At 42.1% G+C, this 72,089-nt stretch overlaps 1 protein-coding gene and 1 long non-coding RNA gene across 2 annotated transcripts in view; one reads left to right on the top strand and one right to left on the bottom strand.

Annotated features, from left to right (window-relative positions):
* Positions 1–14,310: 14,310 nt before the first annotated feature.
* Positions 14,311–49,321, bottom strand: IL23R (interleukin 23 receptor). Its single transcript, XM_067563330.1, has 14 exons — positions 49,252–49,321; positions 46,031–46,330; positions 44,939–45,062; positions 41,182–41,342; positions 40,358–40,503; positions 38,786–38,945; positions 31,070–31,152; positions 29,450–29,666; positions 28,303–28,500; positions 25,899–26,000; positions 20,124–20,198; positions 18,795–18,891; positions 15,572–15,662; positions 14,311–14,952 (listed from the first exon to the last, which is right to left on the bottom strand). The coding sequence occupies exons 1-14, from the start codon at positions 49,319–49,321 to the stop codon at positions 14,311–14,313; spliced, it is 2,466 nt and encodes an 821-aa protein (XP_067419431.1).
* A 21,927-nt stretch (positions 49,322–71,248) lies between these two features.
* Positions 71,249–72,089, top strand: part of LOC137163209 (uncharacterized) — an 8,256-nt gene continuing 7,415 nt past the window's right edge. The window contains exon 1 of the long non-coding RNA XR_010922656.1: positions 71,249–71,332. This is a non-coding gene — a long non-coding RNA (uncharacterized lncRNA). The remainder of the gene's footprint in view (positions 71,333–72,089) is intronic.

The raw sequence follows: 72,089 nt of genomic DNA, 5'->3' as shown, positions 1-72,089 counted from the left end.
CGCACTCAAGGTAGACGTGCGCCAGGGTCTCCCTCATGCCGCAGAAAAGGGCAGGTGTCGGGGCGAGGGGTGAACTGCACCAAGTATATGCCCATGCTCGCAGCTCCATGAAGGAGCTACCAACTGATGTCCCCAGTGAGCCATGGCATCAGGGTGGACTGGCCCACCAAGGTCCTTGCTCTCCATAGGTGGTATCAGGTCCCGCCATTTGGTGTCTGGGCGGGACATGATGGTGAGGAAATGAAGGGTGTGGAGCACGAGCATTTACATTTGATCCCTGGGCGTGGTTCAGAAATAGACTGGCTGCAAGTCTAGCAGCCAACTCGGTGCATGGGGAGAGGGAAGCCGGGGGGAGCACATGGGGCCAGGTCCAATGGAAAGCTCCAGAGGGCTAGGACTGAGGGAGCACCCTCCCGCAGGACCCACTTGAGGTAAACCCGAGCAGCGGGAGGCAAGGCTGCAGAGGCAGTACAGACCCTGCCCTCCTTCCTCCAGGGGGAGACTCAGGATCCCCACAGAGACCCAGTGCAGTCCTGGCTAAAAGAACTCCAGAATCGTCTTCTGGAGGTAGGCCAGGAACCTCGAGGGTGGGACCAGGATGTTGAGCAGGTGCCAGAGCATGGACAGGACTGGCTGGTTGAGCACCAGCGGTCTCCCCCAAAGGGAAAGGCACCGGAGCAGTCCTATCCACCTCCGCAGCCACTCAGACACCCTGTCCTCTAAATTGTGCCAGTTCTCTGCCGGGGAGGGATGGTGGAAAGGTAAACGCCCAGCTAGAGCAGTGGACCCACACTCCACCGGATGGCTTGAAGCGCGGGGGGGAGGGAGCTCATCTGCCCCCCATCCCCTACCATCAGGCCAGAGCTCTTGACCGAGTTGACCCGGGCAGAGGAGGCCACCAAGTAGATAGCCAGGCAGGTCTCCAACTGCGCCAGGTTGCCCGGGCCCTGGACCATGAGGAGTACATCGTCAGCATACGCTGACAGGACCAGCCTCAACTCTGGCTCACGGATCACCAACCCCGTCAACCTTCGGCGGAGGAGACAGAGGAAGTGCTCAATGGCCAAAGCATACAGCTGGCCTGACAGCAGACATTTGATGCACTCCTCACCCAAAGCTGACCAGTTCGGTCAGGGTCCAGTTGAGCCTGACCAGGCACTCTGCAGAGGCATACAGCACCTGGAGAAAGCCCACAAACCGGGGTCTGAAGCCAAATGCCTGCAGGATGCCCAGGAGATACCTATGGTCCATCTGGTCAAATGCCTTCTCCTGGTCTAGGACCAGGAGGACAAACGACAGACCATTCCTACACCCGAACTCCAAGAGCTCTTGGACCAAATAGAGGTTGTCAAAGATGGTACGGCTCAGGATGGTGTAGGTCTGGTTGGGATGGACCACATCCTTTAGCACGGACCCCAGCCTCAGTGAAATGGTCTTGGCTATGATTTATAGTCCGTGCTGTGGAGCAAGATGGGATGCCAGTTCCAAAGGTCACGCAGGTCCCCCTTCTTGGGCAGCAAGGCAATCACGTCCCGCCTGTACAAGAAAGGGAACACTCCACTGCCTTTGGACTCATTCCCCCACACCTTGTCATCTGCACACACATACCCCGATCGGCGCTGAGGCAGTTGCCACCTCAGCTTCCGGTGGGGCGGCTGCCATGGTAATGGAGGGGGACTCTGGCTCTATCTTCGAGGAGATCAAGTCCTTGGGTCTGACCCCGGTCACCCAGGGGGAGGACGATCCCCTGCCAGCAGGCCTCGATCTGGGCAACTACCTCCTCATGCCATCCCCTCCTCTTCTCTCGAAGCCTTGGGAGAGGTAAATTAGGAGGTGCGACAGCTGGGTCACTGGAAAGAAGAGCGGGTCTACCATGTCAACTTCCTGAAGCCTTGACAGGCCTGAGAGGCATGTGTAGTCACCCTAGAGATTTTGCCTCTGGAAAACAACCCACACAAGTAGGTGAAGATATCCCCCGACCAAACACCAAACCAAAAGGTCAAGGTGGACTAAATGGTCAATCGGAATCAAGATGTGTTCTCAACAAAGCCGGGCCAAACAACAGAGGCCTATCACCACATCATCATGAACCCCAAGGCCAGAGTAACAATAAGGCTTTACAGAGTCTCAGAGGCAAAAAGGTAGGAAATCAAAGCCAAGGTAAAGAAAATGTTAGAACTGGGAGTCATTGAAGAATCCCACAGCCAGTGGTCCAGTCCGATTGTGCTGGTGCCTAAACCCGACGGCACCCTGAGTTTTTGTAATGACTCTTGCTGACTGAACAAGATTTCCAAATTTGATGCGTATGCTATACCACGCATAGATGAGTTAGTTGATCAATTGGGCAAGGTCCAGTTCCTGACCACCTGGATTTGACAAAAGGGTATTGTAAGATTCCCCTAGCCAAAGAAGTAAAATAAAAGACTGCCTTTTCCACACCTGAGGGTCTATTCCAGTACACTGTCCTCCCCTTCAGACTAAATGGGGCCCCAGCCACCTTTCAGTGCCTTATGGACAAGTTGTTGCACCCCCATGCCAGCTATGCTGCCACAGACCTGGACGATGTGATTATTCATAACACAGACTGGGAAACCCATCTGGGAATGGTGGAAGCAGTACTGAATACCATGAGGCAGGAAAGCCTTACACCAAATCCAGCCAAGTGTGCCATAGGACTTTCGGAAGTGAAATACCTCAGGTACATTGTGGGAAGAGGCGTAGTGAAGCCCCAAGTGAATAAGCTGGAGGCCATCCAAAATTGGCCCCGACCAATCCGGAAGAAACAGGTCCAAGGAATACTTGGCATAGTGGGGTATTACAGGCGATTCATCCCCCACTTTGCCACCAGAGCAAGTCCCCTGATGGACTTGATAAAAGCTCAGGGCCCTGAAATGGTGAAATGGACTGACGAGGCCTTCATGGACCTATGGATAACCCTCTGCAGTAACCCCGTACTCGTGACCCCAGACTTTATGAAGGAATTTATACTACAGACGGATGCATCTGAGATAGGGTTGGGGACAGTCCTAATACAGATGGTGAGAGAAGATGAACACCCCATCCTCTATCTCAGCAGAAAGCTCTATGTGAGGGAACAGAAATATGCAGTGGTGAAGAAGTGCCTTGCTGTCAAGTGGGCCATGGAAACTCTCAGGTATTATCTGCTAGGCTGAAAACTTACTCTTGTGACTGACCATGCCCCCCTCCAGTGGATGCAGCAAAACAAAGAGAAGAATGCAAGGGTGGTTCCTGTCCCTCCAGCATTCCAATTTACCATCCAACACAGGGCTGAGAGGCACCATGGCAATGCAGATGGCACGGGTGCACTGTCTAGCGACTCAAGTTGCCCAGCCCCATGGTGTTGAGCAGGGAGGAGGGTATTTGACAGGGTCAGACTAGATGGCTGCTGGTGAGTGCTAGAAGGCCAATATATCAGCCCCAGGCTCAGCAAGTCCCTTTTCCCTGGTAGCTGAGCAGAGGTTACTCCAGGTTAATTAACACACCTGGAACCAATCAAGGCCCCTTCTAGGACTTGTTAAAAACCTCCCCTCCAGAGAAAGGGTGTGGCTGGAGTTGTGAGAGTGAGGTGTGCTACCAGAGGGTGTAAGAAGGCAAGACGCTGTCAAGAACCAGGAGGGTTTAGGAGAAGGAGCAGAACACTGGCAGAAGAGAACCCTGCAGGTACAAAGACTGGGGGAGGGAAAAACCCACCCGAAGAGGGCAAAGGACCTTTCCAGGCATGGAGGCCTAAGGGAAGAGACCCTGCCAGAAGGGGAAGATTGAACTGGACATTTGGTTTGAGCACTACCACGCCCAATGGGACAGTCAGGGGTCAAGAGCCTTCCCTGGCAAGTAGGCCAGGAAGGACCCCTGTCTGAGCAGGGTCTGGACATTAAGTCAAGGGGCACAGGGAAGTAACCCAGGGAAGCTAGCAGCTTTCCTGAAACCACAGTGCAAGGCTGCTACTTGTAGGGTCCCTGGGTTGTGGCCCAGAGTCAAGGGTGGGACCGCCCCTCCCCACCAGCCATTCACTGGAGGAGCAAGAGCCCCAGCGAAGAGGCAAGGGCCTGTGAGAACCAGAGACAGGACCAGGAGCCAGCTGGGAGCGGCCATCTTAGAGGGGCTATATTACCCTCCCCCACCACTAGAGGGTGGAAGAACACTAAAGGGTGAAGCCATTCCCTGACATACTGCTAGAAGGAAGTGCTGGACCCACCGAGGTAGAGGAAGAACTTTATCACATTATATATATGTGTGTGAGTGTGTGTGTAATATAAATATAAAATGAGAATTACACATTTCTGTGTCTCAGAATCTAAACTGGTTTTCAGGGTACCCCAAAATCTAATATATGTAATGCACATTTGAAATGTAATCCTGGTCATTCTATCACAAAAAGATCCAGCAGAATTTGAAAGGATTCAGAGAGAGGATGAAAAGAAGAGGCATGGAAAAACTTCCCCATGAGAAAAGACTAAAAAGATTAAGATTGTTTAATTTAGAGAAAAGATGAGTGAAAGGGGACATCACAGAGGAATGTAAAATAATGAATGATATAGAGAAGATGAATCAAGCCTTCCTATTTATCCTTTCTCATAATACAAGAATAAGGAGATACAATGAAACTGAAAAGCAACCAGTTTAAAACTGCTAAATGAAAATATGGTTTTAGACAATTCATAATAATCTGTAGAACTCATTGCCAAATTTATAAGTAACATGGAATCCATTACCACAAGATATCAGAGTATAGCAGAATTCAAAAAGGATTAAACATATAGATGGGAAATGAGAACAGCCATAGTCATACTAGATAGCATAAAATATTTTTTTAGAAGGGATATAAATTCTCATCCTTCAGGGTCTGAGCCATCTACTAACTGATGTGGGGGTTAAAAAGAAATTTCACCATGAGTTGGTTATTCCACACTGTATCAGGCCCTTGGTACTTTCACTTATTCAATAATTGTCCATTATGGAGATCCTTGCATGTTCCCCTGAAGCAGTGATCTGGAACTGCATACACAAAGCTAACCTAAACTAAACTCTATATTCCCCAAATAAGAAGTGGGTAAACTCTCAGATTACACATGAGGCATCTGGTATGGTTACTGTCAGTCAACATACTGGATTAGATGGGTAGGTGCTGTGCCTAATCAAAAGAAGGCACACTCCCTGGGCCAAAGAGCTCAGAAAGGGCAAAACAAAGAGAGAAGGAAAAAGATGACATACACACTGAGTATATTTCTCAGATCTGAAGAAGAGCACTATGTAAGCTAGAAAGCTTCTCTCTTTCATCGACAGAAATTGGTCAAATAAAAGATATTATTCTACCCACCTTGTCTTTCTACATACAATATAGTAAGATGGAGTTGTGCTTAAGATATTGAAGACACAATGTGACCTGTGGTTGGGGAGTTGCAATGTGAATGAATGACGTTTGTGACATGTTGTATTTGAAATTTTTGTTTTCTTCATATACCTGTCAAAACATAGACCATCTCTGGAGACGGAGCAATTTCCTAGAGTGAGCCACAGAACAAAACTGCGCCCAGTGCCTTTTTGTAACCAGCACCGTATTTATGAGCTGCACCCATTCAACTAGGATGAAAGAAACTCTAGGTTAAGTGTAGGGGCCCTGTTTTGCATGATTGGGGGTGAAATCCTGATCTCACTGAAATCAATGGGAGTTTCATCATTGACTTCAGTGGGGCCAGGATTTCATCTCAGGTATTTGGAGTACACAAGGAATGCAGGACCAGGCCCTTCTGCTTTGTCAAAGACAATGATGAAACATTTCCATGTTGTGAAGACTCCTGTGCATTTTTTGCTCAGGTAGTGTCTTCAACTGAAATGTCAAGATGTGGACAAGAAAAGGTGGAAGTTAATAAACCATCTCACATTTTGGGTGCTGGTGGTGTGGCTGCTCTCTTACAATTTCCTTCCTGTACAAGTAACGATCACTACTTTTAGACCAACTTGCCTGCTAGAAAAACATTTATGCTTGGAAACAGTTTGCAGCTTCTGAACACCCCCCACCACCACAACCACTATGTTAAAAAACTTACCTGGTAATAGACTACTCTGTAAATTAAGTAAGAAGATAACACATTTCATGGATCTGAATAGCACTTCACATTAATAAGAAGCAGCCACAAATAGTCTATAATTATCTCAGCTCAAAGATAGCCAAGAACAAGCAACTAGAAGGATCAATTTTTCAGTGATCAGTTATTTACAAAGCCTAGAACAATTTGAGAAAATCCTGTACAGCTCTAATACAATTGGGGTCCTTGTCATGACTGGGGTGTTAGATGCCACCACAACAAAAAAAAAAAGTAGTAGTAGTAATTAATATTAAAGTGTCATGTTCCTAGATAAATTATAATATCCATACACCAAGCGATCTGAGCTTTAACATTATTTATTTAATATTATCAGTATCTGTTTCCTTTTAATTTTTATTTACATTTCAGCTTGGTAAAATGTATTTGGAGGTAACACTTCCTTTTAACATGATTATTATTAGCTTAATCATTACACAGCAAAAGAGGTATAGTCCTACAATTTGTGTCTCCAATTAAGCTATTTATGTACAGTATCCTCTGTGATTCCAAGCAGAGCAGGGACACTTGTGTATTGCTCACAAGCTTTTGTCATATAGTAAAAAGAATGTGCCCAAGATTACTATTTAAATAGAACTAGCCTAACAGGCCTGTATTTCCTATTAATAAAATAAGGATGTCCAAAATACAATTAAAAGGAACAAATGCAGCTCATGGTGACCCCACCTTCTCCCTTTTATGCAGACTGAGGACAATGTTTGGTCTTATGAAGAATTTTATTGCTAATCAATTCAAGCAACCAACAAATTGTATGAATCTAATCACAAAAATTGATGTACAACCAAAGATTTTGGCTGGGACTATTTATTTTTAATAAAAAACAAAGGCCATATGCAAATAAGATTGGGCCCTGGGCTCCTGACAAGCTGCTAATGTGACTGAATGTCTTTTCAGGCATCAGGTGGAAGTCATCTAAGTATCTTAGAACCCAAGCCTGCTCCATTGAAGTCAATGTGTGTCTTGCCATGCTCTTCAAAGGGACCAGGGTTGAGCATGTATTTGCGTACAATGTAAACTATATACTAAAATAGCATCAGAGCTGCAAATATCTTTGAACTTGATAAAGCCTAAACCTCACACACCTAGATTTTGTAATGGCAGAAAGTCAAAGCCTACAGCCCCTATTCAGACCATAGTTATAATAAGCTGCCATTGAAGGCAATGGACCTTATTCTCATCACATTGGATTTATACAGGTGTAACTCCACTAATTTTTCCAGTAGGCTTAATTCTGCTTTCATTTCTACTGGGATAAATTGGGATAACTCCACTGAAGTCAATGGAGTTGCACTGGTGTAAATGAGAGAAGCCAGCTCAATAAGTCTTTTAGCCTTATTGCTTTATGGTAATGCTGATGCAATTTGTTACAGTACTTACAAAGCAAATGCAGTAACTGTACTAGAAAATTTGTTTTACATAGAATCACTTGGTTCAGATTCCGATACTATTACTCAAGATGAATCACACATTGAAGACAATCGGATTACTCATGGGTAAGGTACTACTCAACACAAGTAAGGATATCAGAATCTGGGTCTTGAGGAAAAAACTTACTCATATCATGTCTTCTCTAAAAAGATAAGCTGACATGAGTTATGTTGGCATAAACCTGCCGTGGTTGGTATATTGCTCATGCATGTGTATGGTTGGGTCCTTGTGTCAGCGCTGCATTTATTCATTATGAGTCATTGTGTCAATTCACAGTGAGGTGCAGGGATAGATATATCATGGTGCAAGTGGTGGCCGTCCGTGCCTAGGGTAGCCATCTGAAATAGCAAGGTCAGGGCAGGCTGCAAAAGGAGACCAGATTCTCCCAGCACTGGTGGGTGACACTGAAGTCAGACTTTCCAACCAGCCACAAACTGCTTCTGATTCCCCACACCAGTTATCAAGAAGCCAATATACAAATATACACAGCCCCCTTTACTGCATTTTAGTCTCCGGCTCCCAATCAGCCACTAGGTCCAGTAAAGAGACCAGGTATTTAAAACTCTATGCTCTTTACCCAAAAGGTTTCTCCTGACCCCAAAGGGTCAGCCACAGTACCAGATCAATATAAGTTTAGATCTTACCCAAAATACCACACTGCCAGCCAATCCTTTAGTAACTAAAGATTTATTATAAAAAGAAAGAAACAAACTGTAAGAGAAATGTTAAAGGATTAAAGCAATCAGATACATACAAATGATTTGAAAGTCCATATATATCAGGTTTCTAGGAGAATTGTGGAATTAGCAGGCTTGTATAGTTCCTCTGGTATACATCCAGTACCTGGATGGGTCTCAGTCCTTTGTTTCACAGCTTCAGTCGTAGATGAGTTGATCCAGAGGTAGATAGGTGGCTGAAGGACAGACTAAAACTGGTGACTGAAGACAAAATGGATCCCGGGCCTCTGCCTTTTATGTCCTCTGGCCCTTGCCATGCTGCTTGTGGAATTTCACAGGAACCAAAATGGAGTCCACAATCACATGAGCAAGTCCTGGTGACTCATCAGGTATATCTTTGGTGTCTCCCCCTGGGCCCGTTGCACCTGTGAATCTCTTAATGGGCCATTAAGCAGACTATCCCTGCAGCCATCCTGCCTGGGGCGTTACCCAGACACAGCACAATTTGAAATACAAATACAAACCATATCCATAACTTCCATTACACATATAACACATGAACATAAATATTATCATCTTATTTAGCACATTATGGCCTTTCTAATAGTACCTGACATGGCATATCTCATATGATCCACACCCCATAATTTTTGCACCTTTTTTAATATCCCACAAATCTGTGTGGGACTATTCAGTGTCTGCCATCTCTGAAAGAAGCATGAAGCATGCACAGCGCTATACTATTCTCATGGATGTTTCAAATACAGGACATACGATTCTCCGGTATTATCAGAACTGTAGGAAGAAACAAAACAATGGGACATGACCATTTCTTTGAGGGCTGATTGTTGAACAACATAGCAAAAAATAATTCAAGGCTGTTGGTGGCATTCACAGTAAAGCTTCAGATGGAGGAGCACTGCTTCTGGGCTGATAAACAAGCACTGAGTAGTGGGGTCGCGTCATGACAAGCTGTTGCTGCAGAATTTTCAAATGCAAAAAGCCACATTCCTGAGTCTGTGTGCAGAGCTTGCCCCAGTCCTCTAGCTCATTGACATCAGAATGATAGCTGCATCGATAATTCAGATGTGAACGGTGATCACACTCTGAAAGCTTGCAACACTGGATTGCTACCGGTCAGTGGGAAATCATTTTGGGAGTTGGAAAATCCATAGGTAGGGCAGTTGTCGTGCAATTTTGTTGGGCCATTAATTGTGTCTTGCTACACAGGACCGGGGCTCTTGGCAATGTGCATGTATGTCATAGTGGATGGATTTGCAGCAAGGGGTTCCCAAACTCTGGTGGGGTGACAGATAGTATGCACATTCCTAATTTGATGCTAGCCAACTTTGCTACAGAGTACATCAACAGAAGGGGCTATTGTTCTATGTTTACGTAAGCCTTGGTGGATCACCAGGGATGCTTATCAATATCAATATGCACTGGTCTGGAAAGGTACATGATTCTTGCATCGTTAAGAACACAGGACTGTTTGGAAAGCTGCAACAAAGGAATTTATTTCTTGACCAGTGGATTACGATTGGCAATGTTGAAATGCCAATAGTGATTCTCGGGGACCCAGTTTACCCTTTTGCTTCCCTGATACATAAAGCTGTATATCAGCCACCTCAGCAAAACCAAGGAAAGATTCAACTACTGGCTCAGCAGGTGCAGAGTGTCTGTTGAATGTGCTTTAGATTTGTTCTCAGTGCGAAAAATATCTCAATGGCTATAGCTGCCTCTTGTTTCCTTTGTAATCTTGGCGAGGCAAAGGGGGAAATGTTGCTGCTGGGGTGGTAGGGGAGCGGCTGTCCACTGAGTTTTACAAGCCAAACACAAGGGCTATTAGAAGAGCTCAATGTAGAGCTATACAGCTCAGAGAGGCCTTGAACAAGCACTTTAACAGTCAACCACAGTAATGTGGTGTGGTGGACTGTGCTCTGCCTAATCCTGAAATTTTAGGGCCTGTTAGGAATTGTATAGTGCTTGGTGTACATAAATACATATAATACTGTATCTTTTAATGAACATATGAATGATTCTGGTTTACTGTGCAGTTATAATTGTTACACTGTCTTTCAGTGAACATATGAATTACGCGGTGCTTGCTGCACAGTTACACGTACAAGTAGGTGTCCTCTTGAACCGCTGAATTCTGTGGTGCTGTACACTTACAGGTACTCGGTGCTTTGACTACTGCAATCCTTCCTACTGTATGTGTGGAGAACTAATACAGATTAATTTATTTTCAAAAAACAGAATTTTATTGACTAACAAAAGTGGAGGGGAACAATGTGCGAATAAAAAAGGACAATACAATAGAAGCTTCCAACATAATTGAACAGAGCAGAACTTTACATTTAGAATGGCAGCAAACAGTTCTTTCCATTGCTGAGCAGAAGTGCCGTCCATTTTGGCCACACGTATGCCAGCATGAAGTGGTAGGGATGCAACCCATGGTGCCAAGGGGATGTAGGGAGCTGCTCCCATGGAGTTCTCCCAGACTACAAGAGTGGCAATTCCATGACTGTTGGAGCTGTAAGTCAACTAGAGTCTGCAGCATTTGTGTCTGCTGCCAGAAAAGCCCCATTATGTCTTGGTACATCTCACTCTCCTTTTTTTGACGGGATTCTTGAATCTTTCACAATTTTCTCCTGTCCTCCCCATCCCTCTCCATACCATCTGCCATGTTGGCCTGCCAGACGCTTTGTTCACAGCCTGATGCAGCACAGGCTTGCAGGATCTCACTGAACATATCATCCCTTGCGCTCTTTTTTTTCCTCCTCCACATAAGGGCCAGGTGTTCCACGGGCATGGCGGGGGCACCTGTCAAGGCTGCAAGGCAGCAGCGACAGTTAAAACAGACAGATTGGATTGGAAATCCCACTGGATTTACGGTCACAATGGAAAGAGGAAAGCTAAGTTTCAAAACTCCCCTCCCTCACTGCCATAATTTTTTTGACAAGACATGTGTACTGACACTTCAGCTGTAGAGCGCCTCTGCACGGCAATGCTCTCCATCCCCAGCTGTGGTGTGTGTAACCCTCAAGGGACCAAGGGTTGAGAGGAAAGGAACAACAGACCTTTAACATTTTCAGTTGCATGAAACAACTTATTTCCATGACTACAAGTAGAGGGCTATGAACATTGGTACTATTTTCCACAGGCAGCAGTGATTTTAGCTGATATCTCACTCTTGAGGGTCACAAAGGCACCAAACACAACAGCTGCAGGTGTCATGAAGCCACCCGGGCCCTATGCCACTAGCCTGTTTACTATGATGGTGTCAGCTGAACTCATCGCAGCGTGGCATGGGAAAGTGTCCTCCCCTCGAGGAAGAAATAAGGCCGCCATCTCTAGAAACCTTCAGGAGTGGACTGCAGAGTATTTCCATGAATGTTTAATTGAGATCTCTCAGGAGGATACAAGGGACATCCCTATGTATATCAACAAACTGCTCCGCATGTCCCCTTCTCCCTTGCCTAATCCTACAGGTGTATGAAAACAACTCTACCTCAGCTTGTTGTACTGCAACCTTTTCTCCTACAGGTCAAACAATGAAAAGTCGATACATGTCTTTGGGAACCTGGGATGGCCCAGGCACCATCTTTACATTTTAAACATTACAATGGGAAAATACATGCTCACACTTGCCTGAGTTTCCTTTCCCTGCATCGGTCTCTTCCATGATTGGCTGGTGGTACTGGCAAGACTGTGGTGGAGTCTCAAACAGGTCTGGGTCATCACATAATTCACATCTTCCCGCTCTTCCTCCTCTTCTTCATCACTCTTCATGGCCAGGGTCTGTGACTTGGGCTCCTTGGAGGTAGCTGCGGTGGTCTGAGGGGTGCTGGTGGAGACTCTGCCAAGCATGGCATGCAGCTCATTGTAAAAGTGGCGGGTCTGTGACTTGGCATCAGACCAGCCGTTGGTCTCCCTGGCCTTGTGGTATGCCCCCCACAGTTCCTTCACTCTCCCAAGGCATCTTTTTGTAGATGTCCACATTTCTATGATGGTGCGGTAGCTGTGCCTGAATAGCTCTTTCTCCCCACAGGCCCAGGAGATCCAATATCTCCTGTCTACTCCAGGCAGGAGCATTTCTGGAGCATGTAACTGGCATGGCTGGTTGGGCACTTGTGCATTGCAAGGGAGAGCTGTTAGGGTGTTCACCAAGCTGGGCAATCAGGGAAAGGCATTTTAAAAATGTGCCGAGTTTTTCAAAGCTGGGGGAAGGGGGTGTGTGGCTTCTGGTCTCCGTGACTCCTGGACAGTGGAGTTCACAATTGTGACCAGAGCAGTCAGCATCAGGCATTGTGGGACAGTTGCTAGAGGATGGTAGGGTTGACATAAGTCATGCAGTGTCTACAGTTGCACTGCATCGACCGTGGCACATCAACCACCACTCAATGCTGTCCAGGAAAGTGGTGTTACTGCATCACGGTAATGGGGCGTACTGGGAGACAAATCTGAGTGTAGACTACCGAACTTTGTAGTGTAGACCAGGCCCCAGGATAGTGTTTTAAAACAACCTCATAGGTGGAGCTAGACATATCACATTTGATGAGTAACGTGCTGTTTGTAGCAGGGTGGTTTAGGATATGAGTAACTGGATAGCAAGAAGTCTTAATATAACGATAAGCCAGTAGTGTATTAAAGTATTGGGTGATGTTTGGAGCTCCATACCTGGCACTTAGCAAGACATTTATTTTAATTATAAGTATTAAAATATTGTTCTGATTTTATTATTTGTATTGCAGTAGCACCTAGGCGCCCTAGTGGTGAATCAGGACCCCATTGTGCTCGGTGCTGTACAAACACTGAACAAAATGAAAGTCCCTGTGCCAAAGAGCTGACCGTCCAAGTAATGACTAAGAAAGCAAACATTTCAAAGTAAATTTCTGAATGGGCTGCTGAAAGTTTGATATAAAATGTTGACACTTTCTATTAATTACAAAAGTATTTGAAATTCTGTGGCATTCCTCCTTAAAGAATTTATTTAAATTCCCTTTGCTCTCATATTTAAGACTTTAAAACATGTCAAGCTGTTTGCTTTTTTAAAAAAAGTTGTTTTGATTCACCATGTGAAATAAAAATATTAAGCACAATGCTACAGCCCTTTCTCATTTAAAGTAAGTTTCAGAATGTCTAGGGAACACTGTCTGATACCTCAAAAGGTACAGATCAAATTTTCCATGATAGGAGTGCAGGCCACCTCATAGGCACACATCAGAAAAGAGAGGTCTGGCTCTTCATTTTCTTGATTTCAACAAAATTGTATTCCCTGCAACATACCTAAGTGCACATTCTGAGTGAGCTGACCTGGAACGTGGCAATGAGAACTCTAATGCTGGACTAAAAAAATAATTGATGAGGAAGTGAGAAGTCGGTGGGTGCGTGTATGGGGTGGTGGTAAATCAATAACACTGTTCCTATTAACTTAGTTTGAAAAAATTGTCTTGTGGCAAGTCTAGAAAGATGTTTGAAGTCAAATGGGTAGGGCAAGGGGGCGCTGAAGATTAATTCTTATATTCTTATTACAGGATGGAAGTGAAAATTAAATATGGATTTTCCTTTTATATGGAAAGGATTTTGTGTTTTCAGCCTCCAGATCTGTATTATACAATATATAAATCATCTTAAATGTAGTGCCTTTACATCCCTAATGATCCTAAGGTATTTTATAAACTTCAACTAGTACACATAGGGATAATCTTATCCTTCACTAAAATGCAAGCAGCTTGAGAGTGCAAATACCGATTGCAACTATTTAACAAGAGAATGACTTAGGATAAGAGAAGAATTCTTACATCCATTTAGAACTACAAGGAATGCTGAAGTGGGCAGGATGTAATACCTTAAATTTGAATTTATGTAGGACACCTGATTTATACACTTACTCTTCTGAAAAGCCCAGAGAGTTTAAGGACTGACAAATGATTAGTGATCTAATGACCCAAAGTCTTTTATATCTCATCCAAACGTCTTTTGTTTCAATTTTAGAAAATGAAGTTCTGATGCTTGAAAATTCAGAAAGACAGATGTCATGGCTGCAAAACAGTATTTCTTTATCACAGTTATTTCTAGTTAAATAGTTTTCCAACTGTTTGTGGAAAATAGGACTTTATACCTATGGATTCTTCAGTCACAGCTTCTAAACAAGGGATCAACTCATCTGGAACGAACTTCTGCTCTTGAACATTTTCAGTGGATGGGGGACTTTTCCACTGGTTTTCCAAAAGTGCATTAGGTTCCTCATCTATTGTACTGAAAGTGTTGCTCTGTCCACTTCTACTGCTGTTTAAAATGAGGTTAATCTTCTCAAGTAAAAACGCATTGCTCCCAGTTCCTTCAGCATTCCACAAAAAAGTAAGAGGACTTGTATAATCTTTTAAGAAAACATTCGTGTCTTGGTTAGAGAGATACGTGTTTGGATCCAGTGTTTCGGACTGTGTTTTGTAAGTATTGCTGAACATGTTTCCCAATGGGCTTCTGCTGGAAACCTGGGGTTGATAGCCATTGTTCTGCTCAGTGCTGACGGTGCTGACAAGCAGCGAGTTTTGTAACATATCCACAGGCTCAGTAGACACTTTTCTGTTTCCTTTTTTGGTGTCTGTGGTCTTGTACTCCTCCTGCAGTGACGTTTCCTGCACTTCTGTAACTACTGGATCTTCATTATCCAAGAACAACTGGGTGGAATTGCTGTTCATTAACTCACTTTTTTCCTGGGGGAAAAAAATGAACAAATAGACAATATTTTGTAAATGGTAGAAATGTCACTGCTGTTTCTTAAGAAAGAGGCAGGAGGGCAGATTCAAAATCCTACTCCTTTCACCTATCCATACTATTCTCCCTTTCTGTCTCCTTTATTACCATATGTTATCATCATTTAACCACCTTCTGCAAAGTGAACTAGAGGGAAGAAGGAAGGGTGATGTAAAGGGAGCAGGTGAGTGTGCCTAACACTTGTCCACACACTTCAGGGCCTGTCTTGATTGTAGTGCTATTATTTAACGTTTAGGTTGCGTTCCATAGCCATCCCAGAACTGTGTTTGCTGTGGAATTATAGTGAGTTGTGACCCCATAACCACAGCATAACCTGTTCTAGCTAGATAATAGATTCCAAGGCCAGAAGGGATCGTTGTCAAAATCTAATCTGACCTCCCGTATAACACAGGCCAAAGGACTTCCTTGAATTAATTCCTGTTTGAACCAGACCATATCTATCAGACAGAGATTTTTCTCACTTTGGCTGTATTAATTTGTCATGACTTTTGCATATGGAGTGAAATTTGGTCTGTATAGAAAAATGAAAACAATTGGGATGTTGTTTTGAGTAGTTACCTGGAATGACTTTACCACATTACTGTTTTCCACATTAGGAAAATCTTCAATTAGCCATTTTGGTGTCCATGACACAAGTACTGTGCTAACTCTTTAAAAAAAAAAAAAAAAAGTTAGTGTATCATGTTATTCACTTAGCAGGATGAAATTCACCCCATGGACAGAATGTCAATATGAGACCTATGCACCACTTATGTCTCAATTCAGTGGCATATAGGCCGTGTGTTGGCCCTCTGCACAGTGGAGACATTCACCCTAAGAGTATTAAATGCTCATTTACTTACAGTAATGTGATATAAATAATGGTGTGCTGCAAATTCTCAAAACTTCTTTGAAAATTGAGCTCCATTTTCATTGTAAATATAGAGTTGAAACCTCCTGGCAAATTTCCCTTGATTTCAATTTAAGTGACCCATTGAGCACCCATTCTCAGTCAGAGTTCCCATAAAGTCTGAGAAAGGTAAAGGCTGAATAGGGCTCTTTGGAAACAGGGAAGTAACTTGGAAGATGCACACAAGTGAGTCAGGGCTTAAGCTGAAAGCCCTCCATATGTAGAATTCCCAGGGAAACCATGGAGAGCGCCCTTTACAGATTACTTGTGGGACTGGGCCCAGAGTACATGGGAAACGTGGGATTCAAGCTATCACTGTGAATCAGTTTGACGATAACAGACAGACTGAGCCTAAGGGACGGGCTAGATTGAGTCAGGCTTCATCCCTGGGAAAGGGACAGGGTCTAGAAATTGCATAAGGCTTATTCTGGTCTCATGCTTGGTGGATGCTACTGAAGCTGTGTAGCCTCCAAGGTTATGGTGCTTCCATGAATCAGCAACCATGGAAGCCATTTTAGGCTGGCCCAACCAAGCCCTTGTGCAAAATGCATAGGTTGAAGTTACAGTGTTGCCGGCTGACAAACTGGAAAAAAACGATGTATGTTAAGAGGAAAAGGATGCATATGTTTCCTGATCTGATGAGCTTAATTTAGGCAAATGGTGTGTGGAGTTCAAGTGTGGAGTTGAAACTTGACTTGCTGCATCGCTACGTCAATGGGAGAGAGCTCTCCCACCGGCATAATTAAACCATCTCCCGCTGACATAGTGTTGTCCACACTGGCACATCTGCCAATGACACTTAGGTCAGTCAGGGGCGTGTTTTTTGTCACACCCCTGACTGACAAAAGGGCTAGTGTTGACAGCCTTACAATGGAAGATGCTCTGTGACCTGCACAAATGAAAACTAGTTAAAAAAACTTTAATTGAGCCAAGCTTCCATTGATTCCACTGTGTGGGACAGTGTTCTTGAGAGAGTAGGGAATCTCTGATTTCAATTACAGTAGAGTCTGTAGCGTTACAAACTGGCCGGTCACCCTGCCCACACCTTCCTTTGGAACCGGAAACACACAATCAGGTGGCACCAGCAGAAACAAACCCCACAAAAAAGCAAATACAGTACAGTACAGTACATTTAACTACTAAAATTAAAAAGGGAAAGTTTAAAAAAAGATTTGACAAGGTAAGGAAACTGTTTCTGTGCTTGTTTCATTTAAATGAAGATGATTAAAAACAGTATTTTTCTTCTGAATAGTAAAGTTTCGAAGTTGTATTGTCAATGTTCAGTTGTAAACTTGTGAAAGAACCACCATAACGTTTTGTTCAGAGTTACGAACAACCTTCATGCCTGAGGTGTTTGTAACTCTGACGTTCTATTGTATTTGATCTTTTAAAAATGTATTATTAAAGCAGGAATGGAAACTACTGCTTAAATAGCCAAATTCTATCAAAATCCCACATTAGGAGATTTAGAATCAGGAAGAGATGAGGGGAGAGGGGCAGCAGAAATGATAATCAGAACACTTAAAATATTTTACAAAGACTTCCTGACATCCAATTCACCAGCGATACAGCATCAAATGTATTCTATCCCCTGCTCCTTCCCTCTGAACCATGGACTTCACGGAACAATGGGCATGTTATTTGTGACTTATACATTTGAATATCAACATCTGAATCTTGTGCTTCACTACGTAAGATTTTGATATCTAGGAATCCATCCATTGCTGAATCAGCTACACATGTGTAGGAAACTTAAATTAAATTCTGTGGTTCTTGGGCAAGCAGACTCCTGTAGCATAGTGCTGTCCTTTGGACCATGCAGGTATCTAACACAAAGTATGCTGGAGAGAAACATGTAGACAGATGGTGTTTAGGGATTCCCTGAACCAGACACTAAGGGTATGTCTATACTGACGGTGGCAAAGTCGCCACCGTCAGATCGACCGAACTGGATCGACTGAGCAGTCAGTGAAGACCCGCTCAGTCGATACAGAAGTCGACACAGTAAAACCACCCCCTCAAGTGGCGCACTGCAGTGAAGACACCGCGCAAAAAGGAAGCACAGCAGTTGACGGGAGTTACGCAAGCTACTCTGTGTAGCTTGCGTAATTCCCATCGACTGCTACCGAATCGCCCGGTAAGTGTAGACCAGGGCACAATCAGGTTTAATCTAGTCTGTTCTTGATATACCTGTTAAATAAAAGCATTTACAGTAGAAGCTCAGAGCTATGAACTCCTCGGGAATGGCAGTTGTTCGTAACTCTGAAATGTTTGTAACTCTGAACAAAACGTTATGGCTGTTCTTTTAGAAGCTTACAACTGAACATTGACCTAATACAGCTTTGAAACTTTACTACATGGAAGAAAAATACTGCTTTTAACCATCTTCATCTAAATGAAAGAAGCACAGAAAGTTTCCTTACCCTTTTTCAGTGGTTTACATTTAACACAGTACTGTACTGTAGTTACTTCTTTTTTTTTTTTTGCTCTCTGCTGCTGCCTGCATACTTCCGGTTCCAAAGGAAGTGTGTGATTGACTGGTCAGTTCGTAACTCTGAGGTTCAACTGTATATGCCAATATGAGACTAAATGGAATTTGGGTTTGAATCAATCTTTTTTTCTCTTATGTCTATATTATGAAATAACCTTTGTTCTCTAAATATGGGCTTTACAGAGGAATGGTCATGTTATTTGGTGTTGTGATTGTCTGCCTTACTGTTTAAAAAAAAATAGGACATCTTTTGGTAACATATGATTATGAATGGGAAAAGTTAACCTTGGTAACAGGAGTCTGTACAAAACTGGATCAATTTCTATAATTAATTCTAGGGTTTTCTGAGAAAGAAGGATATTCTGGAGACTAAGGGGAAAAAACAGAAAAGAAAGCAGTACCTTTTTCTAAATGATTTTTTAAATATCAAAGTTAAGGAAACAATTGATAGTAGGATTGCACCAGTGCCTATTCCCAAAAAAACTCCACCGTCATTATCTGAAAAGGGAGGGGGAAAAAGAGAATTAAACACATATCTTAGGGAAGAATTTTTTTCTAGGCCCCAAATCTGCAAACACATATGTGGGTGGCTCTGTGTGAGTATGCTGAACTCAATGGGATTATTAACGTTAGTGTTTGCAGGATTGAGGCCTTAATTTGTAAACTAAAGAAGACAACATTTTTCCAGAGCTGAAGCTTGCAAAGGCTGAAGAAATCTTTCTTCCTTTAAGAAATGTTCTTGGCCCAGGTCCTTAGCTGACATATATCTGCACAGCTCCACTAAAGTCAATGGAGCTTCGGTGACTAATCAGTTGAAAATTTGGGGTGAAATACACAAAATACAATATTTAGTGCTTGATGTGGCCCATTGTTTAAAAATTGCAAAGCAAGGTAGATGAACGTGCACTGCTGTCCTAATTGTATTTTCCCTGTGCACCCCAGGCTCTCACTGTCTTCAGTGAGCGCCGGGTCAGGTGCTAGAGGAGCAGCACACTTTTTACACCGTATACTTCTGTACATTTGCTGCTGTGATCTGCCTGTGAGAATCTAGCTGTGGAAGGGAGTTTCCAGGCAAGTACTTCTGAGAAATATGGCCATTGTGTTTAACCATTACCTGCCCATAGAAACAAATGTTTACACTCCTTTTTAAATTGATCTTTTGTTTGGTTCTGGCTGCCTGATTCTGAACAAGCATCACAGGAGTAGCTTTATTGGTTACAACAAACCAGAAAAGTAACTGAGGTTAGCGTTACATGAGAAATTAACAAGTCTTTGGTTCAAATAGCCGAGTCAAAATAGCTCAGCCAACATATCTATCAGAATGATCAGGAAATGCTATCTTTTGTCTCAGTTTCTCATACCCTAGCTGTTGTCACATACATTTAATTTTAGGGTCTTAACAAACAAAAAGTCCTAAAGCATAATTGTTGCAATAGCACAGTATATATGACCTACTAGTATTATGCCCTAGACTAACCAATATGTGGTGTTTGCTTTATAGGATTGCAGCATTCTTTTACTGGTGAAAGGGTATGGTTTTGGCTGGCCATGTCTCCAGTGACAAATCAAAGTGTTACTAAATTTTCACTTCTCTGTTATCACATCACTAAACTGCCGTCCCTCTCACAGTCTCTGATATGCTATCGGTAGCACATAGTACAGCTAAAAACCACCCACTTCTGGTCAAGTAGAAACTCTCGCTTACCAAGTCTGAAATACTATCTTCTTACCATAGGAAATCTCCCCTGTAGCTGTGGAGACGATTACAGGATCCGTATAAATGCTTGCGTTTGGGAGCTGTTTCACTAAAATAAGTTAATGAGAGAGAGAGAGAGAGAAAACAGTGTTTGTGGTGGTAACCTTACAGAATGTGCCTCCTTTAAAAATTGGGACCTACGTGCCTAAGTCTCTTGAAATGACACTTATGCTCCCAAGACACGTAGGTGCTTTTTGAAAATTTTACCCCACTTCTCTACTGAGGAAAAAGAATAGAGCTGTTTCACTCAAGCCTCAAGGCAGCTATTTGCCTTGGTGCCCAAGCAATTCACTATTGATTTGATAGACCTGTCTGGAATTTAGACACAGTTACAGAATGCCAATAGTTATCCATCTCAACTTCCCCACTCCTAACGGCAGGGATTCTTGAGATTTCGTTTACCAATGCTGATTGCCAGTAGCTCAGCTGCCAAACATCTTTGAGTGCTTTTAACAGAGCCTGTTTGGATAGTTTTTAAATGGTAACAGAGATAAACTCCTATGCCAATTTGCACTCTCCTGTGATGGGATCCCATCAGAGATATTTAATTAGCTGTTCCTCAAAAAGCATGGATTTTGATGGCCAAGACCACAGACCTTTATGGCAAACTGGAATATACAACTTGCCTTTATTTAACCCCCCCCCCCCACCTATTTAGAGTCAGAGAGACCCATATTCTTATTTTTTTTAGGACTCCATAATTTGGATTCTGTTATCTCAGGGGATGGAGAATTCTCCAACCCACTCATCATTTCTCCCTGCAGTCCAAGTGTCTGCAAAGAAGAATGCTGCAGCCATGCCTGAATTTCTTTTGAATCTCTTTTGCTATCATTCATTTTGACTGGCTAGAGGCAGAGGGATGGCCAGTGACTGTGAGTAGCTTCCATGAAGAGAAGCACGTTTTTACTGACCAAAGTCACTAGCATGTTTTTTTTATTTTGTTTTATTGTTGCAATTCCCTTGGTATCTCCATTTTCCTCACCCAATAGGAGGTGTCTTTGAGAATACAGAAAATCTCTTTCTTTCATTTTCAAAGTCACATTCCATGCTTCTCACTTCGTTTTCAAAGTTACATTCAAACTCCGTGCCCCTAGACCTGGCAGTTCAGGCAGGCAAGTCCAGTGCTGCTACTTTATTTTGAAAGATTGTTTAAAACTAACAAAAGAGTTTACATATACAATGTATCCCTTATTTTTTTTAAAAAGATACAGTAAAGGTCCAAAGCTTTACATCTTAGAATATCTTACAACAGGACAATATCATAGCACTATGTCTTATAATAAAACACTGTAAGAAGCAGAGTTGAATGACACTGAGCTTTGAGCCATTGCTACAGTGTAATGCAGTATTTTTTATAAAGGAAAAAATATATTGTTAGTTTACACCTGAACATGTAATGTGCTTAGCCTTGATTTCGAGAACAGCCAATCCTGCTTATGATAAACATCATTACAAGATATATTGAATTGCAAACATATGTTTGAAATACCATTTTAATACTGATTGAATACAAATGAGTCATCCCTGTGGACAATTACAGGCCATGCATTGTATAATTCACTCTGTTCTTTGGTTGCTCTGTAGTTCCAGGCACTGCTACAATACAGGTAGTTATAACAATAATAATGGTCGTATCTAGAGCAAAATCACTTTTGCTATGTCATTGAGCACCACCTAACCATAATTATTTTATCTTTAGATTTGTGCTTTGAGTTAAGAACATGATCGTCACCTGATGTAATTCGTTGGCCTATGTGAAAAGCCATTATATGAAGTTAAATGTTGTCTGGATGACTTGCTCTTGAATTGTCAAATGATTTTCACAGTATATCAGTTGTAAAAGTTGGAGAATTATGGGGGGAAGAGTTGTGGGTGTGAAACAAGATCTATATATTAAAATATATTTGGCTGATATCAGTAGGTTGAGACAGAATTACTATCTTCTACATGGAATGCTGCCATCGTGTGGCTCTCTTGGAACTTGCAAATTATAAAAAATATATTTGCATCATGGATGTTAATTAGAGCTAGTTGAATCTTTTATTGCAAATAGGCCAACGTGCTCAGATAAGCTTTATTCTGTTCACGACCCAGTCCTGATTTCTAAGAATGTATTTGGTTTTTGCAAGCGTTCATTGAAGAGTTTAAGCAAACTGATTTCCGCGAAGTATTTCTTTCAACTATGTCTTTAACTATTTGTGATTCATGGTATGTGTGATTGGATGACAAGAATAGCAGATAATGTGCTCTGGAATGAATTTTCATAGATTGATACATTTTAAGGCCAGAAGGGACCATTATGATCATCAGTCTGACCTCCGGCATATCAAAAGCTGTAGACTTTCACCAAGTAATTTCTGAATCAAGCCCATTAACTTGTTTCATATGAATTCGGGCTAAAATGTGTGAAACGTTTGGGATTCACAAACATTTGCATGAATAAACCAGTAATTGTCCAAATATTCTCAAACTACAAATAATGGGAACCCACACAACACAAACTCTTACAGCAGGTGAGGCGAAATGAAGACTATTCTCTTCTATTTTATTCTAGTATGGTGGTAAGAGAACCTGTATAGAATAGAATACTTGTGACGGGGTATTCAAACCCCACACTGATAAGGAAGGGGTTAAGCTATTGCTTTGGGCCCAGGAGGCTCCACCCTGCCACACCTGCAGTAAAGCATGCATGGCTTGAAGGAGGAGCTTGAAAAGGAAACAAGAGGCCAGCTCAGAAGGAGAGTACACAGTGGAGATGAACTGATCTACTCTGAGCTCCTGGGAAGGAGCACTGCAAGAGGTCCTGCCGCCTGAGGCTCTGGTTGTAGAAACATGGCTAAACCCATCGGGGAGAGCCTTGCGACAGTGAGAAGGACTGAGACTTTACCTTTGCTTTCAGCTATTTGATGTTTATTGCTTTACCCATTGGGAAAGAGAGGACTGGAAAGGAAGCAATCTAGGAGGCAGCAATATGGCACTTTCAGATACAGGACTTCGTTGCTTACTTTTGGGTCCTGGATCTGAACCCAGAGGAGAGGGCATGCCTGGATTCCCCTCCCATCCCCAAGGGTAGGGCAGAAAAGTGTGACCTAGCCACAGGGCCAGGGCATGAGTGGGGCAGACCCCACAGGCCTGGCTGCTATTTTCAGGGGAAGTGCCAGAGGTGATCCTGCTATGCCTGAGCCTGACCACAAGGGAGCACCTCTGCTGAGCACCCACCTGTACAATACTCCTCATCTCTTCATAAAAAAGCTGACGGAGCACCGTTTCCGCTATTCAACTAGTTCTAGTGCCAGTAGGTAAAATTTCCTTTTAAAAATGTCTTGTTTAATCTAGACTGTGATGAAAAAGGAAGACTGCCAAACTCAGAGGCTATAGCTGATTTATTCTTCTTCTCTGGACCATACTCTCCAATTGTTGTATGAGATGAAATATCACAGTGTCACGTGTCACAATATCACGGCTGTGTCAACTACAAAACTATTTCATGTAATCGTCTTGGCACCAGTTTCAATGCACTCTTCGATCTGACCTGACCTTCATGCTGACATTACGGTTTTATAATCAAGGTAAGAACATGACTAATCCACAAAAGAAGAAAAAGTATTCACTTGTTTTTGCCCTAGTGTGAGTCACATCTATATTACCTATTTTCTCAGTGGACTTGAAATAGCTTTTGCATTTTGAATATTTACAAGCTTCCTAAGTCAACTGTTAACAAAGTACAAATCCATTTAGCTAAGTGCTTTAGAGTAATTTAAAAAAATCTCTTGGTTAACTGGGGTTTTGGGTGACTGAGATAAATGATATATTTGTATAATGTATCTAATTTACCCCAGTCATATATGTATATATGCCCAGGGCTTTGTCACCTCAAAGTTGGATCACTCTACTAGGGGACACAGACTTAAATATTCAATAGCTGGAGCAAGTGCAGAATTCAGCAGCCCCGTTATTAAGTGGTATTTCTCATTGCTAGCACATATTTGATTTAACCTATGTGGCTTAAAATCACAATATAAATATAGATATGTTCTAGCTCAACCAGAAGATATGGGCTTGATGCAGGAATTATCAGGTGATACTCTATGGCGTGTGTAATGCAGGAGGTCAGACTAGATACTTAATGGTCCTTTCTGGCCTTAAATCCTATGAATATATTAATTCGTCTGTACCAATAACACACTATACTCAGATCCTGTGGTATTTTCTGTGGTGCAGCAAACATCACCCTAAGCTATGTCTTGTTGAGAATTCAAGATTTAGTGTCTTACTTATACTGATCCTTCCCCTCTAAGGAGTAGATAGAAACTAACCAGGCTATGGATAAATCCTTGTATTCCATTGGAACCCTTTCTGTTGATATAAATAGTATCTAGATCACCACACTGGAGACAATCAATTTGTCTTTGAGGAAGGTCAATGCTGAAGAGACAGTGATAAAATAATTTTGAATATTTACTGGAGGTCGGGCTTGCTTGGTGTAAAACATCGGCAAGACTTCCCCTGAGAAAAATCCTGGCCAGAAACATAGCCAGTTTGTCTTGCGGGCAATGTATGCAGAGCTTCATGTAACACGTCTGAAAGTATTTTCAGAGAAGTGATTTTAAAAATGATGTTATGGCTTTATTAAAAAATAAAATCAATGTTATCCTTGTCTCCAGTTAGGGTACAGTAGCTTTTCTTTCCTGAAGAAAACAGCCAGTGGAATTCTGGTAGCTTCCAAAAGTGTCTCTTCATTGATCCAAAAAATAGATCCAGTTTGCGCTTTGTGGACATTACAGATTGCACGAATCCAGGCCAGGAGAAAACAGGACCCCTTCCCTTTGAGTTAGGTCTGCAAGTATGTGGAGGAGCTGTGTGGGAGGGGAATAGTTGTGTTCCCTCTGGGGTTTACCATATTGTTCTGAAGATCTCTGACTGGCTGGTGGTCTTGTCAAGATGTTGAACAAAACATCTCAATTAGTTTTGTGCATCTGGTTCCCAAGCAGAACAGAGGCTGAACCAATGCTACAGGTCACTCATCCAACAAGGGAAGCAGGGGCATTCAGAATATTGGAGGTTATGTAAAGTTTCATGGAAGTTATGAAAAGTTTCTCTTATTTTCCTATATTTTTCCTGTATTTAGACCACATAGGGCCTGGCCAGCGACCGACACAGCTGCTTCTCCAGGGGAGGTTAGGAAGGGTTACCGCTTTCCCATTTTCTCCCTGTAAAAATGGTCTTTAAATTCCCCCATTGCATGGGCTTTAATTGTCAAATGTGCCCCAAAAGAAGCAATTTCTGTCCTCTTTTGTTACAAAAAGTAAAAATTCTCCCCAGGACCAAATCTGTAGATTCTTATGAAAATTCACAAGCATACCCAGTGTTTGCACCATTTTGCAAAGTGAAAATTGGTTTCCTTGTGCATCAGCTTTAATTATATTGTGTCCCATGAGCTGCAAAACTACATTATACCCACAGAAAGGCAAAGTACAACTGTATTGGCAATGTCCCTGCTAGTGGTGTTCTGGCATCCAAAGGAAAAAAACCTTCTTTTCAATTCCTTCTAAAGTTCTGCTTTTCTCTATATTTCAAGGAAGGCAAGAGAAAATTGAAGGGTTTTAACCATAGTTTATAAAATCAAGTAATTCTACAAAATTGTCAAATCATGGCAAGATCGGGGAGAAGAATGTTTTCCATAAAACTGAACCCTGAAATGTTTTTTCCATCCCAGCCTGCAGTGACTTTACCATAAGAGTACACTTACCTAAATCAGCCAGACTGAGTTGGCCAGAACATGGCTTGCTTATTCCACCTTGATACACGGCATATACTGAAATGTTAATGTGAATTCCTGATTTGATGTCTCCTGAAAAGAATGTTAGTGTTTTATTTAAAATGTCTATGCAAGTTAAAGTTAAAACGGCAGAAAGTTCTAGTGTGATATTTAAAGAAAAGTGAAAAGCGGTATGGTCTGGCTATATGGGAACAGGAGGGAGCTAGAAATGCTTGAATTCTATTCCCATCACTCACACTGACTGTGGCTTGGGGCAAGTTGCTTAACTAGAGCTGGTCAGAACTTTTTATTTTGTAGGTGTGGAAAATTTCAGGTTTATTTGTAGGGAAAATTCAACTACTCAATGATACACCCTGGGCTCTCCTTTTAGAGAGGGGAAGCAATGCATCATGGGAGTCCGTGGCACCATGCATCATGGGAAGATGTAGGCTGGCTGGGAAGCCTGGCCCATAAAGGACGATGGGGACATGAGGCACTGCAGCAGCATGGCCAAAGCTAAATATTTTGGGGTTTTGGCTGAAACATTAACATTTTCAGGTTTTTAATTATTTATGTATTTATATATTACTGACAAAAATAACATTTTCTTGGAAACCAGGGACTTTTCAGAAAACATTCTGTTTAGTTGAAAACCCAATTTTCCATCAAAAAACTGTCTAAACAGAAATTTTCTGAGTATCCCTGAACTTAACCTCTCTCTGTTTCCCCATCTTCAAAGGAAAAGCACTCATTAACATTGCAGTGAAGATTAATTAGTTAACCTCTGTAAAGTGCTTTGAAGATGAAAAGCCCTATGGATACCTTGACACCAGCGTGACTGGTGGTTTTAAAAAATGCCTAGAAAAAAGATGTATTATTAAAAACTTCAGAAGAAAATTTGCAGTTTAATACAGACTGCATATAACTAACTTACGTATGACAGATCTGGTCTTATACATAAAATTGGAGAAGACCGAGTTGTGAGAGAATTTGGATGTCAAACTTTTTACCAGTAATAATAACTAGAGTCCCAAAACTCCTGAACCTGCATTGCTGAAGATTTAGCACAATTAGTGCATATGTGCTGTAGCAAATTTTATAATCTCCATGGTGATGTATGGATTGTCAGATGGAAGAATTAATTGTGTGTCAATTACAGTGAGGCTCTGTTTTCTGCACTGTACGTGCCCTGAAAAGACTCTATTCATTAATACTTATGGAAGGGATTTGAGTTTCATATTCATTTACACATTAATTGTGGTGTAACATGACATCTAATGAGAAGGTGATTACAAAAATGTGTTCATTTTCTTTTTATTATACAATCTTCTTTATTGTGATGAATGCAGCTACCAGTTTTCACTTGAATTTGGTTTCTCACATTTTCCTCATAATGTATCAGTATAGTATCTTTTTTCCAACTAATATGGTTCACTGGCATCTCATACTAAGCTAAATTGCTACACTGCTCATCAAACAGATCTCACTATGTGCAATTCACCAAGACCATACCAACTGATTTTAGCGGAGAACAAATGCCAGTGGTCACATGGAAACGTGGAGACCAGGAACACTTTTCTGAAGAGATCTACATTCAACATAATGGAGAGAGAAGGTGGGTGAGGTGATATCTTTTATTGGGCCAACAGAAGTTGGTGAAAGAGACAAGCTTTTGAGCTACACAGAGCTCTTCTGAAACTTGTCTCTTTCACCAACAGAAGTAGGTCCAATAACAGATATTACTTCACCCACCTTGTGTCGCTAATATCCTGGGATCAAGATGGCTACAACAATACTGCAGTCACCATAATAGGGTACACTTCACAATCCTTACTTTGTTGAACTCTCCATCTTAGTGGGAATTCTGTCTGAATAAAGCCTGCAGGTTTTGTCCTCTAGAATTTGAGGAAGATTCAGCACTAATAACCACAGAAAACAATTGCTGCCTAGTATTACTGCCTCCTCTTCTATCCTTTCATTCTTTATAGATACATTTCCATCTGCACCACTCTTTCCTTTCCGTGTATGATCTCACTACTTCCTATAATCTAGCCAATTTCATGTCTTACTGCTCTTTTGTCTTCTCCCTCTTTGTGACTTGGTCCCTTCTTTTGTAGTGTATCCTACATTTAGAACAGCCTCCCAATTAATTTTAACAATGTTCCCTGCCCCAGCCTCTTTCAGATCATGTAACTTTTCCCTCCTACCTATCTGCTACAACCAACCACATGCTTTCCTTTGCCCTATTTGTACTGTTAAAAGTACCAGAGCGCTGGGGCTCAATTTAAATTCACTCACTCTTTTTCTTTTGTTGTATTTTGATCTGCAAAGCCATGTGTACATCAACAGCACTATACACAAAGTAGATAGCAAAAAGACAGTTACCATATCTTACCCTGTATATATGTAAATGTATCCTTGCTGGGGACTTTCTTCCATAAAAAGTCATGTTGCTGATTACGGTGAGCTGCAGAAATCCATTCAACTATGAACCACAGAACTGATCTTCCAATGTATTTAGGCAGTTCCCATTTGACAGAGATTCCTCTCTGGTCATCCTGTCTAATCTGCATGTTGATGGGGGAAAGGAAATCTGCAAACAGAGATAGGAGTGATATGACTAAGTGCACCTGATCCTTTCAGTCATAGGAAGACTTTAAATGGGCCATTCTGCACAGAGAAACTACCTATGCTCGGAAATAGTTTAAGAACTGATCTTGAAATGAGAGCGAGAGAGAGATTTTACAGACATGGACCATTTTATATATTAAAGTCACCCTGTTAAGTTTATCACACCTTTTCTGTGTGAAAATCTGTATCTGTTAGTTTTACAAGAAACACCTATGATTCTTCTAACTGAGAGAGACTTGGGAACAATCTGATTTTTCCACTTTATTTATCTAATGAACTTTCTATTTAGTCATTTTCACTATAATCCCTTTCACTTGCCATTTTTGTGGGACTTTCCCCCATTGCTGAGTGCAAGAAACATTTTAGAAAACAGGAAAATGTGGTTGTAGAAAACCACAGTCATTGGGTTGGGAAATCTGAGGCAGATGTAGACCCTGAAACTACTTCTAATTCCCTGTTGTTGTTGTTGTTGTTGTATCTGGTTTGTTTGTTTTTTTTTTACTAGATGTAAAGATGAAACTGTCCCTTTATTGGAAATGAAAGGGGTTACTTTCACTAAGGCCCTGTATACCTAGCGAAAATGCCCACGTTCTGAAACTGTTTTCAAGACCTGATTAAGCAGCATAGTTGTGTCAGCTGGTACCAGCCAATGCAGACAGCCCAAAACTTATTTTTAAACCTATTGTTGAAAATTGTCAGGGAGGACCATTTGAAATATGTGGCTGCTTATTTGTCTCCAAGGCACAGTCTGGTGTCTTCTGGAGAGCGCTAAGTTCATTTAGAAAAAGGGGAGGGGGGGCAGAATTTCAAGAGGGTTTTCTCCACTATAAAGTAATATACAGAAGATTGTTTTTTCCAGTGCTGACAAAACCGGATTTCAGTTAAAGTTAATGATGTTTGCATAATCTTACCATGAAAATTACTGTGCTCTTGGGTCACTGTTATACTGGCTGGCATGGAACTCCCCTTTGAATTATATGCAGTCACATGGATGGTATGCATTGCTGGGGAAACCAGGACTTTGCATTTGGTTTCTGATGTATTGCATAAGTTAACCATTTCTCCCTGGTTTTCATGGAACACAGTGTATCCCAGAATTCTTCCTTTGGCATCTTTTGGAGCGAGAGGCTGAAAACAATTGAAAATAAATGGCTTTATGTAACAGGGTGTTATTCACTGCCACTGAGGATTACGTTCTTCAATTCACACCATCCCCATGCACAGTGCTCCTCATGACATTGTGACTGAGCCAAGGGGAGTGTGAATTGATGGAGAATCTGAAGGGACTAGAGTGGGGCTCATCAGCTTAGCAAGCAGAATACCCCAGAACAATTTCTGTAAAGGAATAGGCACAAACAAATTTTGTCTTAACTTTTTGCAGGCATGTTATCTTCTTTGTGCTCTTTCTTCCCTTGAACGGATGGGTGGGTTACAGCTTATACAAGGAAAACAGCACTTTTCATTTTTCTTTGAGCTCCCACATAACCAAGATGTGGCGCGCTACCAGCTGAGCCCTAATTCTGCTGGGCACTAGAGTCACAAAAATAAAATCTCTTCCCTCCCCTCCTCTGTGGGCCCAGAATTGTGTAGGGGAGACACCCCACCACTCCACTAAGGGGGTACCAGGATCCAGGGGGTGTCTCTCCTCCCCAGACCACCATGTGGGCTTGGGAGAAAACTGCAAAGAGCAGCCAGCCAGAGAGGCAAAGGCAGCCAAAGCAGGGACCCTTGTCCTTTTGGAGAACTGTCTACAGTTTTGACTGGACTTACTTTGCCCTGCGCTGATTGGCTGCTTGCTCCAACCATCCCCCTCTCCCTTCCTCCCAGGGCGTGCCTACACCGCAATTAGACACCCGTGGCTGGCCCATGTCAGTCAGAGATGCTGGAACTAGCGGTGCTGGGGTTGCTGCCCCGCCCCCTGGCTTGTAGCGGTTTCCATTCTATACAAGGTTGATGGTTTGGTTCGAAGGCTCTCAGCACCCCCACTGTACAAACTGGTCCAGCAGTTGTTAAAACCCCTGATGCCAGCTGACGTGGGCTCATGGGGCTTGGGCTGCGGAATCGGGCTGCGGCCCGGGCCCTAGGACCCTGCACGTCTACGTTGCAACGAAACAGCCCCGCAGCCTGAGCCAGTTGGCTGTGTAGACATACCCATGGTCTCTTCATCCCAGAATCACTCCTCTTACCTTCTCCCATCTCCCTTCCCCATCTGTGTCCCCTCTCCCGTCTACTTAACTGATATCCCCCTGCCAGGAAAGTAGTGGTATTAACATGCTGTTTGTTGCCTTCTTCACAGTATTCACCCTGACGATGTATTCTACCCCTTCCCCCGCTCTGTGTCTGTTTTGTCTATTTAGACTTGTAAACTCTTCAGGACAGGGATCATCCTTTTGTTCAGTGTTTGTACAGCACCAAGCGCAACAGTGTCCTGGCCTATGACTGGGGCTCCTAGATGCTACAGGAATACAAATAATTAATAATAAATAGTTTTTTTAGAATCCCAGGTGGCTTGAAAAAGAAAATGGCACTACCTTTATCAAGACCGTCACTTCTCGGCTACCATTCGTGTAAGCTGGACCCATAAACCTCCACACATCGGGGATTGTAGAAGGTGCTGCATTCAAAAGAAGTACAGTAACTGAATAGGAGAGTTCTGGTATTAATATTTAAATTAACAAGGTAATGGACATGGTTTGGTATGAAACATAGTTCATATTAAAACCAAATGAAATGGTGTAAGCATCTATTTTCAAACCACCCCTTTGGGGGGATTCTGAGACACTGGCTCTGGCAGATAAGTTTTTAATAATAAATAAGAACTGAGTTGCTTTTCATTTAGCTCCTTTAAGACAGCAGGGAGTTTACTGATTATGCCTGGCCTCAGAGACCTGCTGGTACATAGCTCTGCCTACACCAGAGGAAACAACCCAGATCAGTAATGTTGTTATTGCTAATGGTTAGCATTATGAATACTCTGTTATTAGTTTCTTAATCTCTTCATAAGATAAGCCTTTGAGGAAGAATCCCCTCTCTCTTCTTTTGTCACTGGCTGGCAGTTACAGTCAGCCAAGTCAGGCTTGCCTAGGTTCAATCAGGACCAGGCGGTGGGTTTGGGCTTTCCCAGCTGAAGGCCCTCTGCCATTGAGTACTTCTCCCCACAGAAAACTCACCACAGCATGTCTCTGAGTGCCTTTAGGACACCATGCAAGTGTAACTGTGACCCACTGGAGTCCACTCCCTCGTTTGTGTGGCTTTTTGTACTGTCTACCCCGCGCCCCTACTGCCACTTATTTGTTCTGTATGAGTTGGAAATTGTCCTCTTCCATTGGTAGGTAGTTGCTTTGAGAATCCTAGGTTTTCCTCTGGACTATATTAGTGCCTATACAAACATCAGTGCATCTGATGTGATTGACTTTTCAATGGAAGTCTTGTGGTTTGGTTTTATTGTTTGGCACTTATAGATTCTTTGTGATGGGCCCCCAACCAATGGATCATTCATAGAGTTGAAGGTCAAAAGGAACCATTAGATCAGACTGACCTCCTGGGTATCAAAGGCCATATTTCACCCATTTACCATTACACTGAGATAACTTGCCCAATTTCTTGTGTCTGACTAAAGCCTAACTTATGTTTGACTAAAGCATATCTTTCAGAAAGACATACAGTCTTGATCTGAAGACACCAAAAGATGGAGAATTCCCTTGGTAGTTTGTTCTAGTGATTAATCACCATCATAGTTAAAAATTTGTCCCTAATTTCTAATTTGAATTTGTCTGGCTTCAGCTTCTGGCTGTTGGTTCTTGTTCTGCCTTTCTCCACTAAATTAAAGAGCCCTTTAGTATTGGGTATTTTGCCTCATTAAAGCATGTTGCCATCACAAAGTGCTTGTAGAGTGTAATGAAGTCACCTCTCACCCTTTTTGGTTAGCTAAACAGTTTGAGATTCTCCATCCCTTGCATCCTTTCTGTGTCTCTTTTCTGTATCCTCTCTGATTTTTCAACATACTTGTTAAAATGTGGACACCAGAACTGTACACAGTAGTCCAGTACTGGTCTCACCAATGCCATATACAGAGATAAAATTGCCTCCATACTCTTTTTATCCAGGATTCACATTAGCCCTTATTGCCATGTCATCACACAGGGAGCTCATGTTTAGTTGCTTGTCCCCTAAATCCTTCTCAGAGTCACTGCTTTCCAAGATACAGTCCCCCATTCGGTAGGCGAGGTCTACATTCCTTGTGCCTAGATGTGTAACTTTGCATTTGGCTTCATTAAAATGCATTTTATTTGAATGGGCCTGTGATGGGGTGTCTACCCCCCACAGGACTTAAAGGCGTTTTGATGGCCAGGCAGGTCAATTAACTCCACAGGCTACACCTGGGGGAGGAGGCAGGGAGAAGGGGATTGACTGGGAATAGTCTGAGCTGGGCAGGAATAGGCAGAACGTCCATAAAGCCAGGGAGCAGACAGCAGAAGAGGGCTGCAGGGGAGAAGTCTCCAGTTGCTTCCTGGGAGAAGGGAGCTGGAGGCAAAAGGCAAGTAGTCTAGTTACTCTGGGGGATGAGGAGTGTGGCTCGACAAGCCCAGAGAAGTGGGAAAGCCAGAGAGGTAGGTAAAGCTCAAGGGAAAGAACAGCAAAATATGGGGTAGGTCAAATCTTGGGCCCCTGAGCCGGGACCTGGCATACAGGGTGGGCCTGGGTCCCCCTACCAGCTACTGACAAAGTGGCACCGGGGAGGCAGTGAGCAGGAATACTGCCTAAGACCATTTGCCAAGAGAAACTTTGATACCTCAGAAGGGGGAAAGATGTATGGTGACCCAGCTGGAGGGCTGAGTCACAAAGAGGAAGAGTGAGAGGGACAGCAGGGCAAGACAAGTTGGGTGAAGACACCACCAGAGGAGGGTGCAACACCTGGCAAAGCTAATCCCCAGGATGGCAAGGAGAAGGCTCCAGTAGCTATGAGTGGACCCCATCACCGGGCCCAGTTTACCAAGAAATCCAGATTGCTCTGTATTACTGCCCTGTCTTCCTTGTCATTGACTGTCTGTTCCACCAATCTTTCTGTCATCCACTCATTTTCTCAGCAGTGATTTTATATTTACTTCCTGATCATTGTGAAAATGTAGAATAGCATCATGCCTAGTACCTGCAGAAACACCCCCAGTCAATGATAATTCCTGTTGATAACCACTTTTTGAGATCTGTCAGTTCATCAGCTCTTAATTCACTTAATATGTGCTCTGTTTATATCATATAGTGCTAACTTTTAATCAGACTGTCGTGCAGTACTAAGTCAGATGCCTTACAAGATTCTAAATATATTACATCTATGCAGTTATCTTTATCAACCAAACTTATAATCTCGTCAAAGAATGAAATCAGATTTGTTTGATAAATCCTATTTTACATAAAACCATGTTGACTGGAATTATTTATATTCCTAGCCTTTAGTTTTATTAATTGAATTCTGTATCAGTTTTTCCTTTATTTGTCCTGGGATTGATATCAGGCTAACCAGCTCATCCTGCTTGCCCTTTTTGAATATTGGCACATTAACACTCTTTCAGTCTTCTAGAATTTCCCCAGTACTCCAAGATTTATTAAAAATGAACATTAGTGGGCTAGAGCTCTCCTCAACCTGCTCTTTTAGGATTCTTGGCACAAGTTACCCAGGCCTGCTGATTTAAAAATGTTCATTCCTAGTAGATGTTGTCTAACATCCTCCTCGGTTAACAATGTACTGGATGGTACTTCATCATCCTAATGTGATTTAGGAACATCCTCCTCCTTCTTCCCAAATACAGAATAGAAATATTTTAACGACTTCTGCCTTTTCTGCTTCATTATTAATAATTTTACCACCTCCATCTAGTAATGGGCCTGCGATGATTCCTTTCTGTTCCTAATATACTTTAAAAAAATCTTCCTTATTGTTCTTAGCCCTGCCAGTCATGAATTTTTCCCTGATGTCTTAGGCTTCCCTTATCTATTTTCTGCACTTCTTAACCTCTAATTCATATCAATTGCTATCTGTTTTATTCTTTTTTCCTTTTATTATATGTTGCTTTTTTATTTCTATTTTTCATTTCACTTTGCCACTGAACCAGGTGGGTTTTTATCCAAAGGTGTCTTCTTTGTTGACTGTGAAATCGTGGCTTCTTGATCCTATATTACAGGGTAATCTGTCCCCTTTTACAGGTAGTAGGGCTGAGTGCCATGAAATGCCATTCTGGGAGCTCTGGATCAGATGTTGGGGAAAGAGGAAGTGATCCCAAGGTAATAGTTAAGGTTGGAGGAAATCTAGGTACCTGTCTCTTTAAGGGCCGAGGGCTAAGAGCCTGGTGCTGTGTGTTGGTGCAAGGGTCCCCACCCCAAACCCTCTCAGCCAGTCAAGACGAGGGCTGGAAAAACAGGGCAGTATATAAGATGCCTCCTCACTCATAACAAGAAGAGGTATAGAGAGGAGCCAGGATCCTGCAGGAGGCCCTGGGGGGAGGGGAAGACTGCTTGTCTATTGACTGGTGCTGTAACCTGGCCTCCAAGCCGTGGAGAAAGACTGCACTTCAGTGGCAATGCCTTGGCGGAAGCATGGGTACTAATGAAGGTTTTGTTTTGAGTTGTTTCCTGAAAGCCTGTATTGCCAGCCTGGGTTGAACTAGTGAAGGGCAATTTAAAGGGACCGGGAGAAGCACAGCACAAATCCTAGAAAGAGGGCTGTGGAATCCTTTGCAAGAGGAAAGGGTTTGGGTCTACAGAGTCACTGGAAACTATGTAAAGACTCAATACATTAGAATTTGGAGGGCTTTAAGTATTTTGGACTGTGGAAAGGGAGGGAACTGATGGGGGAAGGAGCCTGCCAGGCTACCTCAGGCCATGAAAGGCGTGCTGTAGAGATAGTGACCCAGCCACACCCTCAAACACTTGTTAAAGAATTCCCAATCTCTATTCACATTTTTCTTCCTGATCAATTTTGTTAATCATTTCCCCTCAGCTTTGGGAAATTAGTGCCTTTGAAGCACCAAGGATATATATTGCTGGTTGGGACTGGCCTCTATTTGCCTATATTGAATGTAATTAGGTCATGATTACTGGTCCCTAGGTAATCACCAGTTTCCAGTCCAGTAATTAATTCAACTTTATCCACCATAACAAGGTCCAAAATATTTACCTCATTGATTCTAAGGCCAGAAGGGACCTTTGTGATCATCTAGTCTGACTTCTGGTATAACACAGCCCATAGGACTTTTTCTTTCCACACATTACAGAAAGGTGTTCAAGGAGCAATTCCTCTTATTCTCGGGTCTGATTTGGTACTCTGTCATAGATCCCCTTCCTGGAGTTTGTTTGTTAGTTAACATTAGAGCTGATTGGGAATTTTCTGTCTGGATAATTTTCCAACAGGGAATTACTCTGATTTTGTGCTTTCCTCCTCCCCTCCCCCCACCGCCCCCCCCCAAAAAAAAATCTGTGGGAAAACTTCAATTTTGCTAAAAATGTTCAAATTTTCCATCTGGAAAATCAGAATGATGGTACACCAGCTGCCTGCTGGGAAGGGAGACAGTACACATTTTAAAAGTCTTCCAGGTGGGCAGTGGACAAAGCAAAAAATTCCATTTTGTTTTTCCCAAAATGGAAGGATTTGGAACTTCTATCCCATGAAAAACTTCAAAGATCTTACTCTTTTTGTCCCAAACTGGGATGAAATTTATTCTAAAACCTCGAAATTTTCTGCAGGTCAGAAATTCTGTTTTCTGGCCAGTTTTGGCTAGCACATTATTTCATGTGCATTCAAGTTCCTGTGGTTCTGAGTATTGATCACTCTAGTACAGACAATGTGTCCTTAACAGAGTGTGCACCCTGAACAGGTTATAAGCATTGTTGCTTTTTGGGGTTTTTTGTCCTTGTTGTTCTTTGTAACTTTCCAGTTATGTAAATTGTCCCATCAGGTTTCCGTAATGCCAATTTTATCAACTTTATTTTCATCCATGGGAATTCCCAGTTCCTCTTGCTTGCTCCCAGTTCCAGGGCCCTCGTGTGGTACATAAGCAACTGAAAAATGCCTCCAATGATATAGGTGTAGGGGAAAGGTATTTTTCAGCATTTACATACATTCTCCTGCCTTTGTGGGAGGCTCTGTATTAATGTCTTTCAACTTCCCTTCACATAGGGACCATTCTCCATAGGAAATGGCTTTTTCACAACCACCAGCATCCATCACCTCAGTGTGTGGGGATCAAATCAGGGCTGTTCAGGGAAGAGTGAGATATCTGCTCCTATAACAGCCTGTGATAAATCACCTCCAGATGGAAGGAGGAATCAGCTGGCAAGCTTTCTGGCTACTGACAATGTTATACTCAGAATTATCCAGCAGAGGTCACCAGCAAAACACCACAGTGAGACCACTTCTTGCCAACTCAATTCTCCCATCAATTTGTGGGACATTTGCTTATGCAGGTAATTAATGCCAGTCTTTTTTTTTATCCATAGGTGAACAAAGCCCTGAGTGTGTAATGTCCATGATTCAGTCAGGCTGGGAACAAAATCTAATTTGGCTGGCCTTTAATTACCACAGTGGCCGTACAACAGTGCATCTGCCCAACAGAAAACCTCAGTAATTAAGGCCAGTAATTAAGGCTGCTCACAGGTGGGAAGTGATTGGAGTGTAAGTGTTTGCAGGATGGGTGGGGGGTTTAACTTGTACTTTGGTTCAGAATCAAGTGGCACTCTGCATGACAGCAGGGTGCATAGAATGACTGAATAATCCACCTGTACATAAGAATCTGATCAACTTAATTATGGGTTAACATAGAGATGTGATAGATATACCCAGAAATAGCCCCTTACTGTCAAAGATGAGGCACACTGCAAATAGACAAGCAGCATAGTGCCATTATTAAGTGTGTGAGTTCTACCACAGTTTATATAGCCTCCCTTGATGGAAGTATAGCGAGTAATGAGATGCTAATTAGGGGCCTGATACAAAGCCTAATGAAGTCAATGGAAAGGTTCCCTTTGACTCCATGGGCATTGGCTCAAGCTATGGATGGCGCTGCTGTATCATTCCTGCATGTGCCACTGCCGGGAGGCAGCGATTTAAGGAAAGGCGTTGCAGTGCATTGGCCAGGCTGCGTACCAGTACATTATGAGCAGAATGGGCACAACAACTATTTTACTAGCTCAGTTTGAAAATGAAACTCTGTTCACAACATGGATTGAAAAACTAGGCAGTCACTAGCACTGCTACTCTGTGCTCGTATCCATGCCTTTCATGTGAAGATCTTTATATAGTCTGTACGTTAAGACTCATAATGAACCTATGAGGTAGATGAGTATTGGACCAACTAGAAGGTGTATAAACCGAGGCACAGAGAGGTTAAAATAAGTCAAAGCCAGGAACACAATCATGAAGTCCTGACTCCAGGTCTCCTGCTTTTAGCCATTAGATATGCTGTCTCCCTGGACTGATGTTTGCAGTGCTGTTGTAGCTATATTGGTCACAGGATGTTAGAGAGACAAAGTGGATGAGGTAATGTCTGTTGGTGACAGAGGCAAGCTTTTGAGCTGCAGGTGACCTGAAGAGCTCTGTGCAGTTCAAAAGCTTGCCTCTTTCATCAACAGAAGTGGGTTCAGTACAAGATATTACCTCATCCACCTTGTCTGTCCATTGCCTTTATTCCCCAATAGCCTGCCAGCCCTGAGGAATAGGAAGTGTTTGCAGCAAGAGAGATTGTCCCACAAGGCATGGTTTAAGTGACTATTTTTGACATTTAGCCTTAGTAGAAAATCAAATGCTGCATTCCTATTATACGCTGTGAGTGATGAACCCTGGTCTCTTGGTTGGATTAAGGTGGAAGAAGATGTAAGGAGCATTCTTGATCACCACCATAGTGCACAGACAGGATTTTCCTCAGCAACTGAGCGCCAGGAGGTTGGCCCAGCTGTTTCCCGTTCCTTGCACCTTGGCCCAAAGGGACTCTGGTGGGCTGGCAGGAGTTAGGCATGTGTAGACTTCCAGCTGGCATGCACTGAGCAGGGAATCTGCTGCTCCAGTAAAGCACACCTGACAGTGCACTGATCCCACCTGTTCCAATAGCAGGATGGCGGGAAGCCTGAACCTTTCCACTCTCTTGAACAACTGCCCCAAAGATGGGAGTGATCTCACCCAAAGTTTACAAAATGAGAAAAAGTGATGCATCACAACAGGAGATGGAGAAATCCCCTTGGAAGCCTAGGTATGAACTCACCTGCTTCTGGGGTGATGTAAATAAAAGGTGTACTCCATCCACTCCAGTAGCTTTTGGCAGGAATTAATCGGCACCTCACTTGAAATTCGTACTCTGTGTTTGGCTCCAAGCTGTACTCTGTGTGTGGCTCACTTGTTACGTTTACATCCCATTCTTTAATCTACAATTGACAAACAATATAACTTTCCAAGCTGTAATAACTAGCCTCATGAAATTAGACATCCTTTCAACAATGTGTACTGCAACTTATTCATCATGCTATAACAATCCCTGCCCACATGGCCTAGCCCTGAGGGAGTAGGCACCAGCCTTCCCAGAGCTCCGAGGCATGCAGGATGAGTGTGGGCTCCATACCTTAGCCTAGGCCCATGTGCTCCCCAGTGTGCTTGGCCAGCTCTCATGCCAATGTGGAGGGGGGCATGGGCGTGGGCATGGCCGTGCACCCTCCTTACCTGTTCTGGCAGAGTTTGCACCTCTGGGGGTGTTAGGAGGGAACAGTGTTCCCCTAATTGGAGGGGTTGTGATTGTGTCCTGTCCCTCTGACAGGGTGTAAGGGGAGGAGGAGGTTCTCCACACCCACCCTTGCCCTTTTGCACAATCAAATTGGGGCGGGGCACATTTGAACCCTAAGCAGTTGATGTTGCATAGACCTACAAAAGCAGTCTCATCTCTTAAGGCTTTTCTATGTGGGACATTATACCACTATACTATAATTTAATCCACAATAGTTGTACTGGCATAACTTCTCTAGCAGCCACTCTTAGCTTTTTCTAGCTCCGTTTGTCACTGTGGAAGTGATTTAAACTAAGCTCTTACACTGGAATAGCGCTGGGAAATATCTTCACTATACTAAGCAAAGGTAAATTTTGAGTTACAAAGCAATAGAATTCTGCACATGACAGTGAGTGGGTTTTGCTGAATATCTTCATTGGAGCCTATCCCTTCTTAATCACCTGTTTGAATTCGGCCTAAGTCACTAACACCCTAATGTTATTGTTAATCTTATGCCTGTTTGAAAGCCTATTTGAAGTGAGTAGGCGGTCTCAGCTCAGGTCTGAGTGGACAAGTCCATAGCACAAAACCAACATCCCAATGGTCACTAATTGACTTCTGTTAGGAGATTTTGTGGAAAAGCCTAAAGCCACCCTCAGAGGTGGTCTCTCCAGGTTAGGTTTGATGCACATAGGTAGGATAGTGCAAAGAAGTTTGCACCAACGTGCCTGTGCTGTACCTCTCTGTGAATAAACAGAAGACTTTCATCTCCAATTAATTTAAAAATGTTTTAAAAACAACCCCCCCAAATATTGTTGTCATTATAGTGCTGTTATTTCCATAGGTAAGATATGCAACCGCTCACAAATCCTTGTTTCCCTGACGTTCTCCTCTCCTTACTCCAATGCAGCAAATGACTGCATTAAAAACTCCGGAGAATTGGTATCAATAACTTAGCCCCAATGATCATTCTTGCAGGACCTAATCCTGCTCTAACTGAAGGTAGTGGGATTTTTGCCATTGACATCAGTGGGAGCAGCAGCAGGCCCATGTTATGTAGTTGAGAAAGGGTTGCCTCACATGCCACGTCTGGTCTGTTAGCACTTTGTATCTCTCTTCACAACAAACATTAGTCATTGATGTTTGTTTTTTCCAGTGGATTATGGTTCTCAGTGCAGAAGTGTCTGTTGTTTCAACATTGGTGATAATCGGTGTAGCAGGTATCACTAGAAGAGAGACAAGAGTGGTGAATCTATTCTGAGCCCATGAAGGAAAATGGTGCTGATATGTCACTGTTAGGCTCTGTTATAATGATTTTTTTCATATACTTTACTAGAGGACAGCTGTTCTCTCCTGAATAAAATATAGCTTGATTTTCAGTTTAACCTATTAAAAAGCACTGTCAAATAACAATCGCTATACAATCTCATTGTCCATTAAAGATAACTTCCTATTAATCAGTTTTATATTTTCATTAACGTACACAGTCAATTTAACATTGGCAATAATAGACAGGAAGTATGATAGTTGTTGTAATTGAAATGTACTGCCAATCACGGGATTTGTGTACCTGAATGTCAAAGTACTTTACTCAAATCCAACTAAGAAGAGAGAATAGTGACCAGTGAAAGAATATTGATGGAAAATACTGTGGACCACCTTCAGAAGAACAAAAAAGAGAGGGCTATAATACAGCATATTGAAATGTACATCAGCAGCTATTTCCCTAATGTGAAACAGTACTCAGTGGGTAGCAGGGTGTAATTTATCACCAGTGTTCTCAGAAAACTTCAGTACTACACATCTATCTAGACATAGATTTTTATCATGTTGGTTAGGGTAATTTTTAGCTCCTGCATATTACAATCTGCTTGCAAAGCCATTACTGAATTATCATTTATTACCTAAATCCTCAAGGTTAACTTGCAGATGATCCGAATGTGCTGTGCCTAGGTCATTTTTGGCTTGGACCCAAATATTATACAGTTTGCCTCCTTGTAATTCGCTCAATGGAATGTTGAGAGTTGCATTCGAAGGAAATGCTTTCTCCTCATCTGTCTGTAAACTAAGAAGCAAAAAAGCACCAGGAGTGAATTCCTGGCCCCACAAAAGTCAATGGGAATTTTGACATCGACTTCAATGAAGCCAAGATTTCACCCCAAGTTATATATCATTCAGCTGTAGCTATCAAACCAGAGTCTATTCTTATCACTAAACTTAGTTTCAAAATGTCAATGTTGCCTCCATGTCTTTAGGATTACGGCTGTACTATAGTAACAAATAGTACTGTGATACCTACTGCCCAAAGATGCTAATGTACTAAGTGAAAATGCTACCACAAGCCTGGACAGCAGTAATTAGAAATAGTTCAAGGGTATAGTGCAATAGCTCCCAATGTTGGAATTTTTACTCTAAAATTGGCTGCAGAATTGTTTTCTATGGTTTACGACACTTTCTATAGAATCTAAGCTTTCACTCATAAAAAGGGGGGGAGGGGCACAATTTTATTCTTTCTAGGTGCAAAGATAAACTTCTGAACATAAATTGCTGCAATAACTAGGTTTCCTGAATATGTGGCTCTGGGGAATATGCAATTTATTAATTTTTCAATAAGGACATATCAACTTTGGCATTTTAATGTATATGGTCTTAAAATCTGAATTTGTCAGACTTCACATCACAGAATGTTAAGCACTTTCTTTGTCACAATTTAGCACAACCAGCTTAAAATAGTCAACACATTATTATACGTTTACAGCATTTGGAGTCTGAAGCAGCACAAAGGATTCTAGGATTCAGGGTACCAGGAGAGAAATACACCTTGGATTTTTAAGGTTGTGGATGTGTAGTGAGGAGGTGTGGCCTCCCCCTGAGACGGACAGGGAGATGTCCACACATGCCCCAGTGAGTGGAGCCAGGGCATCCATGCCTGCCCTGCTGGAAGCAGAGGGGAAGGGGAAATGGGGCAGGAAGGGGGGGGGAGAAATATAAAGGGCACCTGGGTCACTGAGGAGCTGCCACTAGCTCAGGGAGACTGATGGGGTACCACCACTGAAGAAGTCTTAGACTCTGTTTGGTGCTCAGGATAGTTTGGTAAACAAGTTTTCAAATTCCTGCTGACAAGGGGAGATGGCCCTAGACAAATTCCTGCTGTATTTTTTTTTCATGAACTGTTAGCCATATATAAATACCTGCTAACCAGTGGATATGTTCTCGCTGTGTATTGAAGAATCCTTTAGCTTAGAGATGGGTGAAATATTCGCAACAATGCATTTTTGCTTTGTATTGTAAATTTCAAATTGGTTCCAGACTTTTGCAAAAATTTCTAGCAAAATTGGCTCAATTTTTTGAAGCAAACTCTGAAAGTGTGAAATTTTCACATGCTCATATGCAGGCAAATTACAAATTTTGGGGAAGTTTTTCATTCAGCTTCCTACCTCCCATCCTTCTCCACTCCTCCTATCCCTTATACGTCTGACTCCCCAACAAAGGGGCCATGCAGATCTTCTGGGGCAGATGCCAGTAAGGAAAGAGACAACTATGAAACCAGTTTAAACCAATATAATTTAAAAACAACAGTCCCTGAGAATGGGGATGGTAGGGCCACCACATTATAACAGTTTTGTCAATCTTCTCTCCTGCAGTGAATGCAGTCCCACACTCTCTTGCACTGTGGCAGTATCCTACATCCCTGAATGATACACAATTGGTCATCCAGCCCTAATGGGATGACTAGTGGGGTAGTGATTCTACCTGTTTCCTTAGCGATATATACCATTGCCAAACTGATCTTGATGTAGTAAGGGTTTTTCCTACTACTTTGTTGCATCTAAACTCCATTATTTCTCATTTTGCCTTCTATGTCCAGAATTCTAAATAAAAAGAGAGTGATTTCTCATTCACTGGATACTTTTTTGTGAATCATTGTTCTGACAGTTTGTTTTTTCTGAATAAAATAAAATCTGATGTGTTCAGGTTTTGTGGATCTACCCAGAAAAGTCCAGATTGACAGGTGAAAGCCTTCAAGGAGGAAGAATTCTGCAGTAAATATTACAGTATTTTTGCATTTATTTCAATTATTGCCTTACTATCTCAAGACATCGTGGTAGATAACAGCATCTCAGGACCTCTTCTAGAATTTTCTGGTTAAACATACTATCTCTGGTCATTGGGTCCTTACTGATAGAAATAAAAACATATACATGCCATACATTTGAGGGTGGGAGGTTTACTCTGTTTCCTTCCCTCCCCACCCCCACCTTTTGTTTCTAAGATGCCTATTCTCACTTTCCAATCCACTATTGTTGCTTTTATTAATCTGTGGACAGTCAGTTTTCTCTCAGTGTATGCTATTGTGTGAGGATGGGACTTCAGAGGTCTGGGTTCAATTCCTGGATCTGCCACAAATGTCTTGTGTGACCTAAGGCAAGTTACCTAACCTCTCTGTGCCTCATCTGTAAAATGGGGTTATTGCTTTTCCTCTTCATCCTTTGTCTGGTTTGTCTGTTTAGATTGCAAGGTCTTTGGGGCAGGAAACCATCTCTTGCTATGGGTATGTCTACACTACAGTTGTAAGTGTGCTTACAGTTTGGGTGGCATACCTATACTAGATTTAATCTAGCCAGCACAGCTAAAAATAGCAGTGAAGACACAGTGGCATGGACTCCAGTGCTGGCTGTACAAGCCTGCCTGGAACTCTGGGTATGTACGTGTGTTGCTAGCCTGCAATGCTGACTGTGCCACCTTGTCTTGACTGCTTTTATCACCTGTGCTAGCTAGATTAAAGATACGGTGCAGCTCTGCACACCAGAGCTGCAATTACTTCGCCGATTGCAGCGTAGATATACTCTATGTTTGTATAGTCCCTAGCACAATGGGGCTCTGATCTTGTTTGGGAAGGCTAAGTGTTACAGATAATTAATACTGTCTAGGTTCCTCCCAACAGAGCATGTGGCCTTGTTCTACCACTGCATGACTCCAGTTTTACAGAGGTATAAGTCCATGGAATTTCTACGCTCATAAGACAGGGGCATACAACTAAAGTAACACAGTGAAGCCCATTGAGTAGAAAGCTGGCTTTTATTTTACATTCTTGAGTTGGGTTTGGCTCAAAAAACATCCTCCACTGTTAGCTAAATAGCACTGGTTAGACAACTTATTACACTGAGTGGAAACCTAGATCTTAAAAGATTTAAATCCTAAACTCCAGCAACCGGCATTAAGTGAGAGAGTTAGAGCACTATCCAGATCTACTTGGTATTTCACGTGAAGAGACATGTACCGCTGTGTTTTAGAAAGTGTAACTAGGACACTCTGTACTTCCAGTCATAAAAACTAGAGCATTTGTATAATCGTGCTTGGTTTGTGGCTATTGTTACTCTTACCACATACATTTAAACCACATAGTCATACTGGTACTTCAGATTACAGAGCTCCCCAGTCTTAACCGTTGCCCCCAACTAACCTAGTTTGTTCTTGTTTTCTTTCCATACCATTCACACCTTTACCACAAAGCACACTTGCGAGTGAGCGAATCAGTGACAGCCTCTTGCTCTTTATTCATTTCAAGTGTTCAGAACCACAGTCTAAGCCGTGAATTCTACTTCAATTGTTCTTGGTTTTCAACTAAACACATCAAGAAGCTGTCCTGGCAGCACTTACCTCTTCAGATAGAGAATGTAATTAGTACTTATGTAGGTGTATTTCCCTGGGTCCCAAGCGCAAGTGAGGTGGCTTGAATGTTCATAAATGACACACGTTAAATTGGTTGGACTGTCCGGTGGATCTACAAAGATAGATTACATGTAAATATGTCAGTTCCATAGTTAATGGGCAACACATCCAATGACTGGACATTTAGACATTTGAAGCTCTAATGTCCTATTGAACAGTGACGTCTAGATCTTTGAACATAAGTTATGAAGATGAGCTGCACTATACCCATAATAGTTTGATTAGATGATTGTGTAATTCTGTGACTTTCCAAAGTGGGTTTTGGCTGAGATTTTAAAGTTACCCACCAGTATTAATTTAATTTAGTTCTCCACTGGGCTGGGACATTGGAATAGAATGGAGCTTGCCGGGTGCAGGCAGGGCATTCCTGGCACCACTGCAATTCACTCTGCCAGAAACATACTTAAAAAGTGAACCTGGCCACATGAGAAAAGCTTACTAGATCCCTCCCTTTGCCCAAGCTAATGACGAACTGTCAAACTGAACTAGAAGTCCAGGGGCCTTAGTTGACAGTCCAGATTTCTTTCTCTCTGTCTTAAAGCTACAGGCACCAGGGAAATGTAGTGTGTTTGCTCCTCTAATTTAGAATGTTAATTAGCCAATTTAAGCTATGTATGTGTGTGTGTGGCCAGATACCACATGGCTAGACAACTTGGCCTTTATTTGTTACGAAGACTGATCATTTCTGTGAGGGAGATAAGTATTATTTTACAGATGGGTATCGTGAGGAAGGTGGACTAATAAGACCCCAAACCTTTTATTGTTAAATAAAGAAATAAAATTAAAAATGGAGATTTCACTTTTCAACTGGAAAAAATACCAACACTGCTTTTTGTGGGTTTTGGGAGGTTGTTTTTTTTTTTTTTTTTTTTTTTTTGTGTGGCATCTAAAAATATTTAAAATAGCGTGCAGCCACCAAAAAAACTAACACTGACTAGGAAGGAATAACAGTTTATACCATCTTAATTGGGATGGACTAGAATTAGTGAAAAACCATCATACATACAGCAAATTACTTACATCCTGCAGAAAATTGTGTTCCACATACTATTATATTTTCAGCTTTGCTGGGACACTTGGCATAACACAGGACAGTGGAATATGGCTTTCTGAAATCATGAAGCTGAAATTGAACTGTAGTTTTGTTTATTGTTGTTAATAATTTGTCTTCTATGTGAGTAGTATAATTTAGAATCATGTATAACTTTGCCATTTGACAGTTTACTGTAGAGTGGCAATTTATAGAAATGTTCAAACCCATCTGAATGACTGGAGCTGGTTCTATCCACACATATCCAGAGCAGTGAAGGTTTATGACACCTGTGAAAGGATAAGTTGATTAAAATAAAGCTCTGATTGCTTATTTAAGTTGAAAAAACTAATGTTTCAGTCATGCAGCATATTTGGCTGCACTATTTTTTGACTAGTCAAATGATTCCAGTGGATGCTGCTTAAAACCAGACCTTAATGAATGACGTAAGACCTAAGTCCAACAATTGTTCCTGATTTCTGCAGTGCTCTAGAGTAGCATCTTGGGATTTCTATAGCCACTTCAGGTATAGTTTAAACAATGGAGGCTTCTATTGATTAAGTTATGAACCCCCCTTGTAAAGTGCTTTGAGATCTACTGATGAAAAGGATTATTTAAGAGCTAGATGTTGTTTGCTTTAAAATGAATAATGCAATCACTATAACATCCCTTGTATTATTTATTTTGATATTAAGTGTAATCTGTTTTACCCTGCACCTGCATTTTCAGTTTGCCACAGATTTGAGACTGAGTGACAAGCACATTTCTATCGAAAGGATCAGCAGTGAAATAGTTTATGCTGTAAATATACAATCTCATGACAATTTGTCATTAGTGCCTGACTAGGATTAATGGCTGTTATTTCAAGTTGTCTGTAGACTCATGAATACAACACTGCATCAGTTTACTCGCCGTTCATGTTTAATAGAATGTGCAATAAAGTGCCATCACATTATCAGAGCAGAAATGAAGTAAGCGGAGGTCTGAAATCCTGTCCCCACTGAAGTCCATGGGTGTTTTGCCATTGAAGTCCACTGAGCCAGGATTTTACTCGTGTGCATACACACATATATAGCTATTGATAACTAGTGAGAACTTTAGTTTAGGTTAGATCATAATGTCATGCTACGGGGAAGATTTCTATAGAAAATCTGTGGTCATGGAATCATGGCGTATAGAAACCCTGCCTTCCAGACCCTCAAAAACAAAGATACTGAATGTGAGTAAGGGTAGTACTTCACTCTGAGATCACTGCTTTTGAAAGTAATGGGACTTCTTGGGAAGCAAAGTGCTAGGACATTAGTAAAGATGTCAGAATATGGCCCAATGGCTAGTATTTATCAATGACAATAAACTTAACTGATAGCACCAATTAGTATGGGATCATCATCAGCTTTGCCACCAGGTCTCCATGTGAGGCAGCATGTAGCTGACCCAGAAATAGACTGGGAAGCAGATTTTGACTGAGTCAGTCTTTCTCCCAGTTTCACCCTACCCTGGCAAAGGGGGTGAAGAAAAGTACTGAATATGTGGCCTATCATACATCCTGTGGTACGCTGATTAGTTCATTGTGGGCATAGAATCATAGAAGATTAGAGTTTGAAGGGATCTCAGGAGGTCATCTAGTCCAACCCCCTGCTCAAAGCAGGAATAACCTCAGCTATATCATCCCAGCCAGAGCTTTGTCAAGCCTCAGCTTAATAACCCCTAAAGATGGAGATTCCACCACCTCCCTAGGTAACCCATTCCAGTGCTTCACCACCCTCCTAGTGAAAAACTTTTTCCTGATATCCAACCTAGACCTCCCACATTGCAACTTGAGATCATTGTTCCTTGTTCTGTCATCTGCCACCACTGAGAACAGCCTAGTTCCATCCTCCCTGGAACCTTTCAGGTAGTTAAAGGTTGCTAACAAATCCCCCCTCATTCTTCTCTTTTGCAGACTAAACAAGCCTAGTTCCCTCAGCCTCTCCTCATAAGTCTTGTGCTTCATCCCCCTATAATTTTTGTTGCACTCTGCTGGACTCTTTCCAACTTGTCCACATCCTTTTTGTACTGGGGGGCCCAAAACTGGACAGAATACTCCAAATGCAGCCTCACCAATGCCGAATAGAGGGGAATAATCACTTTCCTCGATCTGCTGACAATGCTCCTACTAATGCAGCCCAATACGCTATTAGCTTTCTTGGCAACCAGGGCATGCTGCTGACTCATATCCAGCTTCTTATCCACTGTAATCCCCAGGTTCTTTTCTGCAGAACTGCTGCCTAGCTTGTCGGTCCCCAGTCTGTAGCTGTGCATGGGATTCTTCCTTCCTAAGTGGAGGACTCTGCACTTTTCTTTGTTGAACCTCATTAGATTTCTTTTGGCCCAATCCTCCAGTTCGTTTAGGTCCTTCTGTATCCTATCCCTACCTTCCAGGGTATCTACCACTCCCCCTAGCTTAGTGCCATCTGCAGACTTGCTGAGGGTGCAATCTACCCCATCCTCCAGATCATTAATGGCATGAAGCCAAGGTTCCATCTGTGTGGGAGGGGGGAAACGCAGTAGTTCCATGCATGATGTTCTGCCTTCTGCACTGCTCCCCCTGATACAGTACAGGGGATTAATGTGTGTCTAATCCTTCACCTCCCACATTCCCTTGTGTGGGCACACAGAACCTGGCCCTATGAAATGGCAGCAGTACACTGCCGGTGATAACTCTGATAGGAATCACCTAGCTTCACAAATTTCAAGTTTTGCTTTAATGATGACTATGGGGCGATAATCTTTTATAAACTGATCGGAGTTAAACAAATGTAAGCAGATTAAGGCAGCTCCACAACAAGGTAAAACTAGAAGCACAAGAGGCCCCTATGATCAGATTATAGCTCTGCGCCAGAGATGACAAATTTAGTTTCTGAGTGATATCAGACATAATCTGTTCTTCCTGGAAAGGTGTGGCTGCTGTGAAATCTCTAACTGCTAAGACCTGCAATAAAAGGAGGCATATCAGTATGTCTGCAGGCGTTAAATAGCTAAGAGAGGGCCCCAAAATAATGTATATAGTCATATTATTTCAACTACATTCACTTTATACGTGGCTGTTTATCAGCTCTGTGCTCCATTATTTTAGCTGAAGTGTATTGATCTCTCTAAGACCCAAAACTGTACTAACAATTGTTCCTGAATTCGGTGCTGAGAAATGGGTGAGATAGAAGACAGACTATACCTCTGTAAATCCAGCTGAAGAGGATATGGAGTGCCACTGCCACTTTAAATCTAATTGTGGCCTGATTCATGGCTGACGTCAGTGGAAAAGCATTGCCTCTGAAAAAAATGAAATGTAATTAGACCTTTCTCATAATAAACAATGCAATGATGAGACCCATTTCTAGGAACAAAACTAATAAAATGAGAGGCCAGTATCAGAGCCTCAAGCACACATGTCATGATTCCTGGATCTGTACATGCTGCTCTGGCTTTGGTTCTACCTCACTTCCAGAACTACAGAAGGGCCTTTTTTCCAGATCATCGGCAGTAAAAACTGAAAATTTTGGCCACACTATGATGAATCCTTAGAAGCTGCTAAATACTGTGGACCAAACTCATGCCTGGTGCAATGCCATTGAAATCAATAAAGTTATACCAGATGTGAATTTGGCTAGGTGGTATTTGGAGCTGGGCTGAGGAAGCAATATTCAGAGATCTGAGTTAGCGTTAGGCCATGGTTGGGATTTGGGTTCCAGGATGAATCAGGATTAGGGTTTGCTAGAGAGGAAAATATACAAGCTATAATGTGGGATCTTAAGTGTTTAATGTACCTAAAGTAGAAATGGCCTATTTTTATCTGGCTCCTCTATCAGTTAGAGAAAAGGAAAATGACTTGCTGTAAGGTGGAGCACTTATGTTTCACATGGTTAATTTGCCTATAGGTTATGACTTTGTCATTTTTTTCTTTCTTTTTTCTTCTGTTTTATTTTTCAGATAGACTTTATCTTCTATTGCGAATTCACTTGCATTCATTAGAATATCTTCTATTGCGAATTCACTTGAGTACTCTTTTAGTTAGTACTTTCCTGTGACTCTTCCTGGCACGTTCTGATGTTGAAGGGGATTTTTACCACCAGTAATCTTCAGACACCCACACTCTCTTTGGTAGGGAGACTTGGTGATTTTTAGCCCTCCTACTCCTGACCTACTGTGCAGGTGCCATCAGACGCTAAAAGTTTTAGAGTAAGCCTCTGAAGTGCCTAGTAACTTTGGGTGTCTCTTGTAGCCCAACTTGAAACACCTTAAAGTGGCCAAAGGGTGGGTACTCAGCACTTTCTCCAAATCAGACCCCTTCAAAGTAATCTCAAAGCTGAGCACCCAAATTCACTCTTGAAAATTTTTGCCTTAAGCCTCACTGTAACCTGATTGCTCTAGATGCCTCTCTACCAGCATTTGCAGGGACTTGTAATGTTTGAGCCTTGTAACGATCTAGAAGGTTGATATCCAGTCAACACTCCTCCATGGAGGGAGCATTAGACTGGGCCTGGAAATATATCAATGTTCCGAAGAGGAAGGCAATTCACTGTACCTGCATTCTTCTCCTGAATTCATGACCTGCAGAGATTTTGGATAAACTTATTTTCTTGGTAAAATCATCCAGAGACATCACCTCCTTATAGGATGCTGCTACTTACCATTTTAAGAGCTTGAAACTGAACTTGCTTAGGGGAAAAAAAGGAATAGGTGCAAAAATGTCCTGCTTCCCTCTCTGCCCAAAGGGCAGCAGAGCTTACATGGCGGAAATGGGAGGAAACCCGGCTCTGATTCGGTAAGCTCAGCACCATCAAGGTGATGTGGAATTTCAGAATGGCCAGAGCCTGGCTCCATCCTCATTAAACCATCTCTGTCCACAGCTACTCCACTCCATACAAGCCCGAGATAATTCCCATCCCCTCTCTTTGGAGTCTTATAGGAAGTCTGAGCAGCGGCCTGCAAACCCTCTCCCCACATTCATTCCATGTCTTAAAGGACAAGGTGTGTCTAAAGGACATGCTGAGTAGATGCTGCTTTATCCCCTCTTTTCAGGGGGTTGTCTGATAAGACAGCTGTCCCCCAATCCTAGGAAGGTTTTCTAAGGACAGGGGGTGGTGGGAAGCCTCTCTTCCCTTTATCAGGCAGCAGTAGGGTAGGAAATGTTTGCTTTCATGGCTGTAGAGTGACTCAGTGGTCAGCAGCAGTAGGAGTAGTTTGCTTCCTTTCCCCCTTTGGTTGATGGAAATGGGTGTCTTCACTCCCTGGAAGACTTTTTGTAGGATGGTAAGAAACAAAGCTACCAGGATACCCTCCTCCCACTCCTCTGCTCCAAGCACGGAAGACAGGGCTAACTGCTGTTACTTTGAAGGCTTCCAGCAGGGAGTCCCCAAAGACAAGAAGGAAGGAGGAATGAAGCCCCTCCCTGGATGATTACAGATGTATAGGGAATCCAGCAGCCTGTTAATGGGTGGTACTTGTGTCCTGGGAATGAGTTGGAGGCTGAGAGTGGACATACCCTGAAAGCTTAGCCCAGATTCGAACCTTTTTGCAACGCTGGGTTGAATTTAGGTGTTTGTTGCAATCTTGTAATCCTTTTACACAGGCCTAGTTTTCATACGTGTGTTTTCATGAAGCACCTTCAACCTTAAACCCTCATATGAATAAGAGCTAACATTCATGCATTTATTTGACAGCCGTGTGCATTGTTATCTGTCTAAATCATCACAGGCTTGCAGATCATTTCTTGTCTAGAGACACACTACAGTATCTCTTCTGTAGTTTTGGTGTGGAATCATTTAACTGCACTGAGAGGAACCAGTCCATAATTATGTAACACTATGGACTACCATTTAAAAACTAACTAGTTTTTAAAAAACCCATTAAACGCTAAGCCAAATTACAATGATTCTAAAATAACTTAGGGGTAAAAGATAGGATTAAAAAGTCAAAAAGGCCAATGGATGGAGCATGGTTCTGAGAACGCATCGCTTATGGCAGTTGGAAAAGGACCTAAGGAGATTTAGCCCTGTATCAAACGTTTGGATGCATAAAATGGAATACAAATGGCTCCAAATGTCACAGCATTCCAGCTAGTAGCAAGCTCATAGAATCAAGATGCATCTTCCCCCAAGAGCAGATCTACAGAGGAAATATACTTGGAAAGCTCCAGTTACAGATGAATAATTCTTCCTTATTATAAGCAATGCTAGAGACTTCAATGGGACTATTCACATGCATAAGGTTAAGCATACCAGTAAGTCTTTGCAGGATGGAAACCATAATTATTTTCATAGGTCTCTTTCATCTCTAATGCTATTAGATTAGTTTTACCTTCCTCTAACCTGTGGATGATTATTCCCTATGGCATTTTTCTCTAGTGCTTCATTCAGTCTAGTTTTAAAAGTCCCAAGCGATGGATTTTCTACTTCTCCTCTTGGGAGACTAACTTTTATATTCAGATATCACTCTCAGGAAGTCTTGTCTAATAGTCAGTCTAAATTTCCCATGCTGAACATGATCCCATTACACCTAGTTTCAGTCCCTCCATACTACCCCAACCATTTTATCTTTTATGAATCCACAGCCCTCCAGAGAACACCAGAAATCCACATGATATTTCTCAATGCTGGACTTTTACATTTAAAGACCTAAGTTAGATGAAATATGGGTAAAATCAGGGAATTCTCTATTGATGATGCCTCTAAAGCAGCCAGACTATGAACTACCTAAAGCTGGTGAAACTTGGCCCAGCCATGCTGATTTTTGATGAGTACACAAGGACTGATGTGCAGGGCTGAAACCTCTTCCTGGGACAGCACAGCCATTTTGGATCTGCACATACAACTTTGAGGAGCATGAACATATGCTGCTGCAGCTGGCTCTGGGAGGAGAGTCCATTTTTTGAGGCTATGCATTTGTGGACCCCAGTTCAAAACTGAGCTCTAGGAGATAAGTATAGGATTGTCACTAACTGAAGGTCAATGATGGCTCTACCCTTCTGTTTAAACTGGTACTTAAGTCTACAGAAAAATGATCAAAAGTAGATACTTCCAAATTTTTTTAAATAATCCCAATGATCTGAAAAATATTGTCTATAAAATTTCCATTGGAAATAGTAATTCTTCAGGTGCTGTACATAGTGATCTGGAATACATTTCAAAAGGCTTTACACTAATATTATATATCTAGAATGTCTAATATATACCAACTATCCTATATTTCTTCTTGCATTGCCTTTACCACAGTGTACTGAGACTTTCCTATGTACTAGAGATGGCAAAAATGCTTTATAATCCTCTTCATCAAATTTCATACTCTCTCTCTTTATCTGATCTGGTAAAAGAACTTTAACACTCTACCAACATCCTGCTAAGCTCCTGCAAGTTAAAACAAGCAAATAAAAACCCCCACATGCTTTGAAAAAGTTCTTTAAGAAGAACTTGCTGGCCTCCAGCTGTAACACTGAGATCAGAATTTCAAACACAACCTGATTTGGTAGTTACTAAAGTTCATGGTTTTACTCTAATTCATAGGGACCACTTGCAAACTTCGGAACCAAACGCAGCAGGCTTGCAAGTTGAACATCCACATAATTTAGAAGTAGCTGGAGCGGGAGATTTGATCCCTTCTCTACTAAGAACTCTGACTACTAAAAACCTCTTAGGCCCAGATTTTTAAAGGTACGTACTGTGGTGGCACTTAGCATTGCAACACTTAACTGACACAGGGCTTGTCTTCACTTACCTCGGAGATTCAGCGGCAGTCGACTGGAGTTACGCAAGCTATGCAAAAAACGTGTGTAACTCCCATCGACTTCTCTGCTTCTGTTCTGCTCACTGTCTTCACTGCACTGTGCCACTTGGGAAGGTGGTCTTAATACGTTGATTTCTGGATCGACTGAGTGGGTCTTCACTGATCGCTCAGTCGATCCAGAGAAGTCGATCTGATGGCAGCGAATTTGCCGCCGTCGATGAAGACATAGCCTTAGATACCTAAGTCTCATTTTCAAAAGGGATTTAGGCACTTAAGACCCTAAATCCCATTGAATGTCAATTGGATTTTGGCTCTTAAGTGTCTAAATTCCTTTTGCAAATGATACTTAGGCTCCTCAATCAGTTGCAATGCTGAGCGCTCTGATGTCTAAATACCTTTAAAAATCTAACCTTATACCAACACTGCATTATAACTTACAGCAAATAAGCATGGACAAAGTAGTTGTACCTTCTCTACAACACACACTGTGCAGTATAGTTCCAAAAAATGTGAACAAGAAAGCAGTAAAATATGTAAGCCTGCTGCTAACAGTTTCAGATATAAGCCAAAAATCTTATCAAAGGTTTGAGGAATTTGGTTATTTTTTACCTTGCCATCAATCAGGACATTGTTCCACTTCTGTAGTCAGCTCCTTGATTGCTCTACTCACTGCTACCTAACAGAATTTTTAAGAGGCTGGGACTAATTTAGAGTTCACTGCTATAAAAAGTAGAAACTGTCGTCAAAACCCTGACCTACATTACTGATCAGTGATCACTCAACAAAAGCTTATAGTTTCCAGTTTGACATGTATCTCTGACTCTGAGTCATTCTGTGGGAAAACCCAGCACACCTTAAAGAAACAGCCTCATTTTTTTCTCCTATGTTTTTTGGAATAGTTTATTTTGAAATTATTATTAATCGATTTTAAAAAACTCACCAACAACCTTTCTCAATTTCTTAATGTTTGTCAGTTAGCTATAAAAGAAATTTAACTGACATATTTCATACTTACTATTTGATAGCAGTGAGTTAGGTTTAATTCAGTTGTTTGTATAATCAGAAGGACATTTTTCTTAACATCTGTCTATTACACAAAAATCTCCCCTCCCCCTGAAATACTCCAGCTTTCAGCAGCATCACATTTCATCACTTTCTATCTTTGCTCCTCTTTTCGAGCCATTTATGTATGAAATGAACAGAAATGTTCTTAACACTTGCCTTACAGCATTCCTCCAGCCCCAATTGCTGCCATTCTCACTTCTCTCCTAAATTGCATGTATTACAGAATTTTCTCCCCTTATTGTATGTTTCAAGAAGCAGATTCAGGAGATGTCTAATATTATATCCCAATGTTGTGGCTGAGAGTAGGTTCTGACTGCAATTTTAAAATATATGCACCTAATGTTGTGCACCCACACCTGCTTTCAGGTGTTTGTGTGGACAGTTGGATACATCAATGCCATTTTTACTATTAAAATATGAGATTCTGCCCATCCTATTTGAAACGTGGGTTCATGGTATTTATGGTCTGTAAGTTCTGACCCTGTCATTAGATCAGTATAGAACAGTGAACTCATCAGTTTTGTGACAAGCACCTTCATGCCACTACTACAGGGAGAAGTACACTTCACCTCAGGAAGCCTGATTATTTAATTGGGCTCTAGTCTGGTGAAGGGCAGTGGATGAGAGAAGTGGTGTCAGGTGGAAGGGTGCAGCAAAGCCCACCCACAACTCCTACTCCAGTCTATGGACTGCAATCCATTCACACAACTGAGGCATGGATCACTGGATTCATTAGAAGGCTCAGAATCCAAGGAATGCTCCACAAAGAAGAATGGTATGAAGAAGACACCCTTTTTAAATGAAGAGTGCAGTAGGGGATTTCCCTGACATGTGAGACTTTCTCCACAGTCACCCACATGGAGGAAAGTGTTTCTGCTGAGGGGTGTTTTACACCAGTGGTGTTCTCTAGAAGAAATTGAGTCATCCCTTAGGAGATCTCCCTTGCCCTCTTTAGCCCTAGTAAGTGCTTTCCAGTAGATGCCCTATCTCTTAAAATGGGGAAAAGGAGAAATCATGAAGTCTCTCAAGTGATGGTAGGGATTGTAGCCTGATACATTGCTTGTTGTATGTGGCATTAAGGCAAAAAGAGCACATGAGAGGTGATGTGAGTGTTTAGAGGGTCCCTTTAACATAGTGTTTCGCTGCTGATTTTCTTCAAAACTTTAGCTAGTCTGGATAAATACAGTCCTACTCCAGAAGAACCTTTATGGCTTATAGGAGGCATTGACCTGAGTTCCCCAAAAACTCTGTTGTGGGGGTGCTCCTTTTAGGAGACAGATTGCTGCCTAGGACCCCACTAAAACACAAGTGAGGGCTGAGAAGGCCAGCTGGCCCCAGCAGGATAAAGTTGGGGAAAGTGTTGCGTAGATATTTCTAGAAAGGGTGCCGTGGGAAAGTAATTTTTATTAAGGACCTCTCTTTCCCTCAGGCCCTCCACCCTATCCCGAGTCTAATCACCAGGGAGGAATTAAGATAAACAATCCCCATCACATAGCAAGTAAAGGTATAGAACAAATGTAAGTTTATTAACTGAAATGTATAAACAACAGAACAAAATAGCTCTTGGGTTAACCCAAATGGCTTGAAGCCCAGGGCCCTTCCCAGTAACACAAACCCAGGGTACATGAACAATAACACAAATCAATATGTTACCATCTCTCTTCAGGAAAAGGATCAGGTAACAGGACAGGAATGGAACAGATCAGGAACACAGATTAACAGAGCTCAGGAGCAGGAATAGGATGACAAGTGAGGAGTACAGGAACGGGTAGATTGGTCGTCGTCTTTCTTGGTCCGGGGATCTTCTCACAGATACGGCCCCACACAGCTGCCACTCAGAAGGACAGCCCCCATGCAACTCTGTCCAAAGTCTTAAATATGCCTCAATTGTCAAATGGGAAAATTTCCTTTTCCTGCCTGGGTGCACACGGCACTTCAGTCTCTGCACCCGACTGCAAGTTCAGTCTCTGTGCACACGTTCCCGAAGTTTTGCACATGACACAACTTTTTATTGCACACGGTACATAACTTTCTTTCATAAATGTAACTTTCCTCATAATCACAATTCACATCAAGATGGATCCCATAGAATAAAAATGCACTTTAACATCTTCTAAAACAACATCTACATCACAGCCCTTAATTGAATACACTATGCATACAACAAAGACTTTTATCTGGATCATTTTTGATTACATAAAATTCATTGACAACAGGCTGGTCACATACTCTTCACACACATATACAGTGAGTGTTTGTTTGTAATAACCAGGGCTGATTCATTGTTATCACTTGCCTTCAAATTATAATGGCATTTTCCTTGCTCTGTCTCCACACATAGTTTCTCATAATTAACTCTGAATCACATAGGTACCCTAGATCTTCCTTAAAGATACATACATTCAAATTTACACTAGTATCTCTACCTAGCATTTTTGCTGCTAAATCCTGTTTTACCTTGGGTCTTTTTGTTAGAATGCCTTTTAACCAAACTCTCCATCCTTCCTTAGTAGGTACTGTATATGATATACATTTACTCTCAATTTTACCTATGTCTCTCTGCAACGAGATGTTGACCTTTTTAATAACATATATGGGATTTATTATTACTAGTAACCTAATGTCTTCCTTGACCACAATTAGCCCTCTATAACTGACAAATGGTTCTGGCACCACTGTAACAAACACTTTCTGTTGTGATCCAAATAGTCTCCTGTGTGTTGGAGACTAATGTTGATGGAAACACATTTGGTACATTCTGCCTTTAGCCTTGTGTCATTATAACAAAACATGTTTCTGGATCCATTCTTATACAATGCAGTTGTATTACACCAATTGAAAATTAGATGATACACCTCTAATAGGGTGTACAATTTTATAGGCACTATTTCCTATAAAATTGCATAAACATTTACAGTAACCTTAAATAATCCATGTTTCATTCAAGGGGGAATATTAGATGTGACAAACACAAGCTCATGTACTAATAGCCAGTACTACCTTAGAGCAGTTCATTACATGTTGACTGCTAAATTCCCATTTGCAAGTTACTCTGTGCTTCCTTAACAAAGGAAAAACATCATCTGGGTCTCTGGGAAGTAATCTGGCCACTTCTGATATCTGCAAGGGCTCTTATAGAATTATTTGACCCAACCTGCTTCCATTCAATGTAGCAATATTCAGTCTTTGTGCACACGTTCCCTAAGTTTTGCACGACACGTAGCTTTATTGCACATGGTACATAACTTTCATTCATAAATGTACTCTTTCCTTATAATCACAATTCACATCAAGAAGGATCCCATAGAGTAAAAATGGCAAATTACAGTTCAGGCCCACAAAAGGGGTGTTGATAATAAAAGCTGACGGGAGGTATGTAGGCCCATAAGGCGGGGGTTTTACTGGAGTTTTGGGTTCCACGTCAACCTGGGTCTCCCGCCAGCAGTTGGTTGCTGCCAATGTCTGAGAAACATGTGCCACCTGAACTGATTTCTGGGAGAGAGGACCTAGATTTGACATGAGCCTGAGGTTTGGGGTGAGATGTCTGAGGATTGCATTAGCATAATAGTGTCTTAGTCAGTGACAGGCTTTTCTCTATTATAAAATACTTCTGAAGAGGTGGCTGCTTTTCTCATGACTAGTTTAAGAGTTAAACTCAGTAGCAGTGTTAACCTCATTAGAGCCCTGTAACCACAGGAAGCATGTACCACATTCTGCTAGGGTGGTATCATTGTATATTTGCAACACTTTAAACAGAAATAAAACTGACAGAGAATAGTTTCCTCTCAGGCCAGGCACGGAACTTTCTTTTCTGCCTTATGTAGCACCATGCACACCAGCCCCTCTTACTGCCTTTACACTGACCAACGCTTTTCAGGAAAGAGAGGGTTAGGAAGTGAAAATGTCAGCCTTAGGGACACTTCCTTATCTAATGTAACTCTCCATTGACTTCAGCGGAGCCATGCCACTTTACACCAACGGGGGATCTGGCCGCTAATCTTTTAAAAGGAAATATTTTAGTTTAATGTTCCTGAATTATATTTTAGGGGACCCCAGACTGTCTCCTGATCTTCCTTTGTTTGCTGGCCAAAGAACCCCCCTGGCCACCTGGTCTTCTACATCATCACGAGGGCACAGAGCCACTTTCTCACCAACGGCCCTCTCTTTGAAGACAATTAAATCAGCAGAATTACATTTTAACACATGGCATAATCCATTCATTCCGATTCGTGTTGCCTATGTCAGGGATCAGGGCCTGGAGCAGAGTCCATCTCCTGGCAACCCTACAAGCACAGCTGGCCTGCAGCAGGCTACCTGATTGACTGCACCACCTGATTGGTCAGGAAGGGCAGCTGGCTGGCTTTTAAACGCAGCAGCAGCAGTAGCTGTCTGGCTGTTCAATGTGTACCATGCCTGTCCCTGCTCCTTCCAGTTCCCCATTGACTCCTGTCTCTTCAGTACTGATCCTTGGCTCTGCATCTGTGTGACCTATGACTCTGGTTACCCTCTGGCTTTGGCATTTGGCTTCTGTCTCTCCAGCACCGGCATTTGGCTTGTTCCTGAAGTCTGCCCACCCTGGACTCAGCTCTAACTGGTAGTCTGAAACTTTAACCACTAGACAAGCCTGCCCATGGCCTGGTCTCTCTCAGGCTAGTGCCTTACTGCGCAAGTAGTCCCACTGAAATCAATTAGACGATTGGCAGAGTAAGGTACAATCAGCATGAGTAAGGGAGGCAAAAGAAGTCCTACAATAAACAATAATTATAATATTCTTCCAGAATCAGTTGTAAAAAAGTGATTTATCACATAGAACAGAACCCTGCATTTAGAAACTTCCATACAACTCCCATTTCATTTCACAGATGCAGTAGTTGCATGCTGATAACTCAGAGTAGAATTCGTCCCAGAGTTATGAGTCTATCTAAACGTCATACAGTAGTGCAAGCTTCTGTCATAACTGTACTAGCAAGCATGTGGTTTGCATATCTGCTTATGCAGAGAACAAATTGTTTTTGAGAGAGCTTAAGGATACATTTGAAAACAGATCATTTTGTATAGGTTACTCCTGTTTTACGAGTCCAGTGGTGGGACCTGGAGAATGCCATCTGTCTACCAACCTTTTCCTCTTTCATTTTAATGTAATACAGGAACAGCCCAAGCTGCAAAATTCAGAGCCATATAAACCCACTAAATCTGGATGCTTGGATCCAGTATTTTAGTTCTGATCCTTCTTCAGTAGTCAATATATTTTTCATGTTGATAGCTCCTACTTCAAACATGTTTCACTTTTCTTTCCTTCCTTATTCCATTTCCTGGCTCGGTGGCAGCAGCTGTTCTACATGTCTCACTGGCTAGAAATGCACACAGAATTTTACTGTATCTCACTAGGAATCCAGGTTTTGATCTTGTCTCATTGAGTTTAGCTATTGGCTTCACTGGGGCTGGATGAGGTCCCTATATCAGCCAAATAATTTTATTTAAAAAATTATTTAAAAATATCTAGTTTAGAGAAAAAAGGAATGGAAGGCCAGCTCTTCCTAATTGCTTTTCCTACTTAGGGTTGTGGCTTCCACTATTTAGTCACATGGGTTCTTTTATATACTTTAGGGGACACTATAATCAGGACTAAGCAAAATAATCAGTCATTAACCATTAACAATAATAATTTTATTATTAAAGAAAGAAAACATTAAATAAACCACACAACTGATAAAACTGGTGGCTTCCATTACAATCTCTTCTATATGTCTCTCAGCAGAGAGCTTTAAACAGACACTACACGCTTCAGAGTAAACCACCTCAGGGGGTGGATGGGGTTCTTTTCTGTTGGAAAGTTAAGATCAAAGTATATTGTTTCCCAGCGTTATTGATTCCATTCTTTATTATATCCTTAGGTAACTAAGAATGTTTATAGATGGACAAAAAATATTTTTGTTGTAGGGAAGGTGGACCTGCTGCTGGTGGTTAATAACTAACCAGCCAATTTATAGTAAGTAAGCAATCTTAACTATGCCCTATGAAACTGAAGAAAATATTTAGATCAGTTACTTACAAGAAGCCATTTAAGGAGCTGTCTTCAAACTGGCCAATTATAAATATTAAGAGTCTTAAATCCTATTATTTCTGTTTATCAATGTTTAGCCCCTATCTCCTCTCCAGGAGTATGTGGTCTAACCATTTGGTGATTAACAGGAGTTTTCCCTCACTAATCCATGTTGAAGTTTTGTGGCTATTATCCTTGGGTTGGTTTCCTCTCGAGTCCTCTCTGTTTTCTTGTCCATCAGAGGCAACTTGCTTGTAGAGATGGACAGAATAAGTTGATGAGTACTTGCTGTTATAAGCAGAATAGCAGAGAGGGTGTGTGAGGGGGTGAGATGCTTGCAGAGCAAGCTCCAGCTTATGCCAAGGCCACTGAGTCTCGCTAAACACTGAAAAATGCATAGCTCGAAACCTGTCTGCCGCACTTGTGTGTTAGTATTGTTGAAATAGATATTAGAGTTATAACAATGGGTTTAGACATTATGAAATGATTATAGGATGCTGCATGCATTAATTCTATTTATAATATCTGTATCCCATGTTGTTATAAGGTCATATTTGCTCTGTAACTATAAAAACGTTTGCTAAGACTGTAAACCAGCACAGTCAGGGGAGAAGCATTACCAAGTGAAATACTAGTTTACCAGAAGAGGTGTTCTCTGCTCCCCAACAAAAGAAGGCCTATAGACACCAAGATCAAGTGCAAATGTGTTCTGTCACTTAGAAAATGAAGACCTGTGGATGAATCCAGATATCTGTGATTATACATATTATTCTGCTCCTCATGGATCTTATTCCAGGATTTATATAATTTTTGTTTCTTGGCCCTTGGCTAATTTAGTTAAAGAATGCTAATCTGGGAGTTATAATTTAGTCTGATAATGCCCCTGTATATACTGGATTAAGTTTGGGACTCAGTGGAAAAGCAAATGGCCTGGCAATTGAATAGAGCTTTGTTGTATAACCCCATTAGAATTCCAGAGCTGGAAGAAAATTTTCAGAAACAGATAGAAGAAAATCATAAGGAAGGGATCAATAAGTATTCTCTGGGATGCTAGAAAGGTAGTTATGAGGAGGATTCTTATAAATCATCATACCTCAATGAGATGAGAACTCTTGAAGAAGAGAGTTTAAGGAACTTTCTGTTTTAGAAGGTAGACACAAACACTTAGATCCTATTGATATCAGAATATAATTGAGATGAGGGAAGATTAACCTGTTACAAACAGGTAAGGATGACAAACACTTAAATATATTAAACATATTATGAAAAGGGCAATGCAGCTGTTAGGCTTTTAGCCAGAAAGTTAAAGAACAGGATACGTCAGCCATCCTTCTGATTAAAAATAAAGAGGAAGATTTAGTAACTAGCATCAAACAGATCTCTGAAATATTTGCTAACTTTTTCCATACTTTGTACACTTCAGAACATCCCAATCCTGAACTTATAAATAGATGTTTGAGAAGGGTGAAACTACCTCAGCTTTCAGAGAATGATGTGGCATCTGTTCATAGTCTAATTGCTGCACAGGAAGTTGAGTTTGTCATTAAGAATTTAAAATCCCAATAAATCTCCAGGTTCTAATAGATTTTCTGGGGAGTATTCGAAAGCTGTAAAACAAGAGGTGTTCCCTATTTTAGCTGAATTGTTTACTAGTATATTGCCGGGAAACAAGATTCCAGCACAGCGAACTACTCAGACTAGTTATGAATAATTCACAATCAAGCTGGAAGGACATATGGAGTTGAGTCCTGCAGTGATCTATCTTGGGTGTGGTTCCATTCAATATCCTCATAAATGATTGGATAATGACATAGAGAACACTTACAAAGTTTCCAGATGATATCAAGGAGAGGGGCTTTTTAAGTGCTTTGGAGCACAGGATTAGAATTCAAAATGATCTTGATAAACTGGAGAAATGGTCTGAAATAAATAGGGTGAAATTCCATAAGGACAAATGCAGAGTACTCCACTTAAAAAGGAACAATCAGTTGCACAAATACAAAATGGGAAACGACTGCCGAGGAAGTAGTACTGCAGAAAAGGATCTGGGGTTTATAGTGGATCACAGACTGAGTCAACAATGTAATACTGTTTCAAAAAAAGCGAACATCATTCTGAGTAGTATTAGCAGGAGTGTTGTAAACAAGACACAAGAAGTAATTCTTCTGCTCTACCTCTACTCAGCACTGATACGGCCTTGCTCTGTGTCCAGTTCTGGGCTCCATGCTTCAGGAAGGATGTAGACAAGTTGGAGAAAGTCCAGAGGAGAGCAGCAAAAATGATTACAGATCTAGAAAACCTAACCTTCAAGGAAAGATTGAAAAAACTGGATTTGTTTTGTCTGGAAAGGGAAGACTGAAGGGAGGACATGATAGTTAGGGTTGCCAACATTGTATTTAAAAAATACCAGACTGGGGTCATATGAGGTCTATCTTGATTTGAACCTCTGCGGGTAAGTCCCTTCCCTCCACCTCAATGCTTCCTAGAGTGTCTGTCTCTCCAGCTCTGGATGCTGCAGAGAACTCAGGACCATAGGTACTGAGCCAGCAGCTGCTGCAGCGCCTGTTCAGGTCCTGCCCGGGTGCCAGGATCTGAGTTGGAGGCTGCGGTGGCTGGTCTTTGCCTGCTGCAGTGTTTGAAGGGGAGTAGAAAGATGCACCTGTGAATATTGGCCCCCTGCTGTTGAAATATGGGATAAAAGGCTGCTAGTACTGATTTAGTACGGGACAGGAAATTTTCTATTTAAATAAGGGACGTCCCTTGTAATATGGGACAGTTGGCAACCCTAGTTTCAAATATGTAAAAGGTTGTTATAAAGAGGAAAGTGATAAATTGTTCACCTTATCCACAGAGGGCAGGACAAGAAGTAATGGAACAGATTTTGTTAAGGTTTGGTTTGGAAGTCCGTTTTCTACAGGCATATTGGCCCTATATGCTTATTCTCAAGCATCTGCTTTGGTTAATGGTCAATCTCCTCCTTTTTAATTTGTGTAGGGGACAGGTTTGCCTCTTCCCCCCCCCCCATTTGCTTTGGCAATGGGGTAATTTGAAATAAATGTGAGAAACAGCACCTTAATAAAGGGCATTAAAATGTCTTCTGAACTAGAACACAAAATAGCTTTGTATGCTAATAATGGCTTGTTATATTTGCAGGATCCAGAAACCTTGTTAGGAATTATAGAACAATTGAGTCTGGAATTTGGGCAGGCATCAGGCTTCAGAATAAATTATGATACATCTGAAATTTTAGGAATTGATGTTCTAAAGGGTCAAAATAAACGGTCAGCTTCATCAATTTAAATGGGTAAAGAAATCTATAAAATATTTAGAAATAAATATTGTGGAGAAACATAAACATCCTTTTAAAGGAAAATTATCATCTACTGTGGAATAGAATAAGGAGACGTGGAGAAATGGCCAAGAAATTTCATATTTGTTCTAGGTAGTGTAACTTCAGTAAAGATGAATAACCTTCCAAAGTTGTTTTTATTTCAGTGTATCCCTGTTGGTATCCCTGACATGACATGAAAAATATGCAGGACCTGCTATTAGAATTCATATGAAAGATAAAAGACAAAGGATGAGTTCTAAAGTTCTGGATAAACCTACAAAATGGATGGATTATCTTTCCCTAATTTGGTTTATTATTTTATTATGCCTCCCAATTAAAGATGTGATTTATTGGGTTAAGACTAGACCATCCAAACACCAGGTAAAAGTCAAAGAAGCCTGGAGCCCCAATATAGCTATGCATAGTAATTGCTAGGATAAAAATTCAGGTCACCAAAAATAAAATAACACCCATTCATCCAGACCATCTTCACAGCTTTGGACAAACTTTTAAATCCTGTCACCAAGGCCATCTCCCTTAGCTACTTTCATTAATAATCAGGAATTTATCCCTGAAAATATCTAAGTGACTATTCACTGAGCATAAGAGCTGAAATTACTCAATTTGGACAGCCCTTCCTGGGTCTTGATTTCAAATCATAGCAAGAGATGCATTATAAGGTAAAACAAAGATCTCATACTTTCCACATTTAAAAATCTCATGACATTGAATCAGTAAAAAATAGAGAGAATGACACTTCAAACTACATAAAGCTACCCTGACTTTAGATTTTGTTACAGCCTTGAACAAATTCATTGATGACTTTGCAACAGTTTGTGAATCACTTGGTGTCATGTGACAATGAGTAATTCTTCTGGCAAACAAGGAACTTTACTAGAATAAGGTTCTAAAGCTGCTCTGTCTCTCTACTTCAACAGTTTCTACCCAGAACCTCCTCCAACCACTTCAGCCTGACTTCCCACTATATATTTAAAGAGATGACACACATCCTCACAGCTGGGTTGATGTTTTGTATTGAAATGGTGCAAAGTTCATGTTTGTTTGTTACTTGAAACCTTGTGAAGGATAAGGGTTTGTGCTTGGAAATTTGTGCTTTTGTTTGAACTTGAAATTTGGGGCAGGGGCAGGACAGGAGTAACCCAAAATGGACTGCAAACCAATTAAAATGTTTGCACAGACCCCTGCAGCATAAACTGCCAACGCTGGCAAAGATATTAAAGCTCAACATTCTAATGAAACTAATCCACTGCCTCCAAAATAGCCCTGACCTTTAAGACTATTCTCCCAGGGATGTGAGGATGGCATGACCTACAAAGTCTCAAAGGAACAAAATGTGGTCTTCAGCAAGGCTATTAACATCTCTGAGCCTTAGTTTCCCAATCTGTAAAATGGGGAAAGAGTGTTTACCTGCTCTGTAAGGATGTTGTGAGGCCTATTTAAATAAATGTGAAGATGGGAAAGGAATTCCTGGACCGCAGCCTCTGGTTCACTGGAGCTTCCACGTGGTTTTATTGGTGAAGACCATGGGCAGCACGTGACTCCTGCCTTTAGGGATGCTGGGTGGGGAAGCACCAGTGCTCAGACCGTGACCCTACTCCTGCTCCACCCCCTCCCCCAAGGCTCTGCCCACACTCCACCCCCACTCCGCCTCAGGTCCCACTCCCACTCGGCCCTCTCTCCCAAGATCCCCCTGCCCGCCGTGATGACTGTCCACGGAGTTTGTGGCCTCTGTTTGCTAAGAGTGAGCATGGCAAAGGGGGTCATGAAACTTGCAGTGGTTGAAGTTCACCTCTATTTTCTACAGAATGTACATAAAGTGTTCAGCAATACTGTGCTCTGCCTGGAGAACGCTAGTGTGACTGCCTATGCCATAATGAATGGTCTGCGAATGAAACTGCAGCACTGAAAAAATGACCAATTCTTTGGTACTAAAGTCAAGAATGCGATCATTGGAATTGACACCTTTATCTTCAGAAGCATTTCACAGGGACTTTACCAAATTTTATGATTCTGTCAAATATCTGGAGAAAAAGTTTGACTTTTCCTCTCGCGGTTACTTGTACACAGCATTCAGTGCTTGAATATCAGCTGAGAGAAGGATCTGGAGTTAACGGATCTGTCTGCAGCTGTAACAATGACTCTCTGGAGTACTGTGGACCTGGATGAGCTCTACAATGGGTTTTGTACTCTCTGTGAAATCATCAAGAACTTGGAGCCGGGGAAAAAAACTATTGGGGAACTCTGGTTCAGGTGCTCAGCAGCAGTAAGGGAGACAGTGCTAATCTTCCTAACATGAAGAAGCTGGTTTCATTTGTGCTATGTATACCAGATGCTTATACAGAGCGTGCATTTTCAATTACGAAGGGTGCATGGACTGAGGTGGGGAATCGAGGCAGTATCGAGCTGATGAGGTCCAAAAAGCAAGTAAAAATGAACTTCACCAGGAGCTGCAAGGAGCTCTACACTTACGTAATCGGCAGAAAGGATGTGATGTGCATGGCCAAGGCATCCAAGAAGTATGAGACTGGTGCTGAAAATTGAGAACTGTGTGATATACCGTATAAGGTAGGCTTATCTGAACGTTCTATTTTTAATTTTTTTAATCTTATATACGCAACTATACCACCACCACTACATTGCCCCCACCCCACCCCAGGGAAAAAAAAAGTCTTGATTTTTCACACTTGCTATCTAGTCACCCTAAACTGATCACCATATCTGGGATTGGGAAAGAATTTTCCCTCAGGTCAGATTGGCTGAGACCTTGGGAGTTTTTCACCTTCCTTGCAGTGTGGGGCATGGATCATTTGTGTTTTGACCTAGAGTAAATGGTGGATTATCTGTAGCTTGAAGTCTTTAAATCAAGATTTGTGCACTTCTGTAACTCAGCCTGAGATTATGGGCCTTTTACAGGAGTAGGTGGGTGAGATTCTGTGGCCTGTGAGGTGCAGGAGATTAGACTAGATAATCATGATGGCCCCTTCTGGCCTTAAAGTCTCTGGATTAAGATTGCATGGGCATTTCCTAACATTTGAGTGCTTGTCTTTGCAACTTTACTAACTTTTGCTAGCAGGGTGGTGGTGGTTTTGTTTTTTGTATGTACTGTAATACAGGAAACCCATTGTAACAAAGTGAGTTGTGTATGGTTATCACTGCCCTCTGCCGGATGGAACCAGAGCTGCTCAAATATCACAGCCTGGCCTCCTAGTGCTAAAAAATAATGGCAATTCTCCATTAGTTCAAGCTGTGCGGGCTCTTTAAAGCAAAAGGACCTGCGTTCTAGCTCTGGTGTGGCTCTTGTTCTGAGCAGCCATAGCATTGTGACATCCGTAGAATTCTGGGTGGCCATGGAGATGTTAGAAGGCTCAACATCCCTGTGAGGAAGGTAAGTGGGAGTGGTAAGGAGCCAGCAGTGTATAGCACGTTACAATTTCAAAGGGCTTTTCTAAGCCTTATGTTTAGTTGTTAAGGCCCGGCTGTGCTAAAATAACGCAAAGGATTCTGGGCTCTAGAGGGACTTTAGAAGGGCTGCTTTCTGAACAACCTCTGCTTCTGTCTCCTGCTCAGCACAAGAGTGATAAGAGAGTGCGGAGGGGGGGGGTCGGGTTGAAGAAGCTGCCTTCATTGCCATTCCTCTTCAGCATGGGCAGGAGCAATCACTGTTAGAGCCACGTGGCTTTTTAAACATAGTTCTAAGATGGTTTCACTTTGAACACACTGGCTGGCCAAACTGCGTTAAGAGCTTTTCTCTACCCCATGAATGCAACTATGCTGAGAGATCTGTAATGGGTACCCCAACATGGCTGTGGTACTAGGGTAAATAGGCCCTTCTAAAACAAATAGGCTGGACCCATATTTAAATATACTCCTTTAACAGAGTTTGAGCCCCTATCTGGATCAGGCCATCATTTTTCCTCTCCTGTCCCTCTTACCTTATAGCATGGTGGTAAATCACATAGGAAAGGACACATTTTTTCTCCTCTCTGTTACACAAGTGCAAATCTTGGAGTTCAAGGAAGTGCCTCTAGATTTACCCCAGCCCACACCAGAGCAGACTCAGTTTTTGCAAGCCCTGCTCAGGTGCTTCTCCTGCAGGCAGAATGGCCGATTTGCCAGGCTGGATGGGGTTGTGCGCTACTGCGCTCCCTCTGGGGAGAGCCCCAGTTCAAAGGATTGAACCTGGGAACAGAATACATAGGCATAGTGCTGCCTGACGCTGGTAACCAACACACAATAAGAAAGCCAAACCTAGAGAAGCTATTGCTGAGCAACACTGTAACAATAGGACATGGCAGAAATACTGCAGGCTCCTACCCTTGGGGAAAGAAGTGGAGAGGCCGTATGCCTGAGCTGCGTCTCCCCACCTCGCACGTGCTATCTGTCTGCAGCAGACCACGGGAGCACAGCGCAGCCTTGCAGAAGGGCTAGGGGGACCCTGGAGATCCCGTCTGGTAAGTGTCACAGCAAGAGAGGGGAACTGCAGGGAAGGTAGAAGAATTGGAGAGCATGTCGGAAACACAGTCAGGGAAAGCAGGATCCCAGATGCCCTGAGAAGGCACAGGAATTGGTGAAGAGGCAACAGCAGTGGGGCTGGCCGAGAGGAGAAGCTGCTGAACACATGGGGGATGTCAAGAAAGGGAGAGCCAGGTGTCAAGAAAGGGGAAGCCTGATTTGGGGAGAAACAATGGGTGGCAGTAGGATTGGGGGACAAGGAGGAAGAAGCATCAGTGGATTATAACAAGAGCAGCGGTGCTGGGACTAGGGGTGCTGGGGGGGCGGCAGCCACACCCCCTGGCTTGAAGTAGTAATAACAAACACCAAATACATGCTTTCCATGGTTTCTACCAGCACCCTCACTGTAAAGATTGTTCCAGCACCTGAACAGGAGAGGAAGAAACTCTGACAGGGGAGGTGAGGAGGAGCAGTAGCTCAGTTTTCCCCATCTGTAAAAGGGGATAAATACCTCCCTTCCTCAGTATATTGTGAAGCTTACTCAACATTAGTGAAGTGTATGGAATTTCTTGGCTAAATGATGCCAGGTGTGATATATGGAATTGCCCCTATGCCCACTGAAGAGGATTAGCCTGGTCTACACTACAGTAAAGTCCCATGACTGACGATGTGTGTAGTTGGACCAGTGCTGAACAGACTTTAACTGCAAATGCAGACCAGGACAACCCGTGTTCGGCAGCCACTCGGAATAGCGCAGCTGTCTGCATGTACAGCTCAAACCTGGCTCAGCACCAGTGAAGCTACACTCATTGTCAGCCCTCACTGTCAGCCCCAAAATGCTTTTGATTGTAGCCCCAGGCTCTCCAGTAACAGGTTAAATCCTGTCTAGCTGTACATGTGATCTCATCGTGCCTTCTGTTGTTTGGAAGGTGTGTGTGGTTAACTGGAAACAGTCAGTTTTTAAAAACAATTCATTAGGGGCGAGCAGAGTGACTGAAATTACTAATCCCCCCAGACAATTCTGGTTTTGCAATCACACTTTCCAATTTAAAAATAAGTTTCACTCTACCCTATTCCTGTATAAAAGGCTCACACAGACAAAGACACTAACTCGCTGATTGTACAGGGGAGTCAATGAAGTAGGTTACAGAAGTGCACAAAATAAACTGAAAAATCAGAACAATTGCTTTATTTTCTCTAACCTCTTTTAGATCTAGTAATCTAAGACTGAACTTTTAACTATAGTGAGTAAAAAAGAAACCACCCAAAAAACTCATGTTTTTAAATTGTGCTGCCCCTTTAAGTATATATGTATCAGACCATCTCTATTTCTACTATAGCTTAAAGTATATTGTCTCATTGTCTCAACTGGAGAAGATGTAGCTGTACATGCAGCTGACTTTTCTAAGATGCTGTAGAAACACAAACAAAGGTTTCCATGGGGCTTGTGCATGTGTTGGTACAATGTGTTCTCTCTTTCTCTTGAAATGGCAGGAGTATTTTGTATAACATAAAAGATGTAACTTTTCAGAAGTTGCCACAGTTCAGGGCTGAAGAGGCTGCATCCTGGCATCTGTGCTACTTCAAACTCAAACCCCCATTCAGGAAAGTATTTAAGAACATGCTGACCTTGCTGAGAAGTTCAAGGAGACTTAACTACATGCTGGGCAATGCTCAGGTCATGAGATCTGACAAGCTATTGCTTCCCTTAGGAGAGGAATTGCTTTATCATATTGGAACAATGGTGCCGGTGACTCATTTTTTTAAAAAATTGTGCATGGGGAATCTTTCTTGATAACAAACTGATTTATTACATTTCGCTTCATGCTAAAAAGGAGGGACCCAAACGTTGCCTTTTAGAAACCCCTTTACCCTGTGGCTGTTTTGCTGTTGCAGTCGAAAACTGGATTGCTAAGTGTCCAAAAACTCATAGAGACACAAGGCTTGATGTCCAGAGATGCTGAGCACGTACGACTCCAAGAGAAGTCAAGGGGAGCAGAGGATGCTCAGTCTACCTGAAAATGAGGCCATGAGCTGCTATCAGTCAGCTTGGCCATGTGGTTAGTGCATAGAATTGAGAAGCCTGGAGACCTGTGGTCTAGTCCCTGCTCTACCAGTGCTTCTTTGGGTAGCCTTGGGCAACTCCGCTAACCTTTCTTTCTCTGGTCCCCCATTGGTAATATGAGAACAATAGTAACCTCTCTGACTTTGAGGATTAATCTTTGTAAAGTGCTTTAAACATGTGAACTGACGTATAATAGTTAAATCCTATTTTATTATTATTACCATGCAGGCCTCCTATAGCAGAATTTACAGGCCAAGGAACATCTTTCCCCTTCCTTCCTCCCTACCCCTGATAAACAATCCCTCCTTTCCCCCATCCCTGATCACATGAAGCTTGTCACCATGGAAGCCTCATTCAGTTTGCAACTCATTGAACTTGGGCTTCGTTGCTGCAGCATGTTGTAGTGTTAGTGCAAGGTGGCTACACAACGAGACAGTGAAAGCCTGGATGAGGCCTTTGGAGGACACTTGCTAATCTCATTGCACGGGAGGCCTGTGGAAACCCTGCAGCTGAGAGATCCGCAGCTGGACCCACCGTACATTGCCAGTCGGGCTATTGTGAGTCTCTGCACTTTTCCTTTCCATAAGCTCAGCCTTGCTGCAATTGTATGTTGCCTAATGCAGGAGCCGGTTTGTGCTGGCAAAGCAGGGATCACAGAAGGACAAGCTCTGAGGAGGAGTGGTCCTTGGTTCAAAGCATAAATTGATACCACTCCCATCCACATACAGCAAACACCACTGTATCATTTTTGCCTTCCTTGGAAGCCTCTAGTATTAGGTACTCTCAGAAGCAGGAGAGTGAGCTAAATACACCTGAATCAGATCCAATATGGCAAATACTATGGTCCTATATAGAAAATAACCTGTGAAGAAGAAAGTATTGTTTGTGCCCTTTTTCTTGTTGCTTTCTGATGTATGAAGACGACCTGATTTTAAAATAGCTTGTTTTTCTGCTTGTAGTTTTACATTCCACATTCAGACATTGTCTATTCTCTTTCCTGGAAGACACTATGGACAACTGGAGAAACTTGTAGGATTATGATGTCACCAAAACCTGTAGAGCGAAACTTTAGCAATTGAGATTGTCAGACTGTTTAGAACTCTAGTTCTGTTTTGTGCTAACACTTATATAATAAACAACTGAGAAACAGCTGGGAGAAAAGACTTCTTTGTTAAAGAATTAACATGCCTCCCTTTAAGTTAAAAGCTGAGTTTTAATTCCTCCAGCACGCTGGGCTTCCAAGGAGACTTCCAACAAAAACAGCAGAGGCAAGACTGTATTCCCAGTGTTTCTGAGAATAGCAAGTAGGAAATA

The sequence above is a fragment of the Emydura macquarii genome, unplaced genomic scaffold, assembly GCF_026122565.2.
Source record: "Emydura macquarii macquarii isolate MOO-44397 ecotype Brisbane River unplaced genomic scaffold, CSIRO-AGI_Emac_v2 contig_2481, whole genome shotgun sequence".
Taxonomy (NCBI): domain Eukaryota; kingdom Metazoa; phylum Chordata; order Testudines; family Chelidae; genus Emydura; species Emydura macquarii.
Note: the sequence above shows the minus strand (reverse complement) of the source record. Positions and strands in the feature narration are given on the sequence as shown.

Excerpts from the sequence above, each read along its gene's own strand:
- IL23R (XM_067563330.1), bottom strand. The coding sequence starts at position 49,321 with ATGAATCAGGCCACAATTAGATTTAAAGTGGCAGTGGCACTCCATATC. Across the intron at positions 46,331-49,251 it reads CTTCAGCTGGATTTACAGAG|GTGTCATAAACCTTCACTGC; the intron begins GTATAGTCTGTC and ends ATCCTTTCACAG. Across the intron at positions 29,667-31,069 it reads AAGTGACGGTCTTGATAAAG|CCTCTCGCTCCAAAAGATGC; the intron begins GTAGTGCCATTT and ends AATTGTTTTCAG.